This window comes from Eretmochelys imbricata, chromosome 20, assembly GCF_965152235.1.
Source record: "Eretmochelys imbricata isolate rEreImb1 chromosome 20, rEreImb1.hap1, whole genome shotgun sequence".
Taxonomy (NCBI): Eukaryota; Metazoa; Chordata; order Testudines; family Cheloniidae; genus Eretmochelys; species Eretmochelys imbricata.
In genome coordinates, this window is record NC_135591.1 from 354,697 (window position 1) to 407,389 (window position 52,693).

Genomic DNA, 52,693 nt, shown 5'->3' on the forward strand with positions numbered 1-52,693 from the left:
GGGCCTGGCCTGTCTTGGTCTCCCTTCCCCCCCGTCCCGCCAGCCGCCCATCCCCGCCCCAGGCCTCTGTGCTGGGGGCGACGCTCGCCTCGTGCCCCACTGCCCCCCCCGCCCCTCTTCCCAGCCCCCCCGCCCGCCCCACGACCGGGCTCTTCCTAGCCCAGCCTTCCCCCCCCCCCACTGCCGCCGCACCCTCCCCGGCACCGGGCTCTTCCCCGCCTAGCTCCCCCCCCACGACTGCCGCCCGCCCCACTGCTGCCTGCGCCCTCCCCGTGCTCTTCCCAGCCCCCGCACTGCCCCCCAGCCCAGCTCCCCCCCTGCCGCCCACTCCACTGCCGCCCGCAGCAGGCTTTTCCCAGCCAGCTCCTGCCACTCTCCCCCCCCCGCCGCCGCCCGCGTCCCCTCTGCAGGACAGGGCCCAGCTGCTCGCTCGCCCACCCCCACGCCACAGGGGCTGCTTTTCCAGCCCTCCGAACGGCCAGACTAGGTCAGACCCTGGGCGCCTCCAGCCCTGTATCCTGTCCTCCGGCAGTGGCCAGTACCAGGTGCCCCAGAGGGAGTAAAGCGAGTATCAAGTGGCCCATGCCCAGCTTCCCACACACACCCACACCCCTCTCTTTCACACCGCTACCCTTCCTGCACAGCCCCCTGGCTGCTCCCCCTCAGGAGACACCGTCCCAACTCCCACCACAGCATGGAGGCTTGCGAGCCTTGGCTTTTGCCGTAGAGTCTCCATGGCTGGAGTCATGTGATTAGGCCAGATTCTCAGATTTCATTCATGTAAAAATGAAACAAGTTGTCCTAGTGTAGAGAAAAAGCCTGAAACCATGATTTCCTAAAAGCTCAAACAAGAAGGCTGATATTTAAAAAAAAAAAAAATTTTGTATTTCCATCATCCTACCATGCCTCATGCTAAAGACTTATCGCTAGCCAAACGTTCTGCTCACTGTTCAAATAGGGGAGGAGGTTAAGAATTGCCTCAGGCTAGCTGCTTCTGGGCCGCAGCACAGTTTCGAAACAGGTAGGGACTAGCCTACCTTAGCTAGACAGCACCGCTGACGGGACTTTTAACAGCCCGGTTAGCTGTGCTTACCAGAGCTGCCATGACCCAGTGCCTTAAGTCCTATGACCCAGGACCGAGTTGTGACCCACACTTTGAAAACCACTGATTTAGACTAGTCCTCTGAGGCAGCCACAGTCAGAGGAAAATCTAGACAACTTTAGTTCAGACCACAACCCCAGGGGAAAAAAAAGAGTATGGGTGATCACTGAAGACAAGGGAAGAGCTCAGCCAGATCCCATTCCTTCAAATTAGGCCCTTTAAACTACACCCTTCTCTAAAAGCAGTAGTAGCTACTATGGGAAGGATAATGCCCTCTCAGAGCACATACTCTCCCCATCACTATTCTCTCGCATATCCCACTTTCTAAACCCATTCGTAGTCTTTCACTGGTTTACTATTCAGAGCTAATTTAAAAGCTATCTTTGATTGGGGCAGAAATCCTATTTCCCCTTTAGAACACCTATGCATATCCATAACTTACAATTATTGTATCCACTCCGTAGAAATTAATTTTATCTGATAACATGACACTTGGCTTGTGTGTGTGTACAGGAACACAGGAAGCACATGCCACATCAAACCAGCAGTCTGCCTAAAACAATTGCCCTATGAATCTTTTCGAATAGAGTTAAGGTGTACCCCTATTTTAACCATTTGGTGTCTCTGTTATGGGTTAAACTCCACCTCTTGGACAACAAACAGTTCATTTGTATTGTGCTCCACAGCTTGGATTATGGTAGCGTTGTCAATCAATAGTAAGCTAATTGATACCACTTTCTATCCTAATATATCACAAAATAAATTACTGAATTATATCTGACAGCATTAGATGGGAAGAGTTCAAAAGTGTCTAAGCCCCATTTTCAAAAGTGACTTAAGCCTCATACACTTTGAGAACCTCAGATGCCCAAGTACTTAAGTCATTTAATTGTCTACAATAGGTGAAGAGTTGGACAGAGAAAGTGAAAAGATACAAATAAAACACAAATTAAAGATTCTCAGGTGTGATTTGAAATGAGCTGGATACAGGGAGGCTTTTTAAGATGAGCTTCAGAGAAAGCATATGCAGCAACGGGCAAGTTAGGACAACAGAGAGGGCTCACTCTAGAAGAGTTGGGAGGAGAGACAAAGCAAGATGGAGTGTATTGAAAACTAGGACAGTTTTTAAAAACAGGATTCTCATATGGTCAGAAAGCCACTTGATATATTGGAAAAATAATTGATTAGCAATCTTTGTGCTGTATAATGTTAAACTCTGCAAAGCTGGTAGGATGGAACTGCTAGAAAAATTGGAGCAAGCTCAGTAGAGGTCCTGAGACTTTGGAAGTGACGTAAGGCTATTCCCTTACTGGATTTTGGGAAAAGACAAAACCACCCCTTACTCCGAACCTCTTTGCCAGTGTAGGTGGTAAAGCCACTAGCTCAGCTAATGAGAGGAGGCCGAGTGAGGGTATTTGAGTGGGCAACAGTAAGTATGAGTGGGATTACAGCATTAACAGGTCATCTAGAGATTTAATGTGAACTGGTGCTAGGGTTTATAGAAGCTAAACTGGAGTGAGATTTAGAATAAAAATAGAGATGTCATGAGTACTCCCACTCAACAGCACCTGAGCAAGGAAAATTTAGGAAGATTTAACTTACTGAACTTAGAACTGTAAGTCTTATGATCAGCCATTTGACCTAGAACATGTTCATGGTGCTCTGCTTTTTGCAAATGCTTGAAGGAGACATGGACAAACAGCTGTTTTTGCTTTCTTTCCTCCTCCACTTGGTGTGGTAAAGAAACTGATAATTTTAAAAAAAATTTAGCAAAACAATTTTCCCTTAAATCAGTTGGATTTTTACCTACAGTTAGTCTGAAAGGCAGGAGAAGAAATCTTGAATTCATATTTCTAAACTTCTACAGTACTTGTTTAAAATTGCATTACAAATTGTCCTCACTACCTGGAGGGAGTATTATTCCCATTTTAAAGAGGGTGTCATAAATATAAAGGGAAGGGTAAACACCTTTAAAATCCCTCCTGGCCAGAGGAAAAACCCTTTCACCTGTAAAGGGTTAAAAAGCTAGGATAACCTCGCTGGCACCTGACCAAAATGACCAATGAGGAGACAAGATACTTTCAGAAGCTGGGGGGAGGGAGAAAAAGCCTCTCTGTCTGTGTGATGCTTTTGCCAGGGACAGAACAGGAATGGAGTCTTAGAATTTAGTAAGTAATCTAGATAGATATGCGTTAGATTATGATTTCTTTAAATGGCTGAGAAAATAAGCTGTGCTGAATGGAATGGATATTTCTGTCTTTGTCTTTTTGTAACTTAAGGTTTTGCCTAGAGGGATTCTCTATGTTTTGAATCTAATTACCCTATAAGGTATTTATCATCCTGATTTTACAGAGGTGATTCTTTACACTTTTTCTTCTATTAAAATTCTTTTAAGAAACAATGCTTTTTCATTGTAATTAAGATCCAAGGGTTTGGGTCTGTGGTCACCTGTGCAAATTAGTGAGGATTTTTAATCAAGCCTTCCCCAGGAAAGGGGGTGTAAAGGTAAGGGAGGATTTTGGGGGGGAAAGAAGTTTCCAAATGGGCTCTTTCCTAATAATAATAATAATACTGGTTAGACATTTGGTGGTGGCAGCGAAAGTCCAAGGACAAAGGGTAAAATCAAGAGAACAGTTCCAGACTGAACCGGAAGTAGATGAAAGCCTCCAGAGAGCTTGGACGGCGGCATGGAGCAACCCACCACCTCTCAGCTCTTCTAATCGATCCAGATTTGTTGTAGAAAGACGACTTTTATACAAGGAAACTCTTTCCGGTGGACACCAGGAAGACTGGCATCCTCAGAGACAGTTGGTAGTTCCAACTAAGTACTGAGTCAAGCTCTTAAGCTTAGCCCACGATCATCCTAGTGGCCATGCTGGGGTGAACAGGACCAAAGACTGGTTGGGGAGGTCATTCCACTGGGAGGGAATGGGCAAGGATGTTTCTACCTGTGTCCGGTCTTGTGAGGTATGCCAAAAAGTGGGAAAACCCCAAGACCAGGTCAAAGCCCCTCTCCAGCCATTCCCCATCATTGAAGTTCCATTTCAGCGAGTAGCTGTGGATATTCTGGGTCCTTTTCCAAAAAGACACCCAGAGGAAAGCAGTACATACTGACTTTCATGGATTTTGCCACCCGATGGCCGGAAGCAGTAGCTCTAAGCAACACCAGGGCTAAAAGTGTGTGCCAGGCACTAGCAGACAGACATTTTTGCCAGGGTAGGTTGGCCCTCTGACATCCTCACAGATGCAGGAACTAATTTCGTGGCAGGAACTATGGAAAGCCTTTGGGAAGCTCATGGGGTAAATCACTTGGTTGCCACTCCTTATCCACCATCGAACAAATAGCATGGTGGAGAAGTTTAATGGAACTTTGGGGGCCATGATCCATAAATTCGTAAATAAGCACTCCAACGATTGGGACCTAGTGTTGCAGCAGTTGCGCTTTGCCTACAGAGCTGTACCACATCCTAGTTTAGAGTTTTCACCATTGGAACTTGTATATGGCCGTGAGGTTGAGGCCATTACAGTTGGTGAAGCAGCAATGGGAGGGGTTTACACCTTCTCCAGGAACTAACATTCTGGACTTTGTAACCAACCTACAAAACACCCTCCGAACCTCTCTAGCCCTTGCTAAAGAAAACCTACAGGATACTCAGAAAAAGCAAAAAGCCTGGTATGATAAACATGCCAGAGAGCGTTCCTTCAAAGTAGGGGACCAGGTCATGGTCTTAAAGGCGCTCCAGGCCCATAAAATGGAAGCATCATGGGAAGGGCCCTACATGGTCCAGGAGCGCCTGGGAACTGTTAATTATCTCATAGCATTCCCCATCTCCAACCAAAAGCCTAAGGTGTACCATATTAATTCTCTAAAGCCCTTTTATTCCAGAGAATTAAAGGTTTTTCAGTTTACAGCCCAGGGAGGAGATGACGCTGAATGGCCTGAAGGTGTCTACTATGAAGGGAAAAGTGCTGGTGGCGTGGAAGAGGTGAACCTCTGCATGACCCTGGGGCGTATGCAGCGACAGCAGATCAAGGAGCTGTGCACTAGCTACGTGCCGACGTTCTCAACCACCCCAGGACTGACTGAACGGGCATACCACTCCATTGACACAGGTAATGCTCACCCAATTAAAGTCCAACCTTACCGGGTTTCTCCTCAAGCTGAAACTGCTACAGGATGGGAGATCCAGGATATGTTACAGATGGGTGTAATTCGCCCCTCTGGCAGTGCATGGGCATCTCCTGTGGTTCTAGTTCCCAAACCAGATGGGGAGATACGTTTTTGCGTAGACTACCATAAGCTAAATGCTGTAACTCACCCAGACAACTATCCAATGCCACGCACAGATGAACTATTACAGAAACTGGGACAGGCCCAGTTCATCTCTACCTTGGACTTAACTAAGGGTTACTGGCAGGTACTGCTAGATGAATCTGCTAAGGGAAGGTCAGCCTTCACCACACGTTGGGCTGTATGAATTTAATTTACTCCCTTTCGGGCTGCGGAATGCACCCGCCACCTTCCAAAGACTTGTAGATGGTCTCCTAGAGGGATTAGAAGAATATGCAGTCACCTACCTTGATGATGTGGCCATATTTTCAGATTCCTGGGCAGAACACCTGGAACATCTACAAAAAGACAACTGCCATACTAGACTTCTCCCCCTACTGGTTACCTCCCTACTGTATTTCTTCCCAGACTTTCCCAGTCTGCCCTTCCCTAAGGAGCTCCACTTACAGCTACCAGTAGTCATTTGGTTTCCCCCAGACCTGCACATGTAACTAGGGAAGTGTCTTCAAATCCTTTTCTCTAAGAATTGTTTAAAATCAAGAATGAAAGGTTTCAGAGTAGCAGCCGTGTTAGTCTGTATTTGCAAAAAGAAAAGGAGTACTAGTGGCACCTTAGAGACTAACCAATTTATTTGAGCATAAGCTTTTGTGAGCTACAGCTCACTTCATCGGATGCATTCAGTGGAAATGAAAGGGTTAAACAAGTTTGTCCCTCTGATCTGTCCTGTTTTTTAATCCCTGTTCCAGGAGCATGTGTATTGCCATTTGCCAAACTGGCTAGAGTGGTCCAACAGTGTCACCTAGTGGTATGAAAATCACATTATGAAGACTCGCAAAAAGAAAAGGAGGACTTGTGGTCCTTAGAGACTAACCAATTTATTTGAGCATGAGCTTTCATGAGCTACAGCTCACTTCATCGGATGCATACCGTGGAAACTGCAGAAGACATTATATACACAGAGACCATGAAACAATACCTCCTCCCACCCCTCTCTCCTGCTGGTAATAGCTTATCTAAAGCTATTACCAGCAGGAGAGTGAGTTTGTGTGTGTGGTTTTTGGAGGGGGGAGGTGAGAAAACCTGGATTTGTGCTGGAAATGGCCCACCTTGATTATCATATACATTGTAAAGAGAGTGGTCACTTTGGATGAGCTATTACCAGCAGGAGAGTGAGTTTGTGTGGGGGGGGCGGAGGGTGAGAAAACCTGGATTTGTGCTGGAAATGGCCCAACTTGATTATCATACACATTGTAAGGAGAGTGATCACTTTAGATAAGCTATTGCCAACAGGAGAGTGGGGTGGGGGGAGGTATTTTTTCATGCTTTGTGTGTATAAAAGATCTTCTACACTTTCCACAGTATGCATCCGATGAAGTGAGCTGTAGCTCACGAAAGCTTATGCTCAAATAAATTGGTTAGTCTCTAAGGTGCCACAAGTACTCCTTTTCTTTTTGCGAATACAGACTAACACGGCTGTTACTCTGAAACCTGTCATTATGAAGACTTCAACTCTCCAGCAACTCATCCTTCTCAACCAAGGTCATTTTATATACTGACCTATTGCAGTTAAAACAAAAACATGAATTAGGCTTCAGTCTTAGAGTTCAAAGTAAATGACAAAGCTTTATTGAATAAAAATGTTTCATACTTAGCAAGATTGGAAGAAAGTAGAATATTTTACACCTCTATAAAAATATAGTTGACTAATTCTCAAGTGAATACAGTACAGAAAATAAACTACTATAGGAATAAACCCTTCCCCCATTCAAATTATTATTTGTAAAATAAATCCTGTCAAATTTAAAAATGTACTAAAAGCTTTGCTAGAAACCAGTCCCAAGAAAGAATCCCACTGTTTGTCTAGTTCTCTTAGAGTTTGTATGTGCAAGTCTCACAGTTGTAACTATTAAAAAAGATCTCTGGCAGTTTGGTACAAGTAGGGTTTAATAACTGTCAAAAGGCCTTACAAAAGTTATTTGCAGTTTTAAGTGAATCAGAAGAGGGAATAAAATCTAAAAGTAGAAAAAAAAGTCACCTCAGAAAATGCACATGGAACGCAAGAGTATTGCCCTGCAGACTCTTGTGAAAGGGGTGGCTTGTCTTCAAGAGTACCATCAGTCATCATTGGGTTTGATCCGCACTACTATTCCAGCAAGGGGCACACTGGTGCATTAGCCAGCCAGAGGGCTGTACTACCTCTTAATTCCAGTTTAGAATTAGTCGTGTATACAGGAGAGCAGAGTGCAAAGTAAGAAGTTTTCCGCTCATCAAGAGCAAGCAAATAAAAGGAATTACATTGCATTCTGAGTACTTAATATATTTTAGTTGCTAGATACGAAGCACAAAGACAATTAGCGTTTTCATGAGGAAAACATCCCAGCTGTGCCCTTTACACGTATTAAAGTGCATTCAGTCACCATTTTTGAAGCAGGCCTTCAAGTCCCTTTGGAATTGGTCCCTAAGCTCTGCAGTAGCATTCATAGTGGTAATAATAGTGTATTACAGAAAGTGTTTAATACCACCTTTGGGAGTACAGTGGAATCCTGCAAACTACTGTTACTGGAATAAGTGCCAAAACACAAAAAGGATAAAATACAGCAATGACCAGGGTATAGAATAGAGCTGTGTTCTCATGCTGTAAATTGTGATTACCTGATGTAGGAACAGCTGTCCCACACCAAGGGATCAGATGTTTCCATACAGCTAGATATGATCTTTGCAGGTTTCTAGTGTACTTTTCTACCTCATATCTGTACATTCTATTGTTCCCTAATGTGTCAATGTGCAGTATAGCATCACTTTTACAGAGGGCAACTGCTTGTTAAAAGCTAATACACCAATTTAAGGCCCAGCACCTTGCAGCAAGTTTTCTAGTGAAAGACCAATTTATTCTTCATCTTCATCCTCTTCCTCATAGTAACGATTCCTCTTGATCTGTTCTTCCACAGACAAATCTTCCACATCTTCACCTTCCCAGAACACATCATCTTTGGATTTGCTGTTCTGGCTAGGGGATAATTCCTTAGCAGTGACCACGTTCGATAAGCTGATACGTTTAGGAGAGTTGGAGTCAAATATTTCTTCATTTGGAGATGGCTGCTGCACTGTGGCATTTTCTTCATCATCTGTCTCCATACCCACCTGACCATTCTGTATCCAGTTTTCTTCCCTGTCTGCCTTGACATCAGGTACTTCCCTTCCTCTTTCTTCCTCCAGTTCTTTATTCTTTTCTTGAGTGTTCTGGATGTTCCCATTCTCAGCTTTTTTTCCCTTTTGCTTTCTTTCCATCACTGCCTCCCTCTCTAGTTCTTCACTTGGTTTGAACATGACCCTGTCTGCTTTGGAAGGAGAAGATACGTTCTCTGTTTTATGGCCCTTAACAGACATTGTTCTAAATGAGGCTGCTACTGTAAATGGACGACTTCTTTCCTTCAGTGAGGATGTTCTTCGTAGTTTTCTGAGATCCAGGTCCACATCCTCCTGCACATCTGGCTTTGACACCTCATCTTCTGGGGGCCACTTTGGCTTAAATACTTTGATACCCTCTTCCAATGCACTTCCTTGACTACCTAGCTCTGATGGAGGTGGCCATGCAATCCTCAGTTTTTTTGTTTCTGCTGGTTTCTCTTCCCTTCCAGGCAAAGCTGAAACTTTTGCTTCCATGCTAGCTGCAAGAACTCCCACCTTTGCAATTGGGGCATCCTCTACTCCTGGACTTTGAGGGCCTTCTATTGTATTTTCAGTGTGGGCAGATTTCTCCAGGGACTCTTCGTTCTCAGTTTTGCTTACCCATAGTTCCTTGTGCTGTTTGTGCCCAAAACCTTCATCATAGTTGCCTTTGGATTTAAAGAGCTGATTGAAGTGAGGCTTGCAATAAATATTCCCACGTAGAGATGCATATGTTCCAAGACTGTTCAAGAAAACAAAACGTTAGCACTCCACATGTCTCTCAATCAGTTGCAGATTAAGGCCCTAATTTTAGCTAGGTCACTGAAAAACTTGGCATTAAACAGCTCTTCAAAGTTTTTAGAAAAGCAAGTTTTACAGTGTGTTGACCTGGTGTCACCAGAGGGAAGGTCCTACCCAATATAAAAAGGCATTTTTATGGGTTTTCCTCTTAAGTGCTTAAAGATCTTTACAGCAGGTAGGAATTATCTCCATTTTACAGATAGGAAAACTAGTATAGAAAATTCAAGTGACATGTCTAAGGTCATGTAGCAAGTTAGCAGCAGAGCTGGGAGTACAACCTGACTCCCAGGCCCTTGCTCAATCAACTAGACTACACTGCCTTCCTCACAGACGAATATTTGCACATATTCCGTATTCCGCTTCCTGTTATATTTTAGGAAGGTTGAATTTCCTTCTAAAAGACTGACACTAATATACCTCACCCTCAGCACAGATTACCTGAGTTTGCTATTGCAATGTGAACAGCGGAAGCAGCTGACATGAAACACCTGCTGGTTGGCAAAGAGACGTTCCATTGGGTACACTGTCTTCTGACATGCAACACAGGTTTCCTTCACTGGCAGCTGAAACTTCTAAGGGAAGAAAAGAAGGCTTCTTAACTGGACAAGAACTAGTGGGTGAGGAGACTTGACTTGGGTTTTGTCCAAGACTTCCAGAGTTCTCAAACAACTTACTTAATATTTAATAATTAGCAGCTCTGAAGGTAGTTCCTAGAGTGACCCCCTGTATCCTAGTTGAGTGAAGCAGACCTATTACAGGCTCATTGCCTTGGTTTGATAGCAAGAGCCTATCCTGCATTCTCCCTCTCTGCTCCCTTATCACCTAAACCTCTGAGATAAAACAATAGTCAAGAATGGACAGTGGAAGTGTTAAAATTCTCACATGGGTCATAAAGAAAGCTCTGTCAAGCCATTCCCAAGAGACTGAGTACATCTACACTGAAACCGAACACCTGCAACTGGCCTGGGTCAGCTGACTTGGGCTCAAGGGCTATAAATTTTTATAGTGTAGACATTCAGGTTCAGACTGGAGTCCAAGCTTTGGGACCTCGTGAGAGGGGAAAGGTCCCAAAGCCTGGGCTCCTGCTTGAGCCCAAATGCCTACACGGAAATGTTACAGCTCTGTAGCCTGAGCCCTGCAAGCTAGAGTCAGCTGACATAGGCCAGCCACAGGTGTTTAATGGCAGTGTAAATCATACCTTCTATGTCCTGTCCTATCCTCTCTGCCTCAAGCCTGCTGATAGGGAAAGATGAGGAAGTGGGGAAAATACAAAAGGGGATAAGTTTAAAAGAAACAGTGGGATGAACAGCAATACAAGAAGCTCAGCATGGGGAACAAGTAATGAGGCAGCCAGATAAGCCGGGGGGGGGGAGGGGGGTGGAGAGAGAAGAAGAGAAGAGGATGACAGGAGGGAAACAATTTGCTCAAAGGTTTAGGCTGAGTAAGTTTTACTAAATGCTTATGGCTTTAGGAATGAAGGCGGCTCACTTAAGCAACTTTCAATACAAACTGATTAAGCCAGCAATTTATTCCTACAGCTGCTTTTAGAAAGTTAGTCTCAGTAGTTCAGGGCAGCAAGAAATGTATCTAACCCCACACGAAAAATTTCAGAGCTCTAGCAAAGGCACTAGCTACACTCAGCTTTTAGGGATTTGTAGTTTCACTAAAATTAAAGTTACATAACAGATAACTAAAGTTAACCCTGATGTTGACATACTAGTAACAGTGCATGTACTGCATAAGAGGCAACATCCCGTAAGTTAAGAAATGTCGTAAGGATAAACCCAAAACTAGTAAATATTAAGTGTCAGCATTGTGCTACTTGGGAATAACCTCAGAACATGTGTCCTGACAGCATCAGGGAGGTGATATTCTATGTCCACCAAAGAGGTCACCTGATGCTCCTTACTCCTTAACACACCTGCTAGCGGTGACTTAATATGGAAGCTTAATAAAAAGAGGAAATGGCATATTGACTATCCAGACAAAAAGCTGGCCCTTCTGGACTGACCCAATTGCAACAGCTTTTCTAGCAATAGAATAGAAAGTTACCTAGGTCCTGTGTCAAAGGGTTACAGAAAATCATATTTAGATACTGTCAACTTTGTTGCAAAGGCGTGTTCTACTATAAGTTTATTAAAAGCCTTTAAGAGAAGGATATGATGGTTAAGGAATACGGAAGCAGGAAGTGCAACATCACAGGAGACAGTTACAGGGGTTGGTGTCTAGTTTGTATTCTAAATAAAATGATGACATGGTTAAGAATTGAAGGTTATAATAGATGAGGATCAGGTTGCTGAACAGAGCCAGCTGATTTAAACTGGTTTGTCACAACTTTAATGTTGCACATAATTAGGTAGTTTGCTATATATTATTTCTAGTCTAATACACTTAGATTGTAGAGAGATGAGAACTTTAAAAATAAACTTTGATATTAGGTATTTGAAATGACACTAAGGGCCTAATCCATACTGAGAGCTTGATAAGAAACCTCAAAAAACTCCCAGAGCCTCATGTGATTTATTTATTTTTGAAAGGAAACTTCAAGGCACTGACCTTTTGCACCAATGTTCTCACCTTTGTGTGAAGAGAAAAGGAGTACTTGTGGCACCTTAGAGACTAACCAATTTATTTGAGCAAAAGCTTTCGTGAGCTACAGCTCACTTCATCGGATGCATACCGTGGAAACTGCAGAAGACTTTTTTTTTTTTTTTTTTTTTTTTTTTTTTATTTATTTTTTTATTTATTTATTTATTTATTTATTTATTTATTTATTTATTTATTTATATATATAGAGAGAGAGAGAGAGAGAGAGAGAGAGAGAGAGAGAGAGAGAGAGAGAGAGAGAGAGAGAGAGAGAGAGAGAGAGAGAGAGAGAGAGAGAGAGACACACACACACACACACACACACACACACAAGCTATATTACACAATAACTATTACACACACCAGCAGGAGAGTGAGTTTGTGTGTGTGGTTTTTGGGAAAAGGAGGGGGTGTGGTGAGAAAACCTGGATTTGTGCTGGAAATGGCCCAACTTGATTATCATACGCATTGTAAGGAGAGTGATCACTTTAGATAAGCTATTACCAGCAGGAGAGTGGGGTGGGAGGAGGTATTGTTTCATGGTCTCTGTGTATATAAAGTCTTCTGCAGTTTCCACAGTATGCATCCGATGAAGTGAGCGGTAGCTCACGAAAGCTTATGCTCAAATAAATTGGTTAGTCGCTAAGGTGCCACAAGTACTCCTTTTCTTTTTGCGAATACAGACTAACACGGCTGTTACTCTGAAACCTTTGTGTGAGTGAGTCAGTGCAATCTCTAACACACGCCATTGATGTCTACTAGCCCGGACAAAGATCTACTCACCCACCCTTGCCACAAAAAGGAACAAGGCATTACTAACTTGCTTACCAATAAAAAAAGTTACCCTCCTTCCAAAGACAGCATAAGTGCAAGGCTGCACTGCATAGTGCTAGCATGTGTTATTGCAATACATGTCCCCATCTAAGAGGAGGAACTTACATGGGTATACAGTGACCCCTGTTTGTCTGCTGTAGAGATGGTTTTTGGGGTGCATAGAGAAAAATTTCCTTTCTGGGCATTACTGTACATAGCTACTACAGGAGGAGGGTGAAGCCCAGTTAATAAAAAAAAGGAGAACTGGAGAAATAGCCGAGAGTTGAGCTCACATTAGAAGGGAAGCAGAAGGCAGGAGTAGAGATTAGGAACCAGGAACAGGAAACAGAAGCTGGAAGAGAAATAGGAACCTTACATGAAATCAGCAGCATCTGGGGTGTTCTCTAAAACCTGCAGCAACAACTATTAATGAAGGCAGAGATCCGAGATCCAAGCTGGGTTTTATCATGTGAACAGGATGCAGATTCTTTTGAAATAAGCACAAAGAACCATAAACTTAAAGGATAAGTAGCTTACATATGAACACACACTGGAATACCTTCTAAATTATACAATCCTAAAGGCATTTTTGCCATCTCAAATTTTGCGCATACAGCACCTTTCAGAAGAGGTGCTCACAGCATTGTGATAAATCTTGCTATCTTCTTAAATAAAAGAAGTATTATACCTACCCCTCTTTTACAGATGGGGAAAAAAATGCAGAGTGGTGAAGTGATGTGCCCAAGAGTAACATAGGAGTCTGTGGCAGAGCAGAGGTAAGACTTCCTATTTGAGATAGCACGTGTGAAGAGGATGCACCTCACATCACATTACTGAGATATCACTGAAGTGCCTATCTCATAGTATCTGCGTGCCTCGAAGTGAGAAAATGATCCCTATCCAAAAATTCTCCATTGCTTCCTCAGCTACGGTTATATTGGGGTTGTTCTTGCCTGTTTATATCCCAGAAAGTCACGAGCAGGTCTACAGCCATCACTACTGAAGAAAGTATTGGCTAAAGAGAGGAGTAGTGTACTGGGCTCTAAAGGTGATAAAACTTGGACTCATCCTGATCTCCAATGGAAGGGAATTTCACATCTAAGGGCTTGCCTCTGAGAATGCCAGGACTCCAGCTCCGAGGAGTTGTACACTGAGATCCCTCAACTATGAATACCTACTTGATTGCAGCTGCTATCATGGTTGAGGAGAGGAAGGCAGACAGCCAGGCCCCAGGGTGGGCTTTAAAGATTAGCATCAGGACCTAGATGAAAATCTCTAGGAACTCTGACGTAAGAAAAGCCCAGAGCTTGTCAATGCAAGACCTGAGTACAGAAGTCTGGATGTAGAACTTCTCCTCCCATCAAGAAGCAAATTAGTAGTCCCTTACTGTCACTGGAACAGCGCCCCTTTAACAGTATGGCAGCTATCAGCAGGCAACTCACAAACTCCATCTTTGAAGAACTAAATTACAATTGTGTTGAGATGCTTTTCCATTCAGAACTCAAAACCCTGTGCCGAGCACTGGGCAAAGTTCCTTTATACCAGTCTCTTTTCTGTCAGGAGTTAGTTCCAGCATGAGTTTTTTGAGAAGATGTCAAAATAAAGACTTCACCATAGAGCAAAGCTGTGAGTTTAAGAGCTCTCTGCTGAAGAAAGTTTGGATATCGGTGGATCAATAGCATAAAATCCCCTGGGAGTGCAAACACAGATTCATAGGCTGGATTGAGTCTGTGTTACAATCAGATTTACTTAAGTATTAACTGTTGCTAGTGCTTAGGAAATAAATAGCTCTTGTACCTTTACTACTTTTGGTGGAGAGGGGTCAGTCTGGTTGGCTGGTTTGGAATTAGAGCTCTGCTGTTTCGCATAGACACGTCTCTTGGCTTCAGTCTCACTCTGCGAGTTTAGTTCAACTGGGAGGGGAAGGAAAGGTCTGTTAAACTCATTTTTAAAAACCACGAGAAACTCCTAGGAAGTTCAGTCTGATAAGACCATGTAGCAGTTTTGTCAGAGAAAGGCTTAAAGGTCTATCTGTTCCTAAACATGTATGACTAAACCATTAGTGCCAGAGCAAGCAAATATATTTACTCATCTTTTTCCTGCACCAAAATTACCAAATGATTGAGTGGCTGTGCTGAGGAAATGAGATAGGTGCCAGCTTCTCAGTATGCACTAACTGAGTTTCTGGGAAAATATGGCTCCAGTTTAATAAATATGTTAAGCACATGCCTAAAGTTAAGCTTGAAGTCAATGGGCTATAAACATGTGCTTAAGTACCTTTGGAAGGCACTTTAGTCAACAAATATATTAGAAGTAGCTGATTGTAGCCAACAGATTAGCCACTGTTTGGCACTGGAACACTAGGTCCAAATGGTGGGAGAACTGCACTGCTGGGGTTAAATTTAAACCCTTTATAAAGCAAGCATTAAAGCAGTCTCAGTACTACAGTTACAAACCAGTTTATAAATCTGAAAAAAATTCCCAGATCTTGAGCTTGAGCACAAGATTTTTATTGGAAAAATCCTAAGAATCTGAAGGGGTTGCAAGTGTTCAAATAGGATTGTTATTTGGAATACAGTAATCTTTACAAACATTTTAAACAACCACAGAGTCCCAATTTTATTCAAATTTTATGAATAAGATCTGTTTCTTTTGGGCTATCATATGACAAGTTTCATAATCATACTGGAATGGTTTTTCTCTTGACTGCAGGAAAAAAAATATGAGTCAACAGTGTGCCCTTGTTGCCAAGAAGGCCAATGGCATTTAGGGATGTATAAGTAGGGGCATAGCCAGCAGATCGAGGGACGTGATCGTCCCCCTCTATTCGACATTGGTGAGGCCTCATCTGGAATAGTGTGTCCAGTTTTGGGCCCTACACTACAAGAAGGATGTGGAAAAACTGGAGAGTCCAGTGAAGGGCAACAAAAATGATTAGGGGTCTGGAACACATGACTTATGAGGAGAGGCTGAGGGAACTGGGATTGTTTAGTCTGCAGAAGAGAAGAATGAGGGGGGATTTGATAGCTGCTTTCAACTACCTGAGAGGTGGTTCCAAAGAGGATGATTCTAGAATATCCTCAGTGGTAGAAAATGACAGGACAAGGAGTAATGGTCTCAAGTTGCAGTGGGAGAGGTTTAAGTTGGATATTAGGAAAAACTTTTTCACTAGGAGGGTGGTGAAACACTGGAATGCATTACCTAGGGAGGTGGTAGAATCTCCTTCCTTAGAAGTTTTTAAGGTCAGGCTTGACAAAGCCCTGGCTGGGATGATTTAATTGGGGATTGGTCCTGCTTGGAGCAGGGGGTTGGACTAGATGACCTCCTGAGGTCCCTTCCAACCCTGATATTCTATGATAATCAGCAAATTCTACAGTCAATTTCTATACCACTGGAAATGGGAGTTTATAAGACAAGGCTGACCATTACAGGGCCATGAACAAATGTCCATTTTAACCAAACAACTGGCTTATATGTGCTACAAAATTGCAAGAAGGTGCCTAGATAATGTAAGTGGGCTTCCATTATGTGTGTTAGGATCAGAGTTCTTATGCTCAGATTGGATTTCATCTAACTTTAGCTTTATGAAGCAGTCTTGACCAGCATATACCTTCGATTAAATGGGAAGCCTGATGCTTCCTCCAGAAGCTATGGGTTCTAAGGGCAAACCGATCTTGACATAAGCATGGCATACAAGTAGATAGTGCCAACACATCCTGCCATCCACTTGCCCACTCTATATTTATTGGGCTAGGAGAATGAGTGCTTACTGGTGCCATCTTCAGAAAGATTGGAGTGGAAACCCAGACTCTTCTCACTGAAGAAAACCTGCAAAAGAAATGTTATACTGTGAACCATATGAAAGTCAGCTGGGCTCACCAGCTAACAGACTCAAAATTTAGAAATGGATAATCCCAGCATGAGTAGCAAAATAATGGGCAATTAATAGAACAATAAAACAGAAAAACCTATTTACTAGCCAGTGTCCAACCTAAGCTAAGAACTTCTCAACGATGCTAGCACTGGCTACAAAACATTTTCTCCATTTCTCACCTTCTTCAGGGTCTCCCTTGCTGCCACTTCTTGAGTAGTCAAGGATACATAGGAGCCTAAGTGACTCTTGATTTTGAAAATTTCCCCCTAAAACTACAAGCTGTGATGTAGAAGAAACATGCTTCGTCTGTCTTCTACATCATTCGTTAGAAAAGGATTGATTTACAAATTTCACTGTTTAATGCCTTCTGCTCAACTCACACATACTAATTCTCTGAAGTACAAGATTCTTTCATTAACAGAACTGTTGACACAGCCTATTATAACTTGTTTCAGGTACAGAATAATTTATTTACCAGGTGAAATGCCCAATGCAGGTTCTAGAAGGCTATTTTAACCTGGTTCTATCTATATATTAAATAAAATATAGCTTAACTATACTTAAACATTGAGGAACTAAAATGCCATAATGAGATTAACAGCAGAACTTCACTAATTCACACTAATGACTGAAAGACCCATTGCAAAGGATTGCACTTTGGAAATTAATGAGGAAGCAAACAAACAAGTCCAGATAACATACTTTGTTCATTTGACTAGTTTAATTTTAATGATACTTCCTAATAAGCATTCCACAATTTACTTTGTACTCATAACAAAGATCACTTCTAACCACTCTGTTACTGAGTCTTTGGGATGTGCAGGATGAGGGAAGCAGTGGTTTTTTGCACTTAAAGTATGAGTGTACAAGTAAGCGAGGTTCTGCTTAACATTTCTCTTTCTCCAGAAATTTCTGCCAGTTAATAGGTGTGCCCTGGACAGGGACACTAGATTTATCCTGCAGTGATGTCAAAGTGACCATCCTACTACCACACAACAGTCTATTCAATGTAGGTTCTTACACTGTGCACTTATTACACATCAAGTCAGTCACTAAAGGACTGTCTATAAATTAAAGTGACTTCACTCTAGGAGCTAGCAGAGAGAGGGTTTTATTCAAACCTTCCATTCAACAGTAGAAAGGTGAACTGAAAGAGAGAAACTGCTTTTATTTAATAGGTTTCCTTTTAAGAGGCTCCCCTTGATGGCTGCTTTCCCACCCCACAAGCAGCTAAAATGTGAAGACTTGCTCAGTTCCCAGCAAGAAGCTGAAAGCAACAGTCTGGCTGCCTGCCGAGGGAGGTCCAGAAAGGTTTAAAAGCCCCCCCAGCATTAGGCTGCCATGTGGTCAGAAAGCTTGTAATGCACAGTATTTGCATTATTATTGTTTGGCTACTTTTATTCCCTTCTGCCATCCCCCAATTTAAGTCACAGATGCCCCGAGACTTTGTTTTGTTGTGTGAATAAGGGGACAGTAATAATATGTTTATTTTAAAACTAAGTTTAAACAGTAGGAACAAAAAAGCTAATCAGGTTGCCAGTTACATTAACCAAGATCTGGCAACTCTGCGGCAGTGACCTACTTTCAATTCATTGTCACCCAGTACTTTGCACTTACACATCTTCTCTCATCTGAGGCTCCCCAAGCACCTTACCAGAAATTTAACACCTGCAAGGTGTTTTCCACCCATTTTACAGATGGGGAAAATGGCACAGAAGAGTATAGTGGCTTGCCCAAAGGTCACTCAGGGAATGGCAGAGTCAGAAATAAGACTCAGGAGGCTCCACTTCTTCCTCCCATGTTCTTAATATGCCATCATGATGAAATTCAAGGATTCTGCCACACCAAGAACATTCACCATATCCTGACAGACTACAAGTGCAACCCCCTCTAGATAAAGTTATAAAAAATAGCTAGATATTCTGCATACAAAAGGACTTTTTATTTTGATTCTTATAAATTAAGATTTCTCTTGCCTGTTTGTAATTACTATCCTAAATTCTGATCATCTCAAAATCATGAGTCCCACAGCATGCAGATAATTTGTATCAGCCAATACAGCTCAATTTCCAGACGCCTGTTGTATGTCCTCAAGCAGTTCCATTTCAAGGAGAGTTCTTGATCCTCAATCAATATGAGCGCATCTTACCTTATCCCCATCCTGATGGGAAATGGAGTCCTCAGGACTTGGAGGCACATTCTCCTTCTGCTCAGATTTGTAACTCTTGATTTCACTGTCACTGGCTTGAATCTCATTCTATAGAACAAAGGAATTGAGTGTTGACATTCTTTTTCCCTTAAAGTGAAAGAGCTTTCTATGTGTCTTCTTAAAGAAGTCTTGTGAATACTATGTCCTGTAACACACAGCTGATGACTAAAGAGAAGAGGACAAAGAAGTCTACAAATATTTGATGGGTGAAATACACCAAGGAGGGAGAGGAAATACAGGATAAAGGGAGTATAACTTTTATTCCATGCCATCATCACAGTATCAAAAATACCTTTCCATCCAGAACCAACCAATTTTTTCGTTAAAACCAACTTTTCTTTCTTGTTGTCACTCCGAATAATTCCACACCTTCCCTTACCTGAAATGCTGCCCCCATGTTTTATTTTATTTAGGTCATAAGCACTTCAGGGCAAGGAACATGCATTATTCTCTAATGCTCTATGAAAGTGAGTTCTACCCTAGCTTCAATACATGTCCCTTCCAACCCTGATATTCTATGATATGCTAGTACTTATCTTTTTGAACCTCAGTGTTTAATATGACAGGTCTTTAAATATAATAAGTAATAAGTATTCCTTGCAGTGTTCTGAAGGGATTATGCTATCACACTTACAGCAGAAGAAAACACAGCATACTTCGGGCATGTCTACACTGGCATGTTACAGCGCTGCAACTTTCTCACTCAGGGATGTGAAAAAACACCCCGCTGAGCACAGCAAGTTTCAGCGCTGTAAAGTGCCAGTAGAGAGAGTGCACCAGTGCTGGGAGCTGCACCCCTCGTGGAGGTGTTTTAAGGGTGCTGGGAAAGCTCTCTCCCAGCCCTCTGCTGTGACTGCACAAGCCACGTTAAAGTGCTGCTGCGGCTGTGCTTTAACGTTGCCAGTGTAGACAAGCCCTTCGTCCTGAGCAGGTGCTGTCTACACAAGAGAACTCTCAAAAGAGTTCTCTCTCCAAAAAGGTTAATAGTTCTGTTATAGAGCATATATGGGCCTGGGCCTGGACCTTGCTTTAAGATTTTACTGGTATTTCAGCTGGATACATACCAGTAAAAGTAGGATGAAGTAGGAAAGTACAAATTGCACACTTCCACACCAGCAAGATCCACTGTGCCCCCTGACAGTGGGGGGTACAAGGAATTCATAGGGGGAGGATAGCTCTCAATGATTCTGCCAAGGAATAAGAGCCATAGCTTCCACTGGCTTACTTGAAAACTACTGCAAACATTGTATGCATCTGATGAAGTGAGCTGTAGCTCACGAAAGCTTATGCTCAAATAAATTAGTTAGTCTCTAAGGTGCCACAAGTCCTCCTTTTCTTATTGCTGTAGCTGTAGCCATTTGCATCCACATTTAGCTACAATCAGTGTTAAGAGGCCACGATAGAATCCTGCTGGGAGTGACTGAGGGTGATAATCTATATAGCACAGGCTCAGCCTGCAGGGGCATTCAAAGAAGCTCTGCTCACAATGGGACACCAAGCCAGGCTATTGTTCCAGCTGGTGTGGTTTGGACTTCACTGTGAACAAAACCTAAAGGAGCCCACTTGTTAAACTGGTTGGCTGCTGGCTTCTTGGGAATGGTTTAGTCAGTGAACTCGAGCCTTCTCCGTTACAAACTGGAAAAGGCAATTTAGCAAACTGAATGTAACACAGGGAAGCATGATCTAAAATCTGCTATTAGCAGTTAAGCAGATTTGTTACATTGGCTGCAATTATTTTCAGCTCATGCCGTTAAGTTTACTTCAATTACTGCCCAAGGGCTTGAGAATTAGACCCACACTGCATATGGCAGAGAGAAATCCCTTCAGCTTGGGCCGGGGTGTTCCAGCAGCAAGATTCAAAATGCATCTCTAGATATAGACACTTCTAAGAACCACAAGCACTTCCCAAGTTTAACTTGGAGACTCTTCAACACTGGGGGCCAAAGTCAGACTAGTTTTTCTACCTAGAATATGGTCATCCACTTGGAATGTATGGCTAGAAAGGACACAAGATCAACAAAAGCCTCTAACATTTAAAAAAAGCTGATGGTTCCAATTGACAGTTCCTTAGATTCTTGATGTTTCTTTAGCTACAATGCAGTAGCTTCTCATTTCCTGTTCAGCTATCTGGCCAATGAGGACAGCTCAGATCTTTGTAATAGCACAGGTAAGAAAAAACAGACTGAGTTCATACGAATAGATGAGAAAAGGGATGTGAAGAAGAATGGTTGCAAAGGGGAAGATGGCTGGTTATAAAGCACAGGACAGAGTATCAGGAGATCTGAACTCTATTGTATCACCTTGGGTAAGTCACTTCATCTCACTGTGCCTCACTTTCCCCTAAACCACAGGGGGGTCATAAGATTACATTTCATTAATGTTTTTAAAGCATGCAGAGATCCTCAGATACAGAGTGCTACAGACATGCAGAAAAAGAAAAGATGCCAGTTGCATTTCCAAGGAAGGTATGCAGACAAAAAGTATCAAGATTATTTCAGGAAGAGGCAAGTACAGATCTCTTGCTGCAGTTCTCAATTCTTCAGAGCAGAAGACAGCTTTTAATTCCAAGTGAGACAATGAATACTCTGTTCTCATCGAACATGAGAACATTACATTTTAATAGCCTAGTTTCCATCAGAACCATTTACTGGCCTCAGGGCTACACTAATATGACACCCGCTACTTCACAGATAGAACAGACAGACGCACCATGTGGCCTGTGGAGCTGCCTTGCTTGGAAACAGCTGCCTGGTATTTTGCCATTCTATCCTTTATTGAAGTTTCTGTTAGGGGAGGCATCTCCAGGTTTCTTCTAGTCTCTGGCTTGTCTGGGCTGAATGTTGGAGAGCTACACACCAGGTGATCTGGAACAAGGAGGTTATATGGTTAGAGTAACCTTATAAGTGAAGCACTGAACAGTAAAATCTTCCGTTCAAAGAGATTCAGGTCTTTTTGTCCTCCACTCTCAAAACACACGGGAATCCCAAACTTGAGAGATGTTCTATCCCATGGCTTATGCTATACCAGGGGGACCAGTCTACCCCAGCAAATACAACTGAATGCTAAAAGCAGCACCTCAGAAAGTGCAGTTAACATCTGCTTTCGCACAATCCAGCCAGTAAACTCCTCAGCAGTAAAGACAGTAAAAACAATCTGTACTTGGAAGAATATATAGGCATTATCAAGCAGATAGCAGGTGAGAAGTGCTGAGAACAAATGGGTTCAATTATATTTAACCCAGAGAAGAATGGTAATGCAAGACTGTTCATTACACCAATAATGTACCCAGGGTTTTTTTGGGAATGTGATGGAGGAAGAGAAGGGAAGGCACATAGGGTTATTTTAAAAAAAAAAAAAACAAGTAAAAGCTTAACCCTACACTACTAACAAATCCCCAAATATACCACTTACATGGTGTCTTCCATCTGAAGATCTCAAAGCAAAACACTTCATAAACAACTAAACCTAATTTCATATCATGCTGGCAAGATGGGCAGGAGCTATCCATTTTACAGAGCAGGAGATGGAAGAACAGAGATTAGGCATTTTGTCCAAAGCCACAGTGGTAGATCTGTTAATAGTACCCAGATCTCTTAACTCCCAGTGCTCTGTCACAGATTACCAAGTCATCCTTTCTGCACATCAGTTCACCACTATCTTACAGCCTTTATTTTAGACAGGGAAAAGATTTAAGGGCCCAGCACCTCTGATTATTCAACTACCTCGCTTCCCAGTTAAGGTCCATTTACATAATAGTTTTGACCACGATGTGGAGAACTAGAAATGAAGAGACCTTTCACTAACTAACCCAGCCTCAAATGAAAATTTCATTTGAATTTAGAAGGCACGTTTTAATAGGGTGTACACTGGTAAGAATTGGTACCTTTCATTGCTCTCTCTAGCCTAGCTCAGATAAGGGTATTGTTTACAGCATTAGGAAGTAAAGTTCAATGCTAGCCATAGGCTGGAAACATAGGTGTTGCATTTAAAGCTATTGTTCTAACAAAAGCTGTTTGAAGATACCTGTACAATACAAGGTAGTGCTCATCAGTCAAGAATTCCATAGCAGGTGTATAACTTTGGAGGGATTTAAAGCAACATGAAGAATTTCACACTACTGGGTCACAAGGGAAATACTGGCAGGCAGGGAATTAGGGACAAGAGTGTTTATTTCTCTGGTTTCTAAATTAAGCTGCTTCTCCTCGTAGAAAATAAAAAGTACCATCTAATAGAAAATGGGACTAGGAATCAAGAGATATGGCTTCTATTAGCTCTGCTATGAAGTTTTTTCTCCCATGCCTCAGTTTCTCTGTAGGATCCCAGAGAAAGATACAGGGTGCAAGGATATTATGTAAAAAAAAAAATCTTAGTTTATTAGTGTTGATAAATATCATCATCAATAATTCCTAGTTCTTATCTAGCACTTATCAGTAGACGTCAAAGCACTTTACAAAGGAGGTCAGTATCATGATTTCCATTTTACAGTCTTGCAACTTGCCCAAGATCACCCAGCAGGAGAGTGGCAGAGTAGGGAATAAGAACCCAGCTCCTTTTAGTCCCAGTCCTGTGCTCAAGGGCCACACTGCCTTGAGCCTCAGATGGAAGGTGTTCTGTCTCCTTCCTCTGTCAGACATTATTCCCCTCCTGTTACATGCACAAAAGGGAGTTGTTTTAATGCACAGGCCCAAATGGCTCAAGACTAATCAACCTGAAGCATTATGGCTCCTCTCTCCAGAGCAGATGTCAAGGTCCTCTGAAGAGAAGCTGTTTTCAGAGATTCTCCTGCTACCTGCAGTCCTACTCTGGTCCCGAAAAATCTGTAAGACAAAAACCCACCTATGAGGTGTTTGGACAAGGCAGAGATTGTTGTGCATAATCCTTTAAGATGCATAGGTGTCTAGCAAATCTCCTTTACTGGACTAAACAAATCTAGCACATGACGTCCTATTTAAGCAATATCAAGTTCGGTCACAGGATACCTACCTCTCCAGACATATCCACAGATGCCTTTTGATTGTGAAAGACAACTAGAATGCCACATGTTAGATATCCACAACATATCCTACAAGCTAGATGTCCAGGGAAGGAGATATATAAGCACTCATACCAGTTTATAAATTAACAGTTTACAAGCTCAGTAACAATCGTTTAATCAAGATATGAAATTAAGAGAGAAATAGGTGTTAAGATACCAATACATCAGCATTACCATTCAGTAACTACAAAGGAGAACAAAAACTTTAGCTTATGACTACAGTTACATTTGATAGCAGTCAATAAGTACAACCTATCAGAGTCAGACTGACCCCCAAATTAGGTCTGGTAGTCAGGCTGACACTTCAATAGGTTGGTGCTAGACAGAAATAGCCTCAGATCTCCAGGATAAACCACCAACCACATGGTTGTGACGCTGGATGTAACGCCTCTATATAAATCCACGGTACACCCACATCTTGAATACCATGTGCAGATCTGGTCGCTCCGTCTCAAAAAAGTTATTAGAATTGGAAAAAGTGCAGAGAAGGGCAACAAAAAAAAATGATGAGGGGTATGGAACAAGTTCCATTTGAAGAGAGATTAAAAAGACTGGGACTTTTCAGTTTAAAAAAAAGAGACGACTAAGGGGGGATAGGAGAGAGGTCTATAAAAATCCTGAATGGTGTGGAGAAAGCGAATAAGGAAGTGTTATTTACCCTTTCACATAACACAAGAACCAAGGGTCACCCAATGAAATTAATAGGCAACAGGTTTAAGACAAACAAAAGGAAGTACTTAGTCACACAACTCAGTGTTGGCCTGTGAAACTCACTGCCACGGGATGTTGTGAAGGCCAAAACTATAACTGGGTTCAAAAAAAAAAAAAAGTTCCTGGAGGATAGGTCCATCAATGACAATTAGCCAAGATGGTCAAGGATGCAACCCCATGCTCTGGCTGTCCCAAAGCCTGACTGCCAGACGCTGGGATAGGATGACAAGATGGATCACTCAATTACTTACTGCCTTGTTCATTCTGAAGCATCCAACATTGACCACTGTTAGAAGACAGATACTGAGCTAGATGGACCATCGATCTGACCCAGTATGACCATTCTTATGCTAGGGTGTTTTGTACTAGCAGCAGACACAGATGCTCTGGTCAGTTCCTTTGGATTTGATACATATTTGCTCCAATCAACCCTCAAATGGCTCCCTATACAACTTTTTAGTGCACAATAAAAAAAATCTAACGATTATAGAAATAAGTTTCAACAGCTCCTCTAAGTGCTCTGTCGTGTGCACAGTTTAGTTTGCCTACACCAAAATTGGATGTTTTCACAGCTGAAAGTCAACCTATAAAAACAGCATGAGGTGATGAGAGCTCTTTTCTCCCCAGGAAGAGTTAAGTCTCAGAGCCCACTGGAAATTGAGGGGGTGCGGGGGCGGGGATTTGGCAAGACACTCCGACCACACATTTCTTTTCCTGCTTCCAACAAGTCTCATTTTGCTCGTCACCAAACTGATAGAAATTCCAGTTTTATACTTACAGAGCTGTACTGTAAGATAATCCCTGTGAAAAATCAGGCCTCTTTAGCACATAGAACAGGAACTTCACCAGGAAAGGAAAACGCAGTTGGAAAAATCCCTTGTTTTCCATTAGCAAGTTTAGAAATTTTATATTTCTATAGTTTAGGAAATTGGTAATGTTTCTTACCGGAAAAGCATTTTATTGACACAAATCTTTTCCTTCTGGTGAAGGTACTGATAGATGCACCCAAGTGGAGCCTACGCTCTTCTAGGAATTTGCAGACTCCTCAGTCATCTCCAAGATTTGCTTGCACATTCCTGTTGAGTTCCACCACCACAGAGCCAACACTCTGAAGTGCTTGAAACCCTACAGTTTGGGATTAAAGTACAGACAACAGTTTCTCTTTTCTCCCAGTACATGGAACAGAGTATTTTAGGCTGAGATTTTCGGGAGAGTGCTGCTAATGGAACAGTGCTAAGGGGCGGTGGTAAGGGAGAAGGTGTACTTCAGATGCATTAGCCCATTGAAAGATCCTACTAGCATAAATCTGGAGACATATTTGACATCTAGTTTGCAATGTTAAACACAAAGTTCATGCTTCTTTATACTGGGTGTGGTTGGCAGAAAGGAAGGTGGAACAAACAAGTTCTTACAACAGCACAGTATGACCCAGGAAGAAAGTTTAATTGGTCAGGTAAGTGCATCTGGAAATACGAAAGAATAGTAGTTCTCTCAAACCAGAAGCTCTCAGCTACATAACTAAACCTTGTGAGTATCTGGATTCCATTCTCATTTAGATGACAAACAATCCTTTCTAAGAACAGAGATGCATACATCTAGAAGCTTGCTTGAGTTCCTTAAGGAGTGGTTTCCTCCTCCTCTCTCTCCTCCCCACATCCCCCATCCTCCTTCCTGCCAGCAGACTGGAACTGATTTGAACAAACTTTCCCTGAAATCTTCACTCAGATTATGCAGATTAAACACATCAACACAAATAAAATAAAAAGCTAAGGTTTCCTGAAACTTAAGGTAATATTCTTTCATGATGCTTTTAAAACAGATTGGGCAAAATACTCCCAAGTGCTGTAATTCATTCCATTATGCATGAAAGCACACTGTACTGGCTATCCTATCAACCAGAGCAAAATCTGGTCACAGCCCACAAGGAGTTTACAATCTAGAGACATGTGCTAAAGAAACTATGATTCTGGTTAGCAGGGAGTTGAGGGATTCAAAGTTTGAGAGGTATAGTCCTCTCTTTTGTTCATCTTATGCCATCATGAGAACAAATGGACACTATTATAGGGCAAAAAGCAAAGGAGTACTTGTGGCACCTTAGAGACTAACCAATTTATTTGAGCATAAGCTTTTGTAAACTACAGCTCACTTCATCCGATGAAGTGAGCTGTAGCTCACGAAAGCTTATGCTCAAATAAATTGGTTAGTCTCTAAGGTGCCACAAGTACTCCTTTGCTTTCTCCTTACAATGTGTATGATAATCAAGTTGGGCCATTTCCAGCACAAATCCAGGTTCTCTCCCCCTCCTCCCCACCACACACACACACACACACACACACACGCGCGCCCACTCTCCTGTTGGTAATAGCTTATCTAAGGGGGGGAGCGGTAGGAAAAAACAAGGGGAAATAGGTTACCTTGCATAATGACTTAGCCACTCCCAGTCTCTATTCAAGTCTAAGTTAATTGTATCCAATTTGCAAATGAATTCCAATTCAGCAGTCTCTCGCTGGAGTCTGGATTTGAAGTTTTTTTGTTGTAATATTGCAACTTTCATGTCTGTAATCGCATGACCAGAGAGATTGAAGTGTTCTTCGACTGGTTTATGAATGATATAGTTCTTGACATCTGATTTGTGTCCATTTATTCTTCTATGTAGAGACTGTGCAGTTTGACCAATGTACATGGCAGAGGGGCATTGCTGGCACATGATGGCATATATCACATTGGTGGACGTGCAGGTGAACGAGCCTCTGATAGTGTGGCTGATGTTATTAGGCCCTGTGATGGTGTCCCCTGAATAGATATGTGGGCACAGTTGGCAACGGGCTTTGTTGCAAGGAAAGGTTCCTGGGTTAGTGGTTCTGTTGTGCGGTATGTGGTTGCTGGTGAGTATTTGCTTCAGGTTGGGGGGCTGTCTGTAGGCAAGGACTGGCCTGTCTCCCAAGATTTGTGGGAGTGTTGGGTCATCCTTCAGGATAGGTTGTAGATCCTTAATAATGCGTTGGAGGGGTTTTAGTTGGGGGCTGAAGGTGACGGCTAGTGGCGTTCTGTTATTTTCTTTGTTAGGCCTGTCCTGTGGTAGGTGACTTCTGGGAACTCTTCTGGCTCTATCAATCTGTTTTTTCACTTCCGCAGGTGGGTATTGTAGTTGTAAGAATGCTTGATAGAGATCTTGTAGATGTTTGTCTCTATCTGAGGGGTTGGAGCAAATGCGGTTGTATCGCAGAGCTTGGCTGTAGACGATGGATCGTGTGGTATGGTCAGGGTGAAAGCTGGAGGCATGTAGGTAGAAATAGCGGTCAGTAGGTTTCCGGTATAGGGGGTGTTTATGTGACCATCGTTTATTAGCACTGTAGTGTCCAGGAAGTGGATCTCTTGTGTGGACTGGACCAGGCTGAGGTTGATGGTGGGATGGAAATTGTTGAAATCATGGTGGAATTCCTCAAGGGCTTCTTTTCCATGGGTCCAGATGATGAATATGTCATCAATATAGCGCAAGTAGAGTAGGGGCTTTAGGGGACGAGAGCTGAGGAAGCGTTGTTCTAAATCAGCCATAAAAATGTTGGCATACTGTGGGGCCATGCGGGTACCCATAGCAGTGCCGCTGATCTGAAGGTATACATTGTCCCCAAATGTAAAATAGTTATGGGTAAGGACAAAGTCACAAAGTTCAGCCACCAGGTTAGCCGTGACATTATCGGGGATAGTGTTCCTGACGGCTTGTAGTCCATCTTTGTGTGGAATGTTGGTGTAGAGGGCTTCTACATCCATAGTGGCCAGGATGGTGTTATCAGGAAGATCACCAATGGATTGTAGTTTCCTCAGGAAGTCAGTGGTGTCTCGAAGGTAGCTGGGAGTGCTGGTAGCGTAGGGCCTGAGGAGGGACTCTACATAGCCAGACAATCCTGCTGTCAGGGTGCCAATGCCTGAGATGATGGGGCGCCCAGGATTTCCAGGTTTATGGATCTTGGGTAGTAGATTACCGACAGGAGAGTGGGTTTGTGGGGGGAGGGTGAGAGAAAACCTGGATTTGTGCTGGAAATGGCCCAACTTGATTATCATACACACTGTAAGGAGAGTGATCACTTTAGATAAGCTATTACCAACAGGAGAGTGGGGTGTGGGGAGGTATTTTTTCATGCTTTGTGTATAAAAAGATCTTCTGCAGTTTCCACAGTATGCATCCGATGAAGTGAGCTGTAGCTCACGAAAGCTTATGCTCAAATAAATTGGTTAGTCTCTAAGGTGCCACAAGTACTTCATTTCTTTCTGCGAATACAGACTAACATGGCTGCCACTCTGAAACTTGTAATTAACACCATACGGATGGAGTCAATAGCAAAGGCAGCTCTTAAAAACATTAATGAAGACTAAGAACTCAGATTTAAACAGTTACTGTGAGAAACCGTTTTTAATGCCTATATTCAGCCTAACCCAAAGATTCTGTCCCCCAAGACCCCCATTTATTTAATATCTAAAGTAAATATCTTCCCTGTCCAAGATTTTTCTTTGTTTTACTGAATGATCTAATAAAACCATCCGGAGTAAAAGAAAGCCAGAAATATAAGGAATTATGGGAAAACTGGAGAATCCACCAGCATCAAGGCCCCCAGGACTCTGTTGTAAGTCACTGGCATATGCAACTCATTTTCTAGTTAAGCAATTCTCCCTGGGGACAAAATTGCAGTCCACATGCAGGATCAAATTTCATGAGCAATTGTAGGAAAATGCAAGCCCTGTGCGTTTGCAAGTCAAAACTAGCAAAGGCGTGAGCTCGTCTAGCTATTTTCCCTGAGAGAGGATTTTCTCTGATAGGAAACATTTATTAAGATACACAGATGAGAGGATAGCAAAAAGGAGATGGAGTTTCAGCTCAGTACACTATACAGTAAGCCCTTAGACTTTTCCTGTAGCTTTGGCAGACCTTCCTGTCCCACAGCAGCGGGTGTTAAGCTATTCACAAAGGGAGCTTAATAGTTTTTTTTTTTACAACTAACATTTAAATGACTCACTGCTCAGTGCCCACAGGAGAAATTAAGAAGCAGTCAGCCCCACCTTGCTCCAAAATAAATAAATAAATAAATAAATTTACTCAAATACCAGTCCATTCTGTATTTTCAATTGGATCCAACCAAAAATGAGAGAAATAATCTATCCATCCTAGATTAACATGTTAAAAGAAGAATTCACTACTATTGTAGAGCTGCAACGCAGAGTCGCAAAAAGAAATGGAGTACTTGTGGCACCTTAGAGACTAACCAATTTATCTGAGCATAAGCTTTCGTGAGCTACAGCTCACTTCATCGGATGCTGTAGCTCACAAAAGCTTATGCTCAGATAAATTGGTTAGTCTCTAAGGTGCCACAAGTACTCCTTTTCTTTTTGCGGATACAGACTAACACGGCTGCTACTCTGAAACAGAGTCGGTGAGTCGAGGTGAGTGAGGTAATATATTTTATTGGCCCAACTTCTGTCGGTGAGACAAGCTTTGAAGTCCTGTGTAAGCTCAAAAACTTGTCTCTCTCAGCAACAGAAGTTGGTCCAATAATAAAAAAATAAAATAAAATAAAAAAGATATTACCTCACCCATCTTGTCTCTCTAATATCCTAGGACCAACACAGTTACAAGATTGCATACATGGAGAGTCAGCGACATCCGTAGAGTGTTCAGCTCTTTAGCACCAATCACTTCAAGATACATTTTTCAGCTTCAGTAATAAAACAAAACTGCCATTTGTACAGTTAATAGCTCTGAACCACCCCCTGCAGAGAGTTTTCAGATGCCCAGGAGGCAGTTAATTTTTAGCCTCTTAAGGTCTGAAGTTATACAATCCTTACCTTTGTTTGAGTTGCTTCGCCCTTCTCAAACATCATCTTTAGTTTGTTTAGTGGGATGCTATATTTCTCTATCTTCCCTGATGAGTCCGGGTTTTCACTGGCCTCAGGTTTGCCTACTTGTCTGGATTCTCTTACACAATTTTCCATTTTATCACTCTCCAATGAGTGGATCTTAGACTCCTTGCTGTCAACACTTGGATATTTCAATTGGCCAAAGGCTCCAGAAGGCGATCGGAGTTGAGATCTAGTATAGACCCTTGATATTTGGTCAGTTTCTGCTTCAGAAGCAGTGTTGGTTTCTACTCCAACACTGGGGCTGGCGACCTTCTGCCTAACCTCAGTACAGTTGCTTTGTAGGGTTTCCGTCCCAGACTGTGTTCCCAATATTGGATTCTCCCACTTCTTCTTTAACACACTCAGAGTCCCCCTTTTCAAATGAGGGGGAAGATTTTCTGTGTTCTAAAAACAATAAGAAGTTAATGCCAGTCAAACTGCCTGATGAAGCATTAAAGCACTTCTTTTCTGTACAAAAGGAAGCAAAGACTCAGTGCTGATCTTAGCCTGCTGCTCTTTCAGACAGCTGTGAATAGTTACAACTGTGCCACATGGAGAAAGCATCTAGGATAGGGGAGGGGGGAGAAGAGAAAAGCTAGGAGCCGAAGCAGGAAGTGATCAAACAGGATGGCCTTATAAGGAAAAAAAGGGAATCAAGGTCTAATGAGAGTTAAATAAGACACAAAAGGCTTGAATCCACACACTAAGGAAATCTAACAGAATCAATACTAGCAGACTTTAGAATGAGAGACTTATGTTAACAATGGGAAAAGCAGCCACATGTGGAGGGGTGCTATGCCAAACGTTGCAATGTTTCCATCTGCTCTAAGGGAAGCAGGGAGAACAATTAACTATCTATTCCAAGAACTAAAGATGATCTTTCAGAAACCACTATTACTTGGGATTTATGCATTTCACTTTCAGTTAGTGGCAGCATTTCAGTGCCAAGAGGGCTCTAAACACTGTATTTTAGACCACCCAATACAAATTAAACATTACAATTCTTCTGCATCCATTTATAAAATCTGATCATACACTGGAATATCTAATTCTTCTACTGAAGGTAACATTGTGATCCCTGAACGGCACATACTCATGCACATAAGTTATGTCCTACAAGCATTGCCACACCAGCGCCATGAGCCAACAGAACGTATTCTGGGTTAGCTGGTAGTGACCCACAGCAATACTGCCCCTCAGATTCAAGTACCGTCAGACTACTTCTGCTCAACCGTGACTACCCCACATACGAACAACAGAACCCCGCATTTAGCGAATTCACATCTAACACCTGCCAGCGCTGCGTTTTTGTGGTCTGCTCTTTATGGATCCTACCACAAGTGAAACTAACTGCAAGTAGAACAGGTCTGCAAGGCTTTAGGGAATTAAACAGGATTAGCAGCTATATTGGGATTTAAATCTCTCACCCCATTACTCTTCTAGTCACATTCTGAATGCTTCTTTAGAAACTGACTAGAATTCACCTAAGCTTCAGGAAAAGATCAGTTTATTTGCTCGCTGTATTTAAAGCAAGTAGCGAAGTTGTAGGGAAAAATGGCACAGTGTATTAAAGAGGTAAAAAAGGTCCCCCACATGAAGGGTTTTCAGAACAGAATTAGACACTGAAGTTCCTGCAGCTAGAGTTTCCTTAAATCCCAGGTGCACTGCTGCATATGGAGTTCTGGCATGCCTCATACCATGAGTCATTCTGTGCTTAGGCTCTGCTTTGCCCTGCCCATACAAGTGATGCAATGGCTTCCAGTAGTGAGCTGGCATTCTTCCCTATTAATGCTGAGAGAGGACTTCCCACAAAGCACCCCACAACTTGCTCCTATAAATAGGTTTAAATATAAATGTTTTAACCAAGAATTATTGTCCTACATGATCATCCAAAGACTTACTGAGACCTGACAGCATGGGAATGAAGGAGCACTGAACAGGCTCCTGCCTGGTCTCTCTTTCCCTGGCTACAGTGACCCAGAGAAAAGACATGCAATGCTTACTAAGTGTGCTATCAAATTGCTCACCTATGACTGAGGAAGCACGCTCAGAGAGGGAATTGCTCATTCCTTCTGGACACGGTAGTTAACCCTGTACATTTTAAATGAAGAATAAGCAGAGATTCTGCTTGTAAATGCAGACTTGCCATTTTAGTGCATTCTCACTCACTAGAGTCCCCTGATCCCAGAGCAGTGGGAGGAAGTGAAACTGTAATAGAGCCAAACAGAATGGTGCTCTCTCCTCTCCCAAGGCAAGTCCAAATGATTTAAAATGTACTTCAGAGAAGGGTCCCCTAAATGGATTCTGCAGTTAGAAAGGAAGATAACCAATTAGAACTATTGGAAGCTGACAGCATCCCTTTAAGCTTCAAAGTATAGATAAGAAATGAGCAAACAAGAATAGAAACCATACAGCTGCCTACAGCTCAGAACAGAGGTGGCCATTTATGTTTTGTGATTAGAACAGAGGACTCAGAGCCAGCTGCATCTTGGCTTCTGCTTAGGACTGAACCAATGATTCAATGTGTGACCTGGGGCAAGTCACTTGACTTCCTTGTGCTTCAGTCAACCCAGTGCAAGAAGACAGGTCAAAAGCAAGCCCTTAGTGAAAAAAGGCAAACACTGCATCTGAGCCAAGTTTTCTTGCAAACACAAGGTACAAAAAAGCCACAGAGCACATATGGGTTGTTTAGCTTCCCTCAAGAGCAGCAGTCTCTGGAAAGGTGTAACATAGCTAGTCATCCTAATTTACATAATGCTTCTCATTCCAGAAGGATCATAAATACTTACATTTCTTTTTTTCTCTGCAGTAGCTTCTTCAGCTGCTTTCTGATACCTTTTGGGAAAGGGGGGGGGGAGAGGAAATTAAAAAAAAGATTTAATTGCATTACTAAGTTCCAAATACTTTGGTGGGAGCACATTCACCCTGCAACAAGGCTATTACATGCATTCCAGACCTCATGAACAAAAAAATGGAGATCTCAAACACTTATCAGTATGGCTGGTTGGTTGTCATGGAAAAAGTGGTAAGAGACACAAAAAAGTGTATGAACAAGGTACAGGAACAGGTTCTTTTGAGCAATACAACTCTTACAGACAAATAAGGTATTTTAAAGCCATTAAAAAACCCAGCATCCACCCCACACTTCATTACCCTGGACAGATAGAACCAAAGCTAAGAGATCGTGGAAGACCTTGTTCAGTTGGTTGCAAAGACTAAAAGAGAGCCCAAATAAACTGTAAAAAAGCCCTAGGTTTTCCCACCAAAACATTGTAGCGACAACTTTATTTATGGTCATTAAAGTTCTACTTTTCAGAAGCAACGGATGGTAGCCTGTTTCCTATTTGGGTACATTTATATTCTGCCTCTGAATTCCCCAGTGTCCCATTCAGGAGCCTTACAACTCCAGCTGTCTTGCAGTCACATCCATGTCATCATATCACTGGAATCAAACACACCACTTAGATCTCTCTTGCCTGCTTGGGGCCTGATGCTGAAAGATGCTTAAGTTATCTAAGAACAGATTGCATATATCATCCTTATTATTCTCTAGCCTCTGAACATGTCATATGAGGGTTTTTAAAAAGTTAAATCACAAAACTGTTCGGAGGCTTAATTTTAAAGCCAAATTGTCACCAAGTTAAGGCCAGTTAGTGACATATTAGCAGATTTGAAAGGACATTATAAACTCACAGCTCTTCAAATATCTGCTGGTGCTACCCCATGACTAAACCTTATCTGGTGGCCTAATCCACTAGAAGAAAATCTCTTACCACCCCGCCTATATTTGTACACTATCACTGATTTTTGTATCAGGCCATTTGTTACCCTGTGTGCTGGATTTGTGCATCTTGCATGGGAGGTTTCTCCCTCCCTCTCCTTTGTTAGTCTAAAGAAGCAGAAAGCCTGTGCTGCTCTCCCACCCCATAAACTGCATAAGCAACTTCCATTCTGCAGGACAGAAGAAAACCACACAAACACCTGCGCTTGATGGATGTAGTTATGCTGGTCCAAGCCTTTGAGGATCTAGAATGTACTGTGCTACAAAGCTTCCAAGTTTGTCTTCCCAACACCGTTCCTTCATGGCAAGGCACGGAACTGAAGTGAGCAACTAACGGGGCGAGTCCCTTGTTGCTCTGCCTCTTCCTGGATAGAGACACAAAGATGTACTGGAGAAAACAGACTGAAGATGTGTCAGAGGGTAGGGTGGCCCTTTAAAGGAGCTGGCTTAGCCCCCACCTCTGACTGATTAGATGCATCCCAGGTGATTGACTGGATGTCAAGCATCGGGTGATCATCAGCAGATCACCTGATCATCAGATAAAAGGCCAACAAACAGCTCAGTTGGGGACAGAAAGAGTGGCAGAGAACAGTTAGGTGCCCAAAGGCTATTTTATTTGGCTGCTGAAATGAAGTGCGTGCAGAGTAAAAGCCACTGCAAACACCTGACTCTGGGAAAGACCGACAGCCCCAGGTAGCTAACTTCCATGACAATGGAGCATGTGGCAGAAATACATTTGTGTAACCAGGAGCTCAGGCTTGTGCAGAGCCAAGACTTAACTGATTTTTCAAAATAAGGAAATGCCTGTAGAAGGAATGTGATCAGTTTATGGAAACATGGGCAAAGATTATCAGCTCTGCATATCTGAGTGTAACTTCACTGGAGTCAGGGGAGCTGCAGCCACGGTAGCATTGCAGAATTTGGACCTACTCTATCAATAGCAGCTCATTGGGGGAGGGGGACATTTATATTCCCCAAATTTAGTGTTTAATTTCTAGGAGAGTAAATTTTGTCTCGTCTGTCTCATTTCTTTGCCGATTCTTTTGCCCATCACAACCCCTGAACACTAGCGATACCCAAAAAGTATCCATCACTGAAGCAAAGTACTGATTTCAGCGTGTCTGGTAACAAGTTTGGGTCTCTGCTGTTCAAAGGCGTGCACTACAGTTGCAGCCTACAAGGTAAGACGAGATGGTGAGGTTCTAGCATATTGGATTTATGTATTAGTTTTGCACATTTTGAAAGCTTTTGCTCAAATCCTGATTGGCCACTTGCAACGATTAACATGGTGATCTCATCCTAATCTATGAGAAATCTCTCCATTTTTGTACAACTGACTACTATTGCTGGATAAGCCCAGGACTGTAAATGGCAGGGCAACTACATGGGTGGAACAAGGTTCACAGGCAGAGTTGTGCATGAGACCCAACAATGGAATAGCAAGGGCACTATAGGCAAAGAGTGAGCTGCATTGGAAAAAATATCAGAAGACTGAAGAAGGCAGCAGCCTGGAAAGACATGGATGTTAAAGGCAGGGACTGAGGTATTGTGCCAGTATCGGAAAGGAGTCTGCACAATGCATGGTTTGAGTCTGCACTAACAGCCCCTCAATTTCACTAATAGTTAGTCACAAACAAACACAAGTTGAGAAGAGCCAGGCAGTTTGCATGGTATTTTGGGATATAAAAATGGTTTTAAAAGCAGTAGATTTAGCTGAAAGAGCTGTAGTAGGATTAGGTTTCCTGATGTGGATTTCAAGATTGGTGAACCCAGTGGTAACTGAAGTGTCCTTTTCAAAATAGCCCTGCCATTGCTTTCATGAGGGTAGGGAAGCCCTGCTTGGTTAAAGTGTAGTGCGGTGAATTACTCCAGTAAATGCCATTTTAAAGGATTATTAAAGTTTAGCAAATTGACCAGGCTCAATTTCAAAATCACAGTTAGAGGCAACTGAATCACTGACGACGGACATAACAAGCATTTTCTTCCTTGCACTCAACACTTCTAAAGAACAAAATAGCATGTTCCAGAAATGGACTAGAGATCAGTTATTTAAAAAAATTCAGAGGAGCAGCCTCTCATGAGAGGCTTCCACACATCCCATTACCAGTTACAGAAGTTGATACCAGCCTATATTATTAAAATAGTCTGGGATTTTCAAAGCAGACTAAGGGAGTTAGGTGCCCAATTTACACTGAAGGTCCCACCTGTGGTCTGCACATTTCTCAAGTACCAATGACATGCATTTCCAGCAAGCACACTTAATGTAAGCGTTTGCTGAGTGGGGCTGCCTTCTTTCTTGGTTACAATAAAGCGTTATTGTTTGAATGGGAAACCAATCTAAGATTCCACAGTCTATCTTGCCTCTCTGCAAGTGAGCACTCCCCCAGTAAACAAAGATTACCACAGGCTAAGGGGGAGATCTATGAAGAACCCTTTGTTAAAATACTGTTTCTAGACTAGCCCTTTTAACCCCTTGGGTTTCCTATCAGGAAATCCATCATTGGCAACTGTCAGTACCGGGCTTCAAACTGGAATTATGCTGTAGTTGTGAGAGGAGATCCTGCTCACCACCATGCCTTGCAGGAAGTGTAGGACTGGTGAACTTTTCATCTCATACAAAGGATGCAGAGATCTGTTTCTGATGAAAGAGTAAATCCATGGGTGGTAGCTACTAAGCCCTAACTATGGATGCCTAATAGAATATCATGAATCAACCATCAAGGTTGCACCTTCTCTTCCAGCAGGAGGGGGTGCTACTGCTCACAATGGCAGCCGGAAAGGGGTATTGTAGTTCTATGGCTAATGCATCAGGATTTGCTAATTGCCTGAAGCACATTCTATGAGTATTTTATTGCACAGAGGATGGGGTTTAACTGAATTTTAAAAAGGTAAGCAGTGCAGACGGGGAATGGCCACCATCAGCTTGGAAGGTGTCAGCTGCTAGGCTACACACCTGTTTTTGAACTAAAGCCTCACAGCACTTACTTGGAGAATCTCTCAAGGAGAGCTGATGACTTATTCTTGTTGACTAGAGAAAGCTCTTTGGCAGTGATTCTCAAAGAGTGTGAAGTCCATTGTCTTCTGTTAAATGGAGATGGCTCCATCTTGTGAAAGCAGAAATATCTATGAAAAACAAAGCAAAGCAGCAATCAATATGAAATAGTGATCCAAAAAGGATTTGGACTGAGTGGCTACAAATTGTCAGTCTTTATTTGGGCACTACAAGCATGTTTCATATAATTGTTGCCAAGTAACAGTCACTGCAGGCTCCTTGGTTCAAGTGGATAAAAAACTAAATCAATAGCTCTAGATTAAAAATCATATTCAAGGAACTTTATAATCTATTTTACTGGTAAAAACACTGACCATTGCAACAGAATGGGAAGAGAAGACAAGCTCAGAGTGAAAAGAACGCTAACAGGAGACCCCCCACAATTCAGATCCATAGGCTCCATGGCACGAAAAGCTCCAGGAAGCCCTGCCTGCCCTTACCCACTCTGGCTTCTAAAACGAACCTTCAGGCATTTATATAAGAAGGTTAGAGTTATGAAACCTAAGAGGATGTAATTCCTATGCAAACATTGCTCATTTATTGTCATGGTCTTCAGATTTAATGCAGCAGCCGCTTCCTTTGTGAGTTGGAACAAGTCCTCTGCTCATGGACAGGACTGCAAACTTGATATTACAACAGCTCTCAGTTACCTAGAGGAATGGCTTTAAACATACTGTACTGCTGTAAACTGGGACATGGTTTTGAACAGCTCTTTAGTGTGGAAGCTGTCAGAAAGCAAAACCAGAATTTACGCATATCCAATTATTATTATTATTATTTTTTTACAACAGTTTTGAGGGCCCCATGATAACGCCACAAATGATTTGGCTCCTAATGGGCATGTTGCTTGTTCCTCCTTTCTGTGATATTGGGGAGCAGAATATCAGTTGATCACGCCAGAGACACTGCAAGGTGACACTGTTTTTAAGGTAATATCTCTTCACACATGTCTGAAGATTGCTCCCATAAGATATGGGAGCATAAATTGATAGAGGGATCCTTAGTGTTACAGCAAACTAATGCAACCTAGACTGATATTTTTTCAGTTTCCTGTATTTAATTTGCTCTATTCACAAGTAAAAAAAAGATTTACTTACTAGATGCTGACGAGTCCTCAGAATACAGATCCACTCGGAGTAAAAATCACACCTGAAATGGAAGCACTAAGAAAATTTGACAGTGTCACCACAGCGAAAGGCAGAGAACTAGCATACTTCTCTAGGGACATTTTTCTAACCTATGCAAAAAAGGACCCAGAATAGGGAAAAATGCGTATAAGGATGATAACCTATTTTATGATACGATGCACTCATGATTACTTCCTGGTTTGGAAGCAAACACTTTGCAAGCACACCAAATCCAGGCTGCACTACCATTAGACAGATTTCAGATCAATCCTTTCAGGCTACACTCCTGATGCAGTTGGAGCACAACTCTTAAAAATCTGTAGGTGGACAAGTCAATACAGTCTAACTTTTTCCAACTTCAGGTACTAGAGATGGTAACCACTGCGCACCAGGAACCATCCATGGATGTGTCTCCACCAAGGACAGGGTTCTTCAGAACAGCCCATTTGAATTTCACTGGCACAAGTTCTGAAAGGACAACAAGACTATTGTACTATCCAAGACAGCACATATTGACAAACCAGTGCCAAAACTAGAGTTTGCATAGGAAGTTTTGCTTTCATATTAGCCACAATATCAAACAGTAAAAAACAAAAAACATACTACTGGGTCCTCAAATGGTAGGGTGGGTGGGGGAAAAACAAACAAGGAACTACTGTGCTAAACCTCAGAGACTTTCTATGCCCAGCTGAAATTTTCAAGGGCCAAGTTTCAATCCCTGAAAAGGGTCATAAAGGGGACTATGACTGTAATTTCAGTTCTGGATGGATTTGATATTACTGATGTCAGTCTCTTGACACTTTCCAAACTATGTACTCAAACATTTTTGCATAGTTAGGGCAGACAGTGCATGTGTTCACAAGATGAAAAGTTACTCAAAGTACTTGCTTATAAAGTCTTGTCTCATGACACTGAAAATCCAGTGAAACTAGCCTGTAAGATCCTTTTCTAGCACGGAAAGAAAGCATGTAGTGAAGCCCACGTGATCACAAATCACTTAGCAGCAAAATTCTTCCATACACAAATAATTTTGCACTAAACGTCTACAGACATTAAGGCCTTGCTCTTGCAAGGCTGCTGTGCTCCAGTGTAAGTGGAAGTTAAAAGGTGCACAAGTTCTAGATACATTCCTTCACATTAACAAGGCCTTGTCTACAGCAAGAGATTTTCCTCAATTACACCCAGCACTGATATAGCTGCTTTTGTGAAAACTGCAGCATAGGCAGACAAGGCCACTATTTGCACAGGAATAATGCCCGTTTATGTATGGCTATAACCAAAGAAAATTCCATTGTAGAAGAGTCTCTAGTCACCAGTTAGTCCGCTCCCTTCCAAGGATGCCAAGAAGCCAAGGGACAGTGAATAGGCATAGCTGAGATTTGTGCGTAAGTGTAATCCATGTGCTAATATATCCCTCTCTTAACTACACAGAAATGCTCGTTAAAACAGGATCAGTTTCTCCATGCTTTGTACCTTGCACTTTTACATGTAATGCTCCATACCTGGGCTTTACAGGATTAAGCCTGCTGTTTAACGCTAACTGAAAATGACCGACTTGCTCTAAACAGGGCGCATGTAACAAAGCTGGATTTCACTTTCAGTTACCTCTATTGTGTGATTTTGCCGTTTCACCCTGGTTTGGGTGTACAACTTGGTGGAATAGTGACAGGAGTGGAATTAGTTCATTTTGTAAGCAATTAAGATGTATACAAAAAGACTTTTCTTTTGTAATTTTTAATTTGTTGAAGGTCAGATCATTTAGGAGGAAAATCCTGTTACCAAGATGAGGTGGCCAGCTGATACGGACATTAAAATGCTGCACTGTTGTAACAGAAAGAATATGCAAAGGAAGGTGAAAGTAAACAGGAATGTTTAAACAACACACCTTGTTTTAAACACTAACATTCTGTTCATTTACCTTTGATAGTAATAATTTTGACTTCTAGCAGATAACACATGCATTACATTTCAGATACCACTCCTTTACCTACAGGCACATCTGTGTTAAAACAATCATGACTCATTCCAGCAAACATCTCTTCCATAACAGGAGCAATCGCTGTTATGTTTTTCAAAATTGAAGGAAAGTAGCATGCATACACACACACACACAAAATGAAAGTTGTCAGGAAGATGTTAACAAACCTGTGTTCCATATTCTTAACACCTTCCAATATCTTACTTTGTTTAAAGATTCATCATGTTTCTAAAGTATCCATGCTACTTCCTAGCCTCTTCTGGGTAATTCATTCCAGACCACTTCCAGAAAGCAAAATTCATTGACTACTATGAGTATTAGTTTACTATCCGTTTTGTACAAACATGCTCTGTGCTGCACAATACAAAGACATTCTCTGCCCCAGAGATTCACAATCTAAAGGACACAGACGAGGCACCCAGAGAAATGCAGAGGCGTAGATAATAAAGGGGTTACTTGCTAGCAACAATGTCTGTACTCCAAATGTATTTACCTCCACAGTCCCACTGTAGAAGTCATATGTCTAGCTACATTGTTATGGAACCTTTTTGAGCAGTATTTGCCCGATAGGAGGAATGAGAAATTCCCTCAAGCTACACATTCCATAGGGAGAGTACATAAATAACCTGCCTCATCAACTCCTTTCTATCTGCTTCACGAGTCATGGAACCAACTTCTTCCCTGCTCCATTCAAATCTGGCTGTAAATAATTTACATTGTTAGCATTAAAGATTAAAAGTGTTTTTATTTTAGCTTTTCAACTGTTCTGTTGTATTTTTGGTAGCGTAGTTCTGAGTTTCCTTGAGTTTTGCCCAACATGGTTGACTAGTCTTATAAAAGAAGAGTTGCAACAGCAAGAATGAGGATTTAAGAAACGTTCCTCTTGGACAATAAACTGTAATCTGCCTCAGACCATAATGAGAAATTCCTCTTGCATGTTGTGGAAAGGCACTCAAGTAAAACCTGTAACAACTGCAAGCCTTCTTTAAAAGGGCTCCAAAGGACCATAAGACCAACCCATTAGCCTAGTCCAGTAAGAGATTCTCTACAAAAGGAGTCTCCCAAGCATGACTAGCTGTGCAGATGGGGTTATCACCTTGTAATGGTATCCCATGGAAATCAAAACAGATTTTAGGGATTACAGAACCATGTTCCTGGGATGGAGGCAAGGAAAGCACCCCAATTACTGCCTCTTTGGATCTGTTGGAGGAGATCTAGAGTATTCTCCATGTGGATAATGAGCCCTCACTGGCATGGAAACCACAGTTCTGGAGTAAGATGCTACCATATATGGAACCAGATGGGTGCATGGTTCTTGTCAGATCTGAGCTTGGTACCATAGACTTCTCTGAACTGAGAAAAGCAGGTTCCCTGCCACGCCACTGCAATTCCACCTCAAGAGGAAACTAGCTCAGACACAGGAACATCTGACTTGAATATGACTACTCATTGTACATGAATTTAAGAACATACAAGTCTCTACAAGAGTATAGGTTTAGTGAATATTTTAGTTTGTTTTACGTAATGATACCGAGAACTCTGAAATAGCATTATAACTGTCTAATACACTAATCACTCAAACTAAGATAACCTATTAAAACAGCCTTGCAAAATTCATCTTGAGCTGAGTTAGTGTTGGGGCGGGGGGCACACGTGCTGGGTTAAATGGGGTAGTAAACTAGCATTTTTATCATCATTGTGGAAGGGTGGATGAGAATATTTGGAGCCTGGCAAGTTTTCATGACAATTTACAAAAGGTGGAGTAGAAAATGGTACATCAGCCGTAACTAAACTTCACCATTTGCATCACAGCCACTGTAAATTAAAACTTTACATTTACCATAGTAGAGTAAAACCTATATATAGATATATTGGAAGATCTAGAGAAAATATTTATACACAGATTTGACTCCCTATTAGTTAGCTGCCTCCAGGTAGGGCTGCGTGGTTTGTTTTTAAAGACATTTATATTGAGCTGTCTGCAGAAAGAAGCATCTGCTGTAACAGCTCATTAGTTAATAGCAAAAGGGACATCAGAGCTGAGCAGTGGGACCAACAAAGCAAAATCAACTAAAGCAGAGCAGAGGTATACATTGATCACAGAATCATATAAGTTTAGGGTTGGAAGAGACCTCAGGAGGTCATCTAGTCCAACCCCCTGCTCAAAGCAGCACCAATCCCCAACTAAATCATCCCATTGATGACCCACTAATCCGCCAGTTCATTACCCAAGATCTTTTTTTTTTTAAATCTAAATAAAATAGAGGTGTATACATTTATTTTTCTGGTGATAACCTACAATAGTTACATGCAGTGTTGTTGTAGCCATGTTGATCCCAGGATATTAGGGAGACGATGTGGGTGAGGCAGTATCTTTTATTGGATCAACTTCGGTTGGAGAGAGTGACAAACTTTCGTGCTACGCAGAGCTCTTCTTCAGGTCAACAGTTATAGGCAGTATATGCACTTTCAGGTTTTATGTATGTTGCTCAGTGTTGTATCTTTTTGCACTCACAGGAAGGTCCTAGGATTTTTAGAAGTTCATTTGTTTGTCATCTAAATAGTAATTTATCAGGACTATGACTCATTAGGTCATCGTATGAGGAAAAATCTTCAATAGCTGGGCATGTAACAAACAAGAGATACAAAACACCAGGCCACTTTGCTGAATTTTAACTTTGGTACCATAGAATACAGAAACAAACATCTCCCTGCCAGTTTTCTGATCTACAGAGACTTTGGAACCATTTTCTCAGAAATAATAGCACCTAAGTCTCAGATATTTACTGCTCAGAATGACAACTTTCTGGGAAATGGCATTCACAATTCTTGTTTTAAACATGATGTAAAAACCTAGATTTAAGACTGAGCGGTAGTACAAACATTTGCTGTTAAAACCAGACAAGCGATCTGATAAATATCTGTGTTAAATCAGTGGGAACATATTCAAATATGAGGGGTCATTTAACATACTGAATAATGGACTTATATTCACACAAAGTGTTCTGTGGTAAAAGGCTCAGATATCTGCATCAACACAAATACCTGATTCTGCCTGGGGCTCAGAGACGCTTAACTGTCTAGCTACCAAGCTATTGACTTCAGTGCCAACAGAACACTGAAGTAGCAGTAGCTACCACCACCTCTCATTAAGCTTCTTCACATTTGCTAAGGGCAGGTCTAAACAACAGCCAGGATCGAGGCTCTGAGATCAATCCACCGGCGGTCAATTTAGCGGGTCTAGTGAAGACCTGCCAAATCGACAGCAGATCGCTCTCCAGTCGACCCCTGTACTCTATCCCCAACAAGAAGAGTAAGGTAAGTCCCCTGCTGTAACTTGACCTAAGGTGCGTTGATGCCAGCTGTTATTCATGTAGCTGGAGTTGCATACCATAGGTCAACTTACCGCAGTAGCGTAGACATAGCCTAAGAGTCAACCTCCTTTAGGAATAGGCTTTGCCTGTACAATTCAAATATTCAGGATGTTCAGTTAAAAGTTGAACGTGTAAAGAATTACATTTTTAACCTATACTGTCACCCTAAGAAATATCAGACCAATTATTATAAATATATCGGTCACATTCTGCTGAACCACTGGGGGCACTGCACACCACAAAAAAACAAAAACAGAAGACCATCCTCTAAAAAAAATGAATGTTTAATTTCATTAGTTGAATGCTAGTTTGAATTAGTTGAATGCAAGTTGGTCAAGCTAAAAATACAGAGAGATACACCTGTTGAATCACTTGACTTTCTAACAAAAGTTTATTAAAGCAGATACAGTAGAAATTGTAAAAATATTCCTACTGCCCAAGGAAGAATAATGGATGTACAGGTGCTCCTAAGCTGATAAAGATACCAGCTCTGATACTGTTTATAGAAGACAAATTAAGATTCTATAGCACAACAGCAGAATTCTCTCTCTGTAGAACGTACTTTAAAAATTTGCAGGTAACCAACATAAATAAAAGAGAATGTGCACTGCTCAAGAAGTTCACAGATCCTATTAATATCTGTGTACTACCATAATATAGTACCTTGAACTAAAGATTACCTCCCACTTGAGAAATTCTGAAAGAATAAGGCTCTTTGGGTTCACTATACAGTCTAATCTTTCAATTAATAGAATAAGATCAAAGTCTGCAGTCAGTCAATTAGATCTGAAGACACCACAACCATAATATTCTAGAATAGGACAGGTTTCAGAGTAACAGCCATGTTAGGTGCCACAAGTACTCCTTTTCTTTTTAGAATAGGACAAAATGCTAACTGCACTATTTCCTGGAATTGGGGCAGGAAAATCTGAATGTTTTCTTGTTTAATCATTTTTGAATACAAGTTTTCAGTTTCCTAACCGCTCAATTCAAAACTATTCCTGGATTTCCTACCCCAAACAAATAAGTCCACACTTTTGAGGAGGAAAAGTGGCCATGAACAAGTCACTTGAGACAAGCTTACACAGAAACAAGGTGGTTATCAAATTAGGGTGTAACCTACAACCATAACACTGTAGCTCATGAAGATACTATGGTCCAGATTTGTACCAAAGCTAGAAAAGGGAGGATAACCCTAAACATTTTTCCTCTTTAATGGTATGAGAGGCTTGTAACAGCAAAATAATTATTACTGGGGCTTTTTTCTTAAATCGCATTTCAAAGAGTTCACCTAGTATTTAGGGCATATCCTGAAAGAACGTGAAGACTATACCATGCCCTTGACTAAATATTTGTTAACAGCCTACATAAAACAGGCTCTCCACAAATGTAACAAGATGCCAGACACCTTTCATTTCTTTGAAAGATGGGAGCAGACAACTTTCATTGCTGAATTTTCAATACTGCATAGCACAGAAGAAGAGAGAAAATAAACACAAGTGATCAGACAATTTATATTATGAGCTCAGTGAAACCTTGTTATGGATGAAGTTAAAACCTCATTGAGACTGATAATTGAATGGTGAGTTCATGCCTACCGTTACTGTAAGGATAAACCCCCACCTAAGACAAAAGAAATGTGAAGCCATCAAGGAACTTTTGCTGAGTACTGTTTTGGGTAGGTGCTACATGTATGGGAAGGCAAAACAGAAACTGGAAAAGAGAGAGTGAAAGACAGCTGGAAAGAGCAGCTGAAAGAATGTAGCTGACCCTAGAAGAAACCTGGGGAGAAGTTTTTGGGTTGGGGGTACAGACTGCTTGGGGCTGTGAGTTACAAAAACAAAACGGTCTTCTGCTTCTTAATTCTTTCTGCATTCAGAGACACAGGGCTTTATGTGTTCTTTGTAAATAAAGAAGAGTGCATTAGAGAAATAAATACTTGACTATCACCAATTTCTACACCTAATTAGAACCACCTACCAGACTCCAGAGTTTTTTTGTTAAACTAGCCACTAAGGCCAAACAGAGTAACAATATGAAGAAACCATTTCTGTTCGGTTTCATTTTGAACATGGAGGTGGCAAATCTATCCAAGATCTATGCAGTCATGAGAACTTTATACAGAAAAAGCTCCTAAGCGCATTGGTTTGATTTACTGTATAACAGCACAGCTTGAGAGCGGCACAGTCTTTTAGGTTTTTAAAGTCGCTACAGCAAGCAAAGGGTCACACGTCCAGCTTTCATTCCAGAGAAAATTCCCACGGTGGGCACGACTAGCGGCTTCCTCCTGCTGCGGTTTGCCGAGCCGATTTCCAGGACTCGGGAGGGGCAGGAAGTGAATCCAGGGCATGAGACGGGCATGAAGGCTGGACCCAGCCCGCCCCAAGCGCGCCCCGGCTTCCGAGGGCTCGGGTCAGCGCGGATCCGTGCGGCTCTGGCGGGCCCGCCGCCCCAGGGGCTCCCCCCACAGCCCTGGGGGCACAGGGAGCAGCGGGCCCCTGTGACAGCTGCCTGCGGGATGGACCGAGCCAGGCCCCCGCCCCGCCCCGCACGGCGGCCCGGGCTGCGGGCAGGGAGCGGAGCTTCAGCCCGGCAGCTCGCTCCGGGCACGGGGCAGCTCGGCCCGCCAGGGCACGGGGGCCGGGGCCAGGGGGAAGCCAGGGCCTGGGGGCGCCCAGCCCCGGCGCCGCGGCGCGGGGAGGCGGCCTGGGCCGGACCCACGGAGGAAATCCGGGCTCCGACGGGCCGAACCCGCCGGCCCACGGGTGTCCGGGCGCGGCGGGACCCGGCTCCTGGGCCGGACCCGACCCAGGCGCCGCAGCAAGTTGGGCACCGGACCCCTGAGGGGAGCCAGCCGGCGCCGGGCCGGGCCGGGCCGGGCCGGGCCGGGCGGCCGCAACAACCCACCTGCGGCGGGCGGCGGGCCGGGAGCCGCGCACCTGTCGCTGCTGAGGAGACGTCGGCGGCACCTACAGCGCGGAGCGCGCGGCTCCGCTGGGGAGGCTGGCTCTGGCCACGCCCCCTCCTGCCGCTGGCCACGCCCCACCCGAGCCTTAGCCGCTCCCCATCTCCCTGCCCCGGATCGTGTTGGAAAAAGCCGGGAGGCGGGCCGGCGCGCTCCCTCGGTGCGCGTGCGCACTATTCTTCCTCGCCCCTCCTTGCCCAAGCGTCTGTGCGCATGCGCACTAATCTCTCGCTGTGCCGCTCCCCGCCCCTTGCGGGGGAGCGAGTGACCCCTGGCGGCGGGCAGAGCTCTCAGGGCGGGTGGGTCCCCAGGGCCGCGGGAGGGTTCCCGGATGCACGGATTGTGTCCTGCCCCGAGCCCTGCTCGTCCCATGGGCCCTGGCGCCTCGGCGGGTCTCGCACCAAGAGGCGGGAAGTGGCATAGACCAATTGCAGCAAGGGAGATTTAAATTAGACATTAGGAAATTCTTCCTAGTTGTAAGGGTAGTTAATCACTGGAACAAATTACCTAAGGAGGTTGTGGAATCTCCATCATTCTAGGTTAGACAAACACCTTCTCAGGAATGGTATAGATATTACTTAGTCCTGCCTTAATGCAGGGGACTGGACTAGATGACTTATTGGGGTCCCTTCCAGTCCTACATTTCTATGATTCTCTGCGTGTCACAGTGCTGCTTGACACAGCCTCTTGGAACTTTGTAACGACAGAAACGGAACTCAAATTCCCCTTCTCCAAAAGCAAGAGCCCCTACCAAATGAGCGACAGAAGAATCATCATGAGCTGATCCAGAATACCGCCTATGAGGGCACTCTTCTGCACTTCTGTGTTTATCTTTTCCAATAGAGGCCACACACGAGCCAAGTCCTTGCAGGGTGTCTCTATATTTCCTTTGTATTTGCATAAACCACAAATTTCAGATGAACACCCCTCCATGAAGGTGTTTGCGCCATTCACTTGAGCCTCCTCCCAGTTTGGTCCCCTCCTCTCCCCCTAAACTGCATATTGTGCATATGGACAAGGGATTAAAAGCAGAGCACAGAGGGATACAATGAACCACTGGGTTAAATGGAGATCCAATAGCCATTAACAGTGACTTGAGATCCGTGGCATTAAGGAAGTAGTAGTTTATTAGAGATCTACTTCAGCCTCCACTATAAAATGAAATGCACACACTGGGAATGAAATGAAAAGCTATGCTTGTCAGCCTCTTTCTCAATCCCTCAGGAGGGCTGAGTGGGAAGGAATTCTGTAATTCATCATGTGAAAATGACAGTAAATGTCTTAGAGTTAAGGAGCCCATAGCGAGAAAGGACATGACAAAGGGCTTCATTTGAAGGGCTAATTCTGAGGCTCTTTACCCTGCTCTACCAGTATATCATAATTTAAACCCATTTTAAGGCCCTGCCCCATACAGCTAGAGAAGAGGACTTAGTGTAAATGAGAATCAGCTCCTAATTAGTATTTATTCAATCAAACCTCCTAAAATCTGCCTTGAGTTATACCCATGTAAATCTGGAGTAACTCTAATGTTATTCTAGATTTGCAGGGTAAATATGGGATCAAGATGATTGTGGCAGATACGAGGCCAGCTTTCTGCTCTCTGTTATGCCTGAGCAGCTCTAATGCAGTCAAGAATCTGGCTTGTGATAATATACAATGACTTCTGTATGTATTGCAATCAGTTAACTGGTTTGACTGTAAAATGCCACTGAACTTTTCCTCAATTGATTTTATCTGGTAAAATTAAGGTTTTGGTTAATTAGTTGAGATGGCATTCTTGTAATTAGGGGTAAGGAATGGTGGGCGGGGGCATACCCTATTTGCCTGAGTGTGGACTGAATAAGGACACTAGGATCTAATCCTGTGCTTGCTCTTTTATTTATGCTCCATAAAGAGTCAGTTCTAACTTCTTACACATGTTTTCTGGAGCACTATGGTTCCATCCTGCCTAGAACCTCTGATCTTCAGTCCCAAATCTGCACATGCTTTTCTGATATATGAGCTGTGTGAAATCTCTCCTGGGACTTTTTATACAGCCTTCCTGATTGCCACTGTATTGTTTGTTGTGCTTGTTTTTCTGTTGCCTTGGCTCCATAAAAAGCTGAATGTACATACTGATAGAGACTACTTGGAAATAAAGTAAAATTCCAGTTTAGTCACTGATTAAACTAGTGTTGCTGGGAGGGGACTTCTATGAACTTAATTGACTGGGTGTAGCTCTAAGAAACAGAAAGGGCATCTGGGTGTTAGCACTGGCCATATCACTGAATGCTGCCCTCAAATAATAGCTGCCTAATTTTGCAGCGTGCTGAGACCATACGATAGGAAGCTGAGCAGCCTCAACAATTGATTGAGAATCAATGAAAGAACTCAGCCTCCATCACAGAGTACCAGCATATGTCAGGATTGACCCTAGGTGAAATATTAAACAGACTGTGGAGACAAAAATAAGTATTGGTCTTGATTCTCCTCTCCCATGCCAATAAGGAAAAACTCTACTGAAGTTCATTGAGCTCCACTGCTCTAAGAGTAATGTAAGAGGAGAATCCAGCCCATTTAAAAAAAAACAAAACCCTGTTCCTATGTTACTGACTATACCTGAGATTGTTAATCCAGAAAGAATAGTTAAAATCTCACTGAATTTTCACCATTTCTGATGATGTCATAAATAGATGACCTGTTAGAGATTCATTAAAATAATTTATTAAAACAAATAAATGTGACAGACACTTTACATTAAATTACATTAAAGCATGCAGTGCAAATTATATCTCGGCAACCTTGTGTCTTGTTACGGCTGCCACCTTGCATCTCCTCACCCCCTTCTTGTTGTGTGCCACGTCCCTTGTCACATCTTGTCCTGATTTAGGTCCTGATCCTGCAAGCAGCTCTGGGCAGATCTCTGCACCCTAGTGGAGCTCTCTTGAAGTCCAAAGGGCTCCACATGCGTGGAGAAGTCTACACGTGTAGTACTATCATCAGGACTGCGGCTTTAGACTGTAAATTCTTTGGAACAGGGACTGACTTTTACTAGATGTTTATATAATGGCCTGTGGTCCTAATTCTGATTATGGCCTCTGAATGCTGCTGTAATGTAAATAAGGAATGTGCTAAAAAGGCTGTTTATCTTTTGCTATTTGAGCAGTGAAACTAAACACGCCAATTTCACTTTCTGGCTCTTGTGCACTAACCCAAGTACCTTCTGTTTGGATTCCCAACACTGCAGGGGACTCCTTAAATAAAAGAGAATTATTTTAATTACAATGCTTAAAAATAGTAAGTTTTACATTTGTATATTTAAGGAGAAGCACAGACTACTGCTCTCAGAGGAGGGGGTAAAATGGGATCCAGTGGGAGCCACGCCTCCTCCCAGCATCCCACGGGATCCAGAACTGTGCAGGGGAGACCCCCCCATTCTTGGGGCACTGGGACCCAGATGGTACCACCCCTCCTTCCATGTGGGCCTTCGAGAAAACCGCAGAGAGGAGCCAGCCAGAGACTCCAACCAGTAGAGACAGAAGCAGCCAAAGCAGGGATCTTTGGTCCTGGGGACATGTGGAGAAGTTTCTAGTTTTGACTGGACTTTCTCTGTCCTGTGCTCCAACTCCCCTACACCTTCAGTCTCTTCACTTCAGCTTTGCTCTATACCTGACCCTATTACCATATTCTCCCCTGCCCTGTCCCCCTCACCGCTTCCCTTTTCTTCCTGTTTAGCGGATCCCCTCCTCAATAAACTCCCCTGCCCCAAAACAGTGATGGAATTAATATGCCATTTGCTGACATCACATTTTTCACTCTGCGGGGGTGTTATACGCATCCCCTGATCCTGTGTCTGTCTTGTCTATTTGGACTGTGAAATAGCAACCACCTGTTACTGTGTGTTCATAGAGCACCTAGCACAAGGAGGCCCCACTCTTGATTGGCCCTTAAACACTACCATAATATACATCATTAATTATTATTATTAATAATAATAATAGAAGATGGATACACAGATAGATGCAATCCCCATGGAAATTTTTTTCTTAAATTGGAGTTGTTTGTTGAAGTAATTAATATTATATTATTATTAAAAAAAAAGAAAAGGAGTACTTGTGGCACCTTAGAGGCTAACAAATTTATCTGAGCATAAGCTTATGCTCAAATAAATTGGTTAGTCTCTAAAGTGCCACAAGTACTCCTTTTCTTTTTGCAGATACAGACTAACACAGCTGCTACTCTGAAACCTATTATTATTAATGTAACCTTTAATTAAAATACATAACTACAGCATTACCATTGAGGAATGTATACATTAGAAAGACAGGAAATGACCAACTAAGGTAACTTACATAAACATACTATTTCCTTTACATTTCATACATTTAATTAATAAGATTGACTTGAGCAAGTTTACCTTACAGATTCCGATAACAGCTGCAACCTTCCTCTATCAAGACATTCTTACAAATGCTTTCAACATATAGGTCACCCATCTGTGTGTGTGTGTGTGTAATTGGTGATGTGTCTATCTTCTGCGTCAGAGTTCAGGTTGTTATTGGACTATGTAAGGTGCACATATCAATACTGATATTACTGTAATTAATGTAAACTAGCTAGTAATTTCCTGTCTTCTTAGTGATTCGGGTGTGTAATGGTCTGTATTGTGTTTGAGTTACATTCATTTCTTCAACAACCTTAAGTCTAAGTTAACAGAGATTTTTGTGGGGGGGAATTTCCTTGTGTTTGTAAAATAAATATAAGGATCCTTGAAAGCTTCAGGTGGGTTGGCACAGGAAACATTTGCCCCATCCAGCTCCCACTGGTGCTATAGAAATAATAATAATTTGAGGTGGGATTTTCAAAGGAGTCTGATGACTTTTCCACACTCAGAGCTGCACCAGTTCAACCAAAGATGTGATTTTAAGCCCATTTGATTAAACTGATGCAAAAGGCTCTGAGAATGCTCTTATTTTGGCTTAACCAGGCTTATATCAATTTAGTTTAAGTTGGTTAGGAACAGGTTTAAGCTAAACTGAAGGAACCTGCTCTTAGGATGAAATAAGAGCATTCACACGGGTTTGGATCAATTTATCTGAACCAGTTGAAATGTGCGTGTAGATGAGGGTTAGAGAATCAATGTGTGAGAATATAATGCTAGTGAAAAATGCCAGATTAACAGCCCTGGAGACAAGTTTGTCTCTTTATCGGCAGGACAGGCATGCATGAAACACAGCAAGGCAAGCTCCTCCTCTCCCCCCTGCATTGGCCCTGGTCCTCAGCACCACCCTGGCAGGACCACATCTAGGTAGGGGAGGGGACTTTCCTCTCCCTGTCCACATTCAGCCCTTGGTTTCTTCTCTTAGGGTATGTCTCCACTGTAGTCTGCAGGTTTAACCCAGGTGATTAGCACCTGAGTTAGCTTGGTCCCGATGTGAGCAACCCCACTGCAAAGCACAGTGGACTTGTTGCATCCACACTAGTGCTGCATACACCTGTGTGAGGCTTTCCGACTCCTGCAATCATGTTCTCTGCTTCAAAAAAGCTGTATCACTAAGCTGGATCACTCTGTAAATGATTTTGCAGTGTATTGTGGGAGAACTTGTCTGTTCTTCGTGGGCCTCTCTATAGAAGTGCCTTTAGCTCACCAATCCAGAAAGGTGAACCACTTCCAGATTGGCATGCTCTAGTCTAGACTTCTGTCCATGGCCTCTGTTCCAACCAGTGGTAAGGCATAAATCCAACTCAGAATAGTGACCTGTTCCAACTGTTGGCATTAATGTAATTCTCATTTTGGAACCAGGAGGCAGACACAGGGCATGAGACGTGGGGTCATTTTGGCAGCACCCTGTTCCCCTGAGAAAGTGGTGGTGTGACTTGCTAAGGAGATCATGCAGGCTGCATGCAGACATGGAGAAGTGAAGACAGCTGATGCAAGTTTTAATAGCTGTAAAT

The 52,693-nt window shown here is 42.6% G+C and overlaps 1 protein-coding gene across 4 annotated transcripts; it reads right to left on the minus strand.

Moving 5' to 3' along the window:
- Nucleotides 1-6,996: 6,996 nt before the first annotated feature.
- LIMA1 (LIM domain and actin binding 1) lies at nt 6,997-46,777 on the minus strand. Of its 4 annotated transcripts, none has more exons than XM_077838668.1 (12): nt 46,702-46,777; nt 38,413-38,478; nt 37,249-37,386; nt 33,272-33,317; nt 30,429-30,887; nt 23,553-23,661; nt 21,554-21,708; nt 18,785-18,892; nt 16,532-16,589; nt 14,559-14,674; nt 9,801-9,934; nt 6,997-9,303 (listed from the first exon to the last, which is right to left on the minus strand). In XM_077838668.1, exons 3-12 carry the CDS (start codon nt 37,365-37,367, stop codon nt 8,280-8,282), a joined length of 2,328 nt encoding a protein of 775 aa, XP_077694794.1. In that variant the 5' UTR covers nt 37,368-37,386; nt 38,413-38,478; nt 46,702-46,777; the 3' UTR covers nt 6,997-8,279. The 4 variants fall into 4 exon arrangements, with proteins under 4 accessions (XP_077694794.1, XP_077694795.1, XP_077694793.1 ...); XM_077838669.1 differs by having other exon boundaries at nt 38,413-38,464; nt 46,702-46,734; XM_077838667.1 differs by lacking the exon at nt 46,702-46,777 and having other exon boundaries at nt 38,413-38,864.
- Nucleotides 46,778-52,693: the final 5,916 nt, after the last annotated feature.

Coding starts and splice junctions, on each gene's coding strand:
- LIMA1 (XM_077838668.1), bottom strand. CDS start 37,367: ATGGAGCCATCTCCATTTAACAGAAGACAATGGACTTCACACTCTTTG. Junction 30,888..33,271: donor CTGCAGAGAAAAAAAGAAAT/GTAAGTATTTAT, acceptor TATTGTTTTTAG/AACACAGAAAATCTTCCCCC. Junction 9,304..9,800: donor CATTGCAATAGCAAACTCAG/GTAATCTGTGCT, acceptor TTTCTTGAACAG/TCTTGGAACATATGCATCTC.